This window comes from Anabrus simplex, chromosome 2 (assembly GCF_040414725.1).
Source record: "Anabrus simplex isolate iqAnaSimp1 chromosome 2, ASM4041472v1, whole genome shotgun sequence".
In the NCBI taxonomy this organism is placed as follows: domain Eukaryota; kingdom Metazoa; phylum Arthropoda; class Insecta; order Orthoptera; family Tettigoniidae; genus Anabrus; species Anabrus simplex.
Window position 1 is genome coordinate 52,759,178 of NC_090266.1, and position 72,089 is coordinate 52,831,266.

The window sequence follows — 72,089 nt, forward strand, 5'->3', positions numbered from 1 at the left end:
GAGTTTTAGCACGTCGAGTCGACTAGAACCAGTCACCAGGTGTACGGAAATCCCAGCCAAGGGCGAACAAGAGGGAGCGAGCAGATACCGCTAGCCAAGTAACCTTCAAATCCGCCGTGAATACCACGTGATCAGGCGAAATGTGTGTCAAATGCTCGATCGATATTAGTAAAGGTATATGACGTCTGACTATGGCAGCCAATCAAGTGATCAATTTGGTATGAAGTTAATGAAGTGACCAATCGCTTATAATGAAAAGACGCACCCCTATCTTAAGACGGTGAATTATGGATTTTCCTAAGGAAACTTTACTCTGAATTTTCTACCTCTGAACGCGACGTGTGGAGATTATTCTGACTTCAACTACGGACGTGAGAAGACGCACTTTGCTCACTGGGGAACTTCGTCTTATTTAGAGCTTCCAACACGTTGCAGATAGCAGTTCAGACATTAACGGATTCTATTTACAAAACTGAGGATATTAAAAGATAAGTTGCTTTTCCATCTCGTCAAACAGCGGTGTGTGTTTTGGACTTGTCTCAGACTTAATTTTCAGTTTCAGCTTTCGCAAGAACTTCTACAGAGAAGATTGTTGGTTCGAGTGCAAGTCAGGATGCCTGTCTTCCTACGATATGAATGGTGTGGTTTCCAGCGCGCCAGCATGTCCTCAATGAACAAGTAGAATGTAAAGCAGCTCAGACGGGCGAGACCAGGATCGATGGTGCGTAACGTGGTAATGCACTAGGTCATCAGCCCGAGTTCTACGATCGACAGTCACCACTAAGTAATATTTAAACATTGTTATTCTTTCTTCCTATTTGTAAATGTACAGTGTAATGATATAGCCTCTACTTATTTGCTTAGAAGAATTTCTATTAGTTAGAATTTTTCCGCCTCTTCTTTCTTGGTGAAGGTAGTTTGGGAATGAGTGTGTGTATTTTGAACCTATTAACTTGTTTTGAGTGAATGTCATCGAGAAATGTTTCAACTGTCCCGAGTTCATTGTGGCAGGAGAGATAAAAGTAATACGACCTCAACGTTAAACTAGGACTATTTGAATAATTTTTATACTTGAATTGAGATCAGATGGGACAGTAATTTCGTGGATTCCATTATATCAGAGTTCATTCCTCGATTATACGACGTATGGTTGGATTTCGAGTGCGATAGAGTCATCTGAGATATTGTTGTGCAGTAGCTTCCGCATGTCTGATCTTGCGCGGCCAGGGATAATAATAATAATAAAAATAAAAATAAATTAACCTAATTATCGCGTAAAAGATCACCTAAGGTCATGAGCATAATATTAATTATTATTGAATAAGGTTGATGTGCGCTCATTTATATTAATTTAGGCCTGGGAAATGGCAGTATCTGACCGATACATTTATATATATTTTTGCTGTGCTATTATAATTATTTGACTGGTAGATGGATATTATTGAATTTAGCGGATAAGTTGTGCATCCATTATTGAGTCAATTTAAGAAGAAAATATGTTACCTGACGTAATTTCTTCGTTGTGAGCGCAGATTAATTGAGAGCCACAATTATGGTGGAGAGGTAAAAATAAATATCGCAGCTCATGAACCGCGTGCGCGGAATGTTAATTCTGACCTGTGTTTAGGCAATTTTGTCGATGATTTTCGGATGACTTTGCTCGTAAATTTTCCCTGAACATCGTCGTATGACTGAGTTCTCCAGTAAAGTGATAATCATTGCTCTATCACATCTCAAGTTGATGAGAGGAAGTCCCTACGATATTGTCATCGTGAGAATATTTTCCCTGACTTTGACTAAACATGAAAATAATAATCAAGGGCTAGCATTCGTGTAAATATGTATATAATATTTCCGTGTATCTTTGTGTGAATGTAGTGTGTGTGATTTATCTGTATTTTGCTTATTGTAACTTTACAGTCCATATTTGTGATGATGCTCTTCGCTGTTTTGTGGATTTTTGGCCAATTTTATGCCAAATTTAGTGGTTCACTATTTGACAGAATTTAAACCTTTAGTGAATTTTATTCGTTTTTAAGGAAGAATAGGGTCTTAACTAGCGAATACATATAAATAAGTATAGGCCATGTCAGTGGATTGAACTCACAAAATCGAAGTTGTAAGAGTGATATAACTAATTATTTTCAATCAATGGGTAAATGTAGGTTAACACGATGTCAAATTCCAAATTATTGTGTGAAGATCAACTACTGAATAATTATAGAAGGGAATTTATTAACTAGCTTAAAGGTCAAGGAAGACGATTCAACCATAATTTCATGGGAGAAATTTTTTTATTTAATTTTCAGAAAGGAGTGATCATTTTCAAACTCGATTTAAGTTAAATCCATTGAGGAAGGAAATTTCATTTTCAAATCAGTTAATTATTAATGGAAGAGATAATTCCAAATTAATTATTATTAATCATTTAATTAATTTTCAACTAAAAATCTAAATATTATATTTACAGACTCAAGCATTTGCAGTTCCATTTATCGATGGAGTGTCCATGTTGGTAACGACATAAAAGAAGACAAGTCATATGAAAATCCCTAGATTTTGTAAATTATTTGTAGAATTTGAGAAGAGCAGTAGTTGTAATAAATGTGTGAAACCTATTTAGCTTTCTCTCATTTGCCACTAGTTCATCATCTATCCCTGCACTTTAAAATTTTCTTACAGCCGATAAGCGAACGATCTACCCCCTGGAGATCCTCGCTCACCGGCCGAGCTGAGCCCGGCATGACGGGTGCAATATATAAAATAACTTGTCCTGACTGAATGATTCATCATCGCCGAGCCAAAACTACTGGACATAAAGAAATGAAATTTTGGGGATACATTCATACTACTATGTAGGTGCTCGCTTAGAGAGGATTTTTTGTTCTTCCGCCCTTAAGCGGTTGAAAAGGGGGGTGAAATTGTAAAATGAGTGTATTTATATCTCAAAACTTTAAAAGTTTACAATGTAAAAATTGGTATTTAGAATCTTCTTTAAAAATAAGGAAACAAGTATTTTTTGTTTTCGGAAAATACTATTAGGAGGGGTGAAAAAGGGTTAAAAAATGGGGTTTACAGCCTTTAATGAGGATACTAATATTTCAAAAACTGACGATATTACAGACATGAAAATGGGTATTTGGGATATCCTTTAAAAATAAAGAAACACGTACTTTTTTGGAAAATCCAATTAATGGAAGGGTGTAAAGGGTGTGAAGTTTTAAAATGAGTGTATGCATATCTCAAAATTTAGAAAGTTTACAGATGTAAAAATTGGCATTTAGAATCTCCTTTAAAAATAATGAAACGAGTGCTTTTGTCTTTCGGAAAATCCCAATAGGAGGGGTGAAAAGGGGTGAATAGGGGTGAAAAATTGGTTGAATTCCTTTAATGAGGATAGTTATATCTCAGAAACTGAAGATATTACAGACATGAAAATTGATATTTGGGATCTCCTTTAAAATAAATAAACATATATTTTTCTGTTTTTGGAAAATCCAATCAATGGGGGGTGAAAAGGGGGTGAGTTTTTAAAATGAGTGTATCTAGGCCTATATCTCAAAACTTTTAAAGTTTACATATATAAAAATTGGTATTTTTAATCTACTTTAAAAGTAAAGAAATACGTGTTTTTGTTTTCGGAGAATCCAAATCGGAAGGGTGAAAAAGGGTAAAAAATGGGTTGAATGCCCTTAATGGGGATACTGATATCTCAGAAACTGAAGGTATTACAGAACTGAAAATTGGTATTTGGGGTCTCTTTTAAAAATTAAGAAACACGTATTTTTTTAGGAAATTCCAATTAGTGGGGGAGTGAACAGGGGGTGAATTTATAAAATGAGTGTATATATATATCTCAAACCTTTTAAAGTGTACAGATGTAAAAGTTGGTATTTAGAATCCCCTTTAAAAGTAAAGAAACAATTTGTTTTGCTTTCGGAAAATCCCAATAGGAGGGGTGAAAAGGGGGTTGAATGCCTTAAACAGAAGATATTACAGACCTGAAAATTGGTATTTGGGATCTTCCTTGAAAACAAGGTAACACGTATTTTTGTTGTTGGAAAATCAATTTAATAGGGGTTAAACAGGAGTGAGAAATTGGAGTGAATTTTTTGAAAGACAATATCTACAGTACATCTCAAAAACTTAACATGTTACCGAAGTGAAAAATAGTATTTTGATCTCCATTAAAAATAAAGAAACATGTATTTTTTGCTTTCTGAAAATCCACTTGGGTGGAGGGGTAAAAGTGACTGAAAACGGGGTTGAATTCTTTTAACTCTTTTAACTTTGATAATGATATCTCAGAAGCTGAAGTGTTACAGACGTGAAATTTGGTGTTTGGAATTTTCTTTCAAAATAAAAGAATACGTATTTATTGTTTTCGGAAATCCGCCTAAAAGGGGAAGGAAATTGAAAAATTATTGGAATTATTTGTATGAGGATACTATTATCTCAAAAACGAAAGATTTTCAGACGTGAAAAATGTTATTTGGAATCTGCTTTAAAATTAAAGAAACACGCATTCTCGGAATGTCCAATGAAGGGGTAAGATGTGAAAGAATTGAAAAATGAATTGAATTAATTGTATGAGGATACTTACATCTAATAAAAACTAAAGAAAGAAAAAGCGTTTTGGGGGAAATCATCTTGGGGGCGTGAGTGAAAAGGAGTTGAATTCCTTTTATGAGGACACATATCTCAAAAACTGAAGATGTTAGAGTCGTGATGATTGGTATTTAGAAGATCCTTTACTATTAAAGAAACAAGTATTTATAACAGGAAATTCACTTAAGGGGGGAGTGTGAAAGGATGTGAAAAAGTGAATTCTTTTTTTGGGGATACTTTTATCTCAGAACTGAATATTACAGACGTGAACACTGGTATTTGAAATCTTCTCTAAACATAAGGAAACACGCCTTTTTGGGGGGTGGGGGTAAATCAACTTAACTGCGGTGGTGTGAAAAAGGAGTTGAGACCAATTAATTTTACTGTTCATAGTGTACTTATTCTGATCATAAACTGATCATTTTCAATCTTTCCTGGGTTCGTTTTCGAGAACCATCTTTTCCTTTGGAGAACATAAAGTTAGATTACAGTAGATTCTCCTGGCAAATAAATAAAAATTTAAACACATTTGAAATAAACGATTGGAATGTAATTGACCGTGCAATTGTTTACCTTTAGAATAAGGTCAATAATGCACGGAAGTATTGCACCCGCTCAAAGCCTGAGTCCCAAATATGCATTTATCTCAGGGGGTGTTATGTGGTCCGAATCTATCGCAACTCATAAACAATAAATTATTTTATGAAGATGTAAGATCCCCAATTAAATATATGGGCGCCATCTAATCAGAACTACGGGACTGAACGGGACACTCTAATTATTAACTTTAAACCTCATCGTAAAAGAATTATAAAAATATATTTAATCAGATCAAAGGTAAAAATTGGAAGGCTCCGTCCTAGGAACGGGGGCGGATATTTAAACGGTCAACAAGGGTTAACTATTCCTACATGAACAAGCACCTGGATCTGTTTCCTTGTAAATGCTTAAGGAGCATTTTATTTAAGTTAAAAATTGAACACACACAAAAATTCGTTGACCCTTATTTTCCCGGTAATTTGGCAAATCATTCCTGAAAATTTCACATATTAATATTTTACACTTTTGACCACTCATCCACTTGGGTGGTGGAACAGTTGATTTCTGAGGGTTGAAATTTGACCCTCGTGAACACAATGACCATTAATGGTCAAGAAAAAATTACCTGTTGGCCAGGTGGGTGCGATCACATGAACCATGTCATCGCCTCCACCTTTATTGAGATGAGACCAACTCGGTGTAATACAAAACGCTCCCTGGGCTCCTAACCAAGATATGCTATCGTTAACTGAAGGAAACGACAAAGACACTCTAACCTACTGTAATGATCCAGATGTAGAGATTTGCCATCATATTACAAATAACAAACGTATTATTTAAAACATCTTGACATTGTTTCGTTATTTCGCCAGCTGACTTCCCGAGTATCAGTCAACATCATCATCCGAAATAAAAAAAATATTATTATTTTTCTCAGAAAGAATATAATGCATTCTTATTCTTGTTCTTTTTCAATTTATTATTATTATAAATTTATTTCACTTGTTACACGGCAGTTAACTATTATTATGTTTAATGCATAACCCATTACAATTCCGGTCTAGTTTGGCACTAATCAATTAAGACTTGATTTACTTCTTGGATTATTATGGTTATTATTATTACTCTTATTATTATTATTATTATTATTATTATTATTATTAAAATTATATTTTAATTTTTCAATTTTTCAATTTTTAGAATTTAGTCACATATGTTAACTCCCAACATGGACCACCAAGATCCGATTTCACATCGGTCGGGACAAAATAACTGTATTCGAAACATTATTTTCGTACTGCCGTTAATTTATGGGAACGCCATGTCCTCCCAAGGAAAATCTCAAGTCCTATGGCACCGTGCAGCTGGGAATACATCCAGTTCCTGCGACTGCTAAATTATTACTTCCTTTTCATTTGAATTCCATTTATTCCACTGGAACTATTCAAAACATTTAATTCACTAATTAATCCTCTGCGCGTGGTCTCTTCTGCCACTCATAACACCGGAACCGGAATATTTTATCGACGTAGGCCTTCGGATCCATCTCTTTCTTCATCAACATCACTACGACTCAATTTCATCTCATGCCGGGATTTTGTCCCGCACGAATTCCAACATCATAAATGGGCTCAAACCACTCTGGGCCTTTAACATAGCTTGACCATCATATACTAGTGCCCTTATCGCTTCTAAACAAATATTTATGATTATTATGGAGTCCAAAAACGTTAAATCAACCATTCATGTTAAAATCAATTTTACTGCCCGAATTCTTCTACGCCACATGTTATCTCCATATTTAAATTACTTCAACTTGCAATCATTCTATCAAACTAGGCCCGTGCCAGTATTCACAACGCATTATTATTAAACACTCATTTAGACATTACAAATGTTCATTTATCACTCCGATACTTCTATTTTTTTATTTCTGTCCACTGGCGAAACTTCGCGGCACAAATAATCATTGATATTTACAGACAATTCAATGTACTTCATTCCGTCCCACAACAATTAAATTCACTGGCAACCCTCTACCTATGAATAATCTTAAAACATGCCTTAATATCTATACATTTTACGATAACTGAAACCCCATTTGACCGGGCGAGTTGGCCGTGCGCCTAGAGGCGCGCGGCTGTGAGCTTGCATCCGGGAGATAGTAGGTTCGAATCCCACTATCGGCAGCCCTGAAGATGGTTTTCCGTGGTTTCCCATTTTCACACCAGGCAAATGCTGGGGCTGTACCTTAATTAAGGCCACGGCCGCTTCCTTCCAACTCCTAGACCTTTCCTATCCCATCGTCGCCATAAGACCTATCTGTGTCGGTGCGACGTAAAGCCCCTAGCAAAAAAAAACCATTTGAGCACCTTTAAATGAATATTAATCTTATCATTACGTGAAACGTGCTCCCGTACAATCACGAACACTTCAAGCACTTGAACAAACAAATCAACCCTAATCTACTCTAGTAAGTAATCAAAATTATGATGAGTGCTTGATCTAATTATGTACATATTAACTTGTCCCTTTGTCCACCTATCTCTGAATTTATACGAGCCAGCAGGCGGCACGTTTCACAATCAAGTTACCGTAATGAAAGAATATGATTTCCTTCCGCTAACGTTAGCAATCTACAAATTTATATTAATGAGATACGCATGTCTGCATTGTAGTTTGCTAAACTGGACGAGGAGCATAGGTCCTGTCCAGTTTTAACACTGCATCCTACTGGTATTCATGCCAGCTTGAAGAGGTAATCCTTGACACCTTTCAATATTACACATCTTTAAATTTTAGAAAAACAAATATCTTTTTACACTTGGAATATTTTCCACTCTAAATTTAACACAGAAGTTTTACACTATTGGCTTTTTATCTAGCCCACTTAATGTAAATATACATTCTTCATTCCTTCTCCGGGCACTAAGGAACATGGGATACATCGGTATCACCTTCAACGGCCCGGTGCGCACTCGAAATTCCGACCCGGCACTTCCGTGTCTGTTCGCGTTTCTCCTGTCTCGCGTTCGCGTGACTAACCAGGTATCAGTTCGTAATCGACTGTTCACTGGTGAAATTACGTCGAACACCTGCGCTGGTTCTCACGTAACATATACTATTCTCGAGATAGAATCGCTCAATCCTACCCGTAAGTTTCGAGTTAATGAGTTCCGTAAATATTCGAACTCCTGATAGTAGATTTTCAAGTCTGTAATACGTACTAATTCACATTCTGGACCACTGTGCTACGTAACATAATAACACCTAAAATAGGATTTCACGAGTGAGTACACTCACTGGCGTAGTAACAGCTCCAACAATTCTCCGCGAGTAAGTATCTTCCGTCGCTATAATAATTTCACCTTATCTCGAATTTATAATCCATTTCCTTCTATAAATTTAATCCATGGAGTTACCTTTGATAGTGCTTCTTACAATACGAAGTTGTCGTGACTGCTTCTCCCCGGCAAATTTTACCATTGGTCCAAGCTACGCGGGACTGAGAAGTTTCATATATTTTTAAGTACCAACTGTGCGCCCAGCTCTCGGCTGATACACTGGTGTTCCCCTGACATTTTTTCCGGGAATTTTTCTGACCGTCCTTTCGTTGTTCAAACTATCACATCGCCCGCGGCTATGGAACATTTCCACTGACTCGGGGGAATAACCCAGCCTTTCTCTTTCCAACTCGGCACAATTTCTGAGAAAACTAATTCTGCTGGCCATTGTATTTCCTAATCTCTAATGGAGGCAGCAGTCTGTGGTAGGTTTCACCATACCATTCGAACTGGCCCGTACTTACAATATATAACATAAGATATTCTTGCATATGAATACGAAATATGTATTCCTCAATAATTAATTACAACTGAATGACGCAGATAACACCCCCACCAGGGTGCAGTATATCATTCGTGTCGCACTTGCCTACGCGGGACGACGGTGCTGGTCACATTGTCAGCAATGACAATGGCAGCAGATGTAATTTACCGCCAAGTAGCGGTCTTGCATCTTGCTGTGGGTTCCAAACCAACAATAATAATAATAATAATAATAATAATAATAATAATAATAATAATAATAATAATAATAATAATAATAATAATAATAATAATAACAATAATAATAATAATAATAATAATAATAATAATAATAATTGTTACGGGGATACCCGTGGAGAAGAAAGTGGTTAAAGAAGGTGCGGGCTTGAATGGGTCTAACTACAGTCTCAAGATTAATTTAAAACTTTAAGAAAGGTTATACACTGACTGACAGAGCAAATGCAACACCAAGAAGGAGTGGTTCGAAAGGGATGTAAGTTGGGGAAAAAACAGAGACGGTACGGACGAATAATTGATGTTTATTTCAAACCGATATGCAGGTTACACAATGCTCACGGCATCGACTCAGTAGGATGTAGGACCACCGCGAGCGGCGATGCACGCAGAAACACGTCGAGGTGCAGAGTCAATAAGAGTGCGTATGGTGTCCTGAGGGATGGTTCTCCATTCTCTGTCAACCATTTGCCACAGTTGGTCGTCCGTACGAGGCTGGGGCAGAGTTTGCAAACGGCGTCCAATGAGATCCCACACGTGTTCGATTGGTGAGAGATCCGGAGAGTACGCTGGCCACGGAAGCATCTGTACACCTCGTAGAGCCTGTTGGGAGATGCGAGCAGTGTGTGGGCGGGCATTATCCTGCTGAAACAGAGCATTGGGCAGCCCCTGAAGATACGGGAGTGCCACCGGCCGCAGCACATGCTGCACGTAGCGGTGGGCATTTAACGTGCCTTGTATACGCACTAGAGGTGACGTGGAATCATACGCAATAGCGCCCCAAACTATGATGCCGCGTTGTCTAGTGGTAGGGCGCTCCACAGTTACTGCCGGATTTGACCTTTCTCCACGCCGACGCCACACTCGTCTGCGGTGACTATCACTGACAGAACAGAAGCGTGACTCATCGGAGAACACGACGTTCCGCCATTCCCTCATCCAAGTCGCTCTAGCCCGGCACCATGCCAGGCGTGCACGTCTATGCTGTGTAGTCAATGGTAGTCTTCTGAGCGGACGCCGCGAGTGCAGGCCTCCTTCAACCAATCGACGGGAAATTGTTCTGGTCGATATTGGAACAGCCAGGGTGTCTTGCACATGCTGAAGAATGGCGGTTGACGTGGCGTGCGGGGCTGCCACCGCTTGGCGGCGGATGCGCCGATCCTCGCGTGCTGACGTCACTCGCGCTGCGCCTGGACCCCTCGCACGTGCCACATGTCCCTGCGCCAACCATCTTCGCCACAGGCGCTGCACCGTGGACACATCCCTATGGGTATCGGCTGCGATTTGACGAAGCGACCAACCTGCCCTTCTCAGCCCGATCACCATACCCCTCGTAAAGTCGTCTGTCTGCTGGAAATGCCTCCGTTGACGGCGGCCTGGCATTCTTAGCTATACACGTGCCCTGTGGCACACGACAACACGTTCTACAATGACTGTCGGCTGAGAAATCACGGTACGAATTGGGCCTTTCTCCAACGCCGTGTCCCATTTATCGTTCGCTACGTGCGCAGCACAGCGGCGCATTTCACATCATGAGCATACCTCAGTGACGTCAGTCTACCCTGCAATTGGCATAAAGTTCTGACCACTCCTTCTTGGTGTTGCATTTGCTCTGTCAGTCAGTGTATTTCTTTAGAATTTCAAAAACCAACAAATAGCAATATAACAGGTACAATTTGCAATTTTGGAACCAGTCAAGGAGAATACAATATTAGTGAATTCGACAGGTCCTGGGCTTCAAGCCCCTCGCTTTACAAGTCTTGAGCTCCCAGCTCAAATTTACAATTCAAAAAATGATAACTTTAATAAAGGGCAGAAATCCCCTAATTCAAAGAGCACTTGCTCTTAAATTTGCAATATCCAGCCTCCCAGAGGCATACTTTACAATTACAAAATTTGAGAAAGAGCTAACCGGCTCTCCGTTTCCTTTCAGCCTCCTCGAGGCAATATAAAAAATCGTACACTCTCTGGCCTTCCATGGCCCAACTTACAATTTGAAACAGGGGTATCTTGTACCCAAACTACAGGGCCTTTGTGGAAAAGAACAGGTTAACTAAATGGCCCGAAACACAAACTGAATGGAGGCGTATACTTGCTCTCTTAGATATGAACACTAAAACAAACTAAGGGGCTCTAGGCCGATGAAACAGAGGCTATTCCAAAAGTACGGAGGTGACTCGTATAGAAATTACTTTACCATATTACAGAATGAAAAACAGTTATAAAAACGTAGTCACCTCAAACCAAGATGAAGGAGAGCTCGAGAGTGTAATTCACTCTCTATCCCCGATTTACAGTTAAAGATTTTATGAAGTTTTTACATTAGCCGGATGAAGTTACATTTTAGAAAAGCTGGTTACATAAATAAAGAGTCGGACCTTTCCCTCGGGTTAAACTGCGGAGGTAGCAAGAAAGAAGGAAGTTATGTGGCCATTACCTGGTAGATGTTCTGTTGACCGAAGACAGAGGCCGCCCGCCTCCTGCTTTGACACACACACTCAGTAAAATGACGATCAGTTGGCCAAGAGACGTGAAAATCCGCAGTTTATAAACCCTTAGGGAATGTTCGAGATCATTCAAGATTAAACTAGCCACACCCTCTCAATTTTATTGGTGGAATTCAAAGTAACACTCAGAATCGAACAAGAAGTCTGTAATAGATTGAAAATTAAATACAGAAATTAGGGATTGGCTAGATTCAAAACTGGCGAAAAGAGAAAGGAAATATTGCCAACTCAAAAATAAATGAACATCATTCAGTTACAAAAACCTAGAAATACAAAACTTCTTACAACCTGCACCAGGGTGCATGATCATAGTTTTTAGTGGTGTCCTCTGTGAAAAAATGTCCAAACTTCTTAATGAATATCGAACAAAACAAGTAGAAATTCACTCAGGTTAGGCAACTGCACAATAACAAAATTACTCAATATTTTTGTGGTGACAACTTCTGAGTAAATTTCTAAGTTGGTGTAGTTTCTGTTTCACTGTATTACCAATAGAGGAGTTCTTTTAGGCGCTGAATTTGAATGCGCGGCTCTGGGATGTACCTCCCGGTAATAATAATACTAATAATAATAATAATAATAATAATAATAATAATAATAATAATAATAATAATAATGTTCTGGACCGTCGTCAAGATGTGTGGACCGCGCTGGAAACTAGTCCTGGCCGGATAATGACTATGAATGCAGTCCGGCCGCGGGTTCAGTACCGCCAAGGCACCCAAGACGACACCACGCCGGATTTCCTTATGCTTATAGGGATAGATGGCAAAGATTTAAGGACCCAACTGACCGGGCGGAATACCTGGACCTAGCCTGGAAAGTACGAAATCGATTGCTGAAAAGAATGATTGAGAAATGGGAGGAACTTTGCCGTAATCTCTCAGAAAATGAGCCAGATCGCGAATTTTGGCAGATTTTCTCAGAAAACGAGTCAGATCGCGAACATCGGCGGATTATATATAAAACGTTAAGCATTCAATTATAAATGTCAGTATAATACCGTAGCGAAGCATGTGTATCTTGCTAGTAAAGTAATATTTCACATAAGATTGTATACACGCTTAAAGCTGGGTGGCCGCCTCCGACGTAAGTTCGGCTGAGGCAGCTGCCGTATTGCAGATTACAACCATCGTGCGTTCGGTCTTAATTGATATGAGCGACACCCTGTATATCCCAACCCATTGCCTTTAAAATACACCAGAAATCTTAGCAATCCCATATTATTTTCTTGCTTTTAAGTATTTTTCTAAATGTCTTCGTTATGATAAGTAACTTTCAGTATTTCACCAGTATTTGTCACTTCCTCTGTCTGTAAATTAGCCTTATATCCAAGTGTCATTGCGTTCTGCTGACTGGATACTTCTGTTTAACTAAGTCCTCACATACAAACTGTCTTTACCTGTATGTATTCATTGTACCTACACGTTCGTATAGTTAGCCTCTGATGTTTAGTATTTTATAATAAGGATACGTGTAAGTAGAATAATTGTGGTGTAGTTATTTTATCAGTTTGTTTACTGCTTGCATCATTGTCGTGAAACCGGTGTGTAGTATATATTATTTCCTTCCTCTGACATAGATAATTCTGTTCACAGAATTGGCATTTATATTTCTGTTCATATTTGCATATTATTTAACATTTCTTTGAAGAGATAAAGTAGTTGAGAGGGACAGCTGTAAGGACTGAGGGAGTGACTCGGTTCTGAGGAAGATGAGGGAAGAGATATCGAATTTCAGGGAGACAATTAGACTTGTAACGGAGGGCAGGAAGAAGATAGGCGTACCTCAATCATTGTACAGGATACTGTGCGTAGGAAAGAGACAACGGAAAGAAGGGAGAAGTTGTGGAAAACAGGTGGGCTAATTTAACGGAAAAGGAATGGAGGCCTAAGGGTTTTCTCCCAGGGATTGGGCCTGGGATGTGTATCGATGAAGAAACGGTGGGAGTCACTACAGATATGTCCGCAGAGGAAAGATGGAGATCTCTTCTACGGTTGTTTGAATTTGCGTCGATAATTGCAGTACTATGTATAAAATTCCAAATCCTTTCCAAAATACGATATTACAAGCATAATCGAGTCGAGGAGTGCGAAAGTTGAATGTTCCCAGCCGATCGTTCGGTTGATAATCAGGTTACAAGAAACACAAATATTCTTCAAAAACGTAAAATAAATTTGAAACCCTAGACTTGTTTGAATGCTTCCGATACTGATAGGAAGAATTCAATTGGATGGTAGAATATTGATTTCTGGCAGGACCGTTGTAACGAGAGGCTGGTCGAAAACAGAAAATCTAATATTCTATACCGAAAGTCAAAGTCCGCTTCTGTGTAGTTGTAGGTGTGATCAGCTGCCACCCCCGGAGGCCCGGTTTAGATTCCCGGCTCTGCCACGAAATTTGAAAAGTGGTACGAGTGCTGGAACGGGGAACACTCAGCCTCGTGAGGTCAACTGAGTAGATGTGGGTGCGATTCCCACCTCACCCATTCTCGAAGTGGTTTTCCGTGGTTTTGCCACTTCTCCTCCAGGCAAATGCCGAGATGGTACCTAACTTAAGGCCGCTTCGAAGAAGAAGAAGAAGAAGAAGAAGAAGAAGAAGATGATGATGATGATGATGATGATGATGATGATGAACAAGAAGAAGACTCGTTCAGTACGATAATTTGCTATAATTGTCGTCTAGAGTAGGCTACAGTTATTACGTTTTATGAAAGGATAGCAAAATGATAATATGTCATTGGTAGACGTTATACGTTCTGATTAAGTTACATGCTTGGAGAAATATAGCCTACGATTAGTTTTTCCCGCTCACTTTTAAGATATAATTTACAGTGTTACAGTAGGATATACATATAGATAAATTCTGAATGCGGGAGCATGTAGAGCTCGAAAAGTACTCCATGATACTGCATCAAACTCAAATTGATCAGAGATGGACATTGTACGTTTTGAATAGTTGCTGCTCATCTACGGATAGGGAGTCTGCAGGACGAGTTGGTTGTGCGGTTAGGGCGTGCAGCTGTGAACTTGCGTCCGGGAGATAGTGGGTACCAACCCCACTGTCGGCAGTTCTGAAGATGGTTTTCGGTGGCTTCCCATTTCAACACCAGGCAAATGCTGGGGCCGTACCTTAATTAACGCCACGGCCGCTTCCTTCTCACTCCGAGGCCTTTCCTATCCCATCGTCACCATAAGACCTATCTGTGTCGGTGCGACGTAAAACAAATCGTAAAAAAGAGTTGGGGAATCTGCAATCTGGGTGGCAGACATACTCTAAATGCAGATGATTGATTGATTGATTGATTGATTGATTGATTGATTGATTGATTGATTGATTGATTGATTGGACAGTTAGACTACCCACCATGGGATAATGTTGCAGGGAAGTCATGTTACAAGATTGGATGTTTGGTAGATAATACGATTCGGTTGTATGGTAGTTGTGAGCAGATAAACTATCTGTTTCTCTGTACGATAAACTGTTTTTTTTTGCACTTACAGACACATAGTGTACCAGCAAATTGAGAACATCAGGGGAGGTTACATGACTAGTTATTGGCTGTCACATCAGTAATGCCATATAAACCCTTTCTTAAGCTGTCCAGTTCGACTACTGGCACGTGATTGTAAAGTGAAAATATGATGATCGATATGATACTACCGAGTTCAATAAAAGCCAGGTATCGTCGAGGGCTCTTGAAAGTAGTTCATGAAAATTGCTGGACGTCGAGTGAAATTATTGAGTACGGTAGTGCTGCTAATTAACGGCCAGGGCCGGGAGTCTTCGCATAGAGTTACGGAGAATGTCGTTCCGTGGATGAGCATCTAGGTGACACCACTGGGCACCGAATACTGGTCCATAAAGCCAAAAGTAACGGCCAAGAGGATTCATGGTACTGACTATCTACAGGTGTTTGGACCGAGCAGCAGTCGCTTGATAGGCCAAGATCTAGAACCGCTGTAGTGCCATGGGAAAGAAGCGTGAATATTTGTTCGTTCGTTCATGTAGGGAGATTTTTGTAACTGATATGTGAACGAAAGGCATAGAGAAAACAATAACAAGGAAAAAGCCTTCTATTAAAACGTAAACTTTGAATGTGTGAGGAGGAAACACATAATCTGAGTTAGAGGAAATAAGGAGAACGAATAGGAATTTGAAGATTTTTTAAATAATGTTTTGTGGCAAGTGTTAAAAAAAGGATAAATGAGGAGTGTCTGTTCAAAAGGTGCTATTTCCACTTAAAACTATGTTTTTGAGTATTTCGTCATTATGCATCACAGTACTTGAATACTATCGAAGGTCATGTGCGGACACGGTATTTAGATACTGTATAAATCACCAACCCCAGGAGGCCAGGGTTCTATTCCCGGCTCTGCCATGAAATTTGAAAAGTGGTACGAGGTCTGGAACGGGGTCCATGCAGGCTCCGGAGGTGAACTGAGTACAGGTGAGTTCGATTCCCACCTCAACCATTCTCGAAGTGGTTTCCCGTGGTTTTCCACTTCTCCTCCAGGCAAATGCCTTAAACTTAAGGCCACGGCCGCTTCCTTCCCTCTTCCTTGTCTATCCCTTCCAATCTTCCCATCTCCCCCACAAGGCCCCTGTTCAGCATAGCCGGTGAGGCCGCCTTGACGTGGTTGTGGTCCTCCTCCCCAGTTTTATCCCTCGACCCAGTGCCTCACTCTCCAGGACACTGCCCTTGCGGTGGTAGAGCTGGAATCTCAAGCTGAGTCCGAGGGAAAAACCAACATTAGAGGGTAAAATACTATGAAGAAGAATAAGAATAAGATAAATGTCTAATATAAGCGTGCAAGTACGCTGCAAGGAGTGGTGAAATATGCACTTTAGTATTCACTTACTTTCATAGCTATTAAACACTCGCATGAAACGCAAACGTAAAATTCCTCTACTAGACTCTCCGATTCACCCACACCAATGCATACAATCGTGATCACGAATAAACAGCTAACAAGGGGAGCGTATGGCGCTTGGGTCACATATTCAATACATCTTTGGTACACGTATTGAACCCATAATTCTACGATGAAAGTAAATTCTTCCAAATATTTATTTCAGCTGCAAACAACTCTTTTGAGAGTAGCCATGTTGTTATTTCAAGAGCCTCTCTGTCTCGTGGGAACGAACTCTCCTCGACAAGTGAGTCGCGACATGCCGGGATACTTCGGTGGACCTCGAGTAATGAAAATTTGTCAATTTCGAGAAATCCTTCATAACGAGAGATTTTGGCCTCATGGTAAATCCAGGAATAATGGATCTAAATTATTTATAAATCGTATGTGAAGATAGAATCCCCAGGTTAAATATCAATGCAGTTAATACCGGAGGAAAGTTTGCCTCCTGCTCGCGGATCGGCGACACGTGGCAAGGTCAATTTCCTGAAGAAAATGCCGCGAAACTCCAGGGCAGAAATAATTCATTTCGCCCATGGCAAGTATGGGAAAACTATGAAATTAACACCGTGGTGCAATATAAATCTGTCCGAAGTTATGGAATAAATTTCAAGAACATTGGTCCAGTGGGTGTGCAATTAGCAGATTGCATAACCGAGGTTCGTGGAGAGGGTAGCGTCCCTCCCAAAGTGGATAAAAGAAACCTCCCTCCGCATATATTACACACTCTGTCTGATGGTCTGAACGGCGAAGCCCACGTCATTCGTCTGCAAGAAAGTGCGGGATTTTGTTCTCAAAGTAACTCTATATATTCGTGTCAATGGTTCAAGTAGAATATTAAAGTAGAAGGTGATAGACATTTTCCTGAACTGCCGCCGATGAAAACTTTGAACGTTTAGGTATTTAGGTAAAATACGAAGCTGAGTTTCTCTCTGCATTACAATTATGTGCGTTTAATAATTGTTAAAAAGGAAGTCGGAGGCTGGCCGCGAGGTCAGATTTTCTAATCTGTTTGGAACACCTGGCTAGCAGTAGCGTGAACGACAGCAGGGTCCTGGGAAAACTCTGGCAGTCGCCATTTGGGAAGAGTGCTCGTCGCATGTTAAATGCGAACAAAGTGCGGTATTAGCGGTGTTAATCGACACCTAGTGTAAAATCTATAGCTTGATGTCAAATGTAGCCATGGAAGGCTAAGCACGAGGCCAGCTGGCTAAATGCAGCCAGAAATCCAGGCTGACGACTACGACTGCAGGTGTGTAAATATATTTGAATCAGTGTTGTAGTTAGAATTTGTTTGTCCTAATAAATTTTCAGTGCACGTGTCCAATTTATATTTAATAATGATCAGGCGAAGGTATTACATTTCTGGTCGTCGTGTGAAACTCTTCATGGCTGCAAATTCACGTCGTGAAAGTATAAAATGCAAAGTTTAAATAATGTGTTAATATTCTTTGAGATATTATTCAAATTGAGTAAAATTAGGAAGGTGATAACGATCACGTAGTCGTGGTGAATGTCTTAATTTTGAATATCGTATGAGTTCAGAATTTCTTTCCCGAAATAATAATAATAATAATAATAATAATAATAATAATAATAATAATAATAATAATAATAATAATAATAATATTAATAATAATAATAATAATATTTACCGCATGAAAAAATTTTTCTATGTTAAAAGTGTATTTAACAGTTGTGGCCAATAAGGTTTGCGTGTGTCTCGAAATCCAGTGAAGTCTTTTAAAGTTATGTTTTTTCGTGGGAAGGTAATTTTGTGACATTGTGTACGTCGGTGATATGGGAAATCACGGTGTGTTGTTGTATTCCTGAGGTCCGAAAGCTGTAGTAAAAATGTAACAGAAAAAATATTTTATAAAAGTTGTTTGTCACGAGGGGATTGAGGTTTGAAAATTCTTGAAACAGAAGAAATGGATTGATGGCGAATAACATTTATATGTTGAGATAAGTGTTGTATAGATGTTGAAGACAGAGGAAGCCTGTATTTCATGTGTAATACCGCCGTGAGAGGCGATGAGAATGAATTTTTGAGACAGGTTATATTTGCTGATGGCGAAGAATTTTTGAGACAGGCTGTATATTAAATGTGATATTTCTGAGGCAGGCTGTAGTATATTCCGCTAACAATCCGGAACAGCTGACCTGGTGAAGGTTGGGTCGAAATGAGTGCTCTCTGACGCACATTGTGATTTCAAATTAAGATTCCCAGTGAAAAACTATTTCTGTTGAAGATTGTAGCACTTGACTGTTAAGTCGGAGTGGCGAGTTTACGTGAAGTCAGCATAATGAATATTATATTATACGACCTCAAGGGTAGAAGAGCATTCTTAATACACTGTTGGTGTTATTTGACTGTAATGACATATTCCCACTCAGAAAATTTCAATAAATTACGAGACGATAATTTATCATTAAATTATAAACATTGTGGGATGAGGTATTGAACTTTCTTAAAGTGATAGTTTGGCTGTGTAGATTTATTGAATTTCGCTTCACTGGATAGTTAATGGATATGAATACTTGGAATAGTGAGATGGTAGGTGATTTGAGGGCCTCAAACTAGAGTTACGTCGTGGATTTTTGCGGTGGTGATGATTACTGTTTTGGCGATATTCGCGTAATGATAGACGTGTGTTGAAGGTAATTATTATTTTTCCGAACTTTATTGCGTAGGTCGAGATCTTGTTTGAATTGTGGATGACTTGCCACGCGTTATTCATTTTCAATTTCACGTTTATTAACAAGATGGGGACTTAGTTGCATTTCCCGACTTGCGTTCATTCTGTGGCAAGATTTGTTTCATTGTGTACTATTAGTTTCGACATAGGCTTACAGCTAAAATATCTAAGAGAGTGTTTGAAGTTATGATTTCGCCTGACAGTCTGGAGGAAGTTTAGACAAACCCATTTCCGCTCGACAATAGATTTAGGACATCACATGTTATCCTAGGAGTATATTGATGATGAGAAGTCGTAGTTCAAGCTCAACGATAGGTTTAGGAAGGTGTGTGTACATAGAGGTTAGTGTTAGGGTGCAGACATTAGGTAGGCCCGATGATAGGTTTTTTTTTGCTAGTTGCTTTACGTCGCACCGACTCAGATAGGTCTTATGGCGACGATGGGACAGGAAATGGCTAGGAGTGGGAAGGAATCGGCCGTGGCTTTCATTAAGGTACAGCCCCAGCATTTGCCTGGTGTGAAAATGGGAAACCACGGAAAACCATCTTCAGGGCTGCCGATAGTGGGGTTCGAACAATGATAGGTTTAGGAAGTCGGCAGTGCATACTCGAGTCTTAGATTAGGTGTTTTTGCGAAGTGACTTGAGCGATAGTAGTGTCTGCAGTAGTGTATGCAATGCGAAGATTGTTAGCTAAGTAATATTGAGGCCATGTCTTGGCACAGCCCTTACTAGCTGGAAAGTGTTCACCTAAGATTATGGAACCACTAGTGGCATGAACGTGAGAGTTGTCCAATATTGGGTACTAGGTTAACGGTGATTGAATATATTGCAGTTCGCCACGCGTGTTTGAGTTCATTGAACATCAGTATTTTATTTTATTTACGGACTAGACTAGACGGAGGAGACTAAGGCCAAGGAAGTAATAAAATTTACATATGATAACAATGACATTTAAAATAAGATACAAAAGTTGAAAACTAGAAAACCGGCTGGAATTTATAAGATTTCTGGGGATATACTAAAGACAATGGGTTGGGATATAGTACCATATCTGAAGTACTTATTTCATTATTGTCTGGTCGAAGGAGCTATACCAGATGAATGGAGAGTTGCTATAGTAGCCCCTGTGTATAAAGGAAAGGGTGATAGACATAAAGCTGAAAATTACAGGCCAGTAAGTTTGACATGCATTGTATGTAAGCTTTGGGAAAGCATTCTTTCTGATTATATTAGACATGTTTGTGAAATTAATAACTGGTTCGATAGAAGGCAATTCGGTTTTAGGAAAGATTATTCCACTGAAGCTCAACTTGTAGGATTCCAGCAAGATATAGCAGATATCTTGGATTCTGGAGGTCAAATGGACTGTATCGCGATTGACCTGTCTAAAGCATTTGATAGGGTGGATCATGGGAGACTACTGGCAAAAATGAGTGCAATTGGACTAGACAAAAGAGTGACTGAATGGGTTGCTATATTTCTAGAAAATAGATTTCAGAGAGTTAGAGTAGGTGAAGCTTTGTCTGACCCTGTAATAGTTGAGAGGGAAGTTCCTCAGGGCAGTGTTATCGGACCTGTATGTTTTCTTATATATATAAATGATATGAGTAAAGGAGTGGAATCGGAGGTAAGGCTTTTTGCGGATGATGTTATTCTCTATAGAGTGATAAATAAGTTACAAGATTGTGAGCAACTGCAACATGACCTCGAAAATGTTGTGAGATGGACAGCAGGCAATGGTATGTTGATAAACGGGGCTAAAAGTCAGGTTGTGAGTTTCACAAATAGGAAATGTCCTCTCAGTTTTAATTACTGCGTTGATGGGGTGAAAGTTCCTTTTGGGGATCATTGTAAGTATCTAAGTGTTAATATAAGGAAAGATCTTCACTGGGGTAATCACATAAATGGGATTGTAAATAAAGGGTACCGATCTCTGCACATGGTTATGAGGGTGTTTAGGGGTTGTAGTAAGGATGTAAAGGAGAGTGCATATAAGTCTCTGGTAAGACCCCAACTAGAGTATGGTTGAAGTGTATGGGACCCTCACCAGGATTACCTGATTCAAGAACTGGAAAAAATCCAAAGAAAAGCAGCTCGATTTATTCTGGGTGATTTCCGACAAAAGAGTAGCGTTACAAAGATGTTGCAAAGTTTGGGCTGGGAAGAATTGGGAGAAAGAAGACGAGCTGCTCGACTAAGTGGTATGTTCCGAGCTGTCAGCGGAGAGTTGGCGTGGAATGACATTAGTAGACGAATAAGTTTGAATGGCATTTTTAAAAGTAGGAAAGATCACAATATGAAGATAAAGTTGGAATTCAAGAGGACAAACTGGGGCAAATATTCATTTATAGGAAGGGGAGTTAGGGATTGGAATAACTTACCAAGGGAGATATTCAATAAATTTCCATTTTCTTTGAAATCATTTCTGAAAAAGCTAGGAAAACAACAGATAGGGAATCTGCCACCTGGGCGACTGCCCTAAATGCAGATCAGTATTGATTGATTGTCGTTCTGACGTCCGTTTGCTTTGCTAGTGTGCGTGTTAACACTCAGCTTATTTGTGTGTGACGTGAATTACGAATGCGGGTTCGATTCGTCAGCCGGGAATATACTCGTATTTTATTTTCAATTCATTTCGTTCTTTCATTTATATACGTAGTTGATTGTGGTGGATCAATAACTTTGTAGGTAGTTTGTTGGAACAAGCAATAAGTTTTTTTGAAAGTTTCCTTACGTCGCACCGACACAGATAGGTCTTATGGCGACGATGGAAAGGAAAGGGCTAGGACTGGGAAGGAAGCGGCCGTGGCCTTAATTAAGGTACAGCCTGCTGTGAAAATGGTAAACCACGGAAAACCATCTTCAGGTTGCCGACAGTGGGTTTCGAACCCACTATCTCCCGAATACTGGACAGTGGCCGCACTTAAGCGACTGCAGCTATCGGACTCGGTCAAACAATAAGTAGATGGATCTGTAATGGTAGTCGTTTTTGTAAAGGAAAGAACTCGTAAAGTTTTGATTTTATTTTACCATGTTGACTTGCAATTTTATTAAACTTAACGTAACCGTTTTTAACCTGAAAGTCGGTTTTGTAATAATATTTTTCAAGTGATTTACCAGTTTTTTATTTAACTTCAGGATTTGGCATTTCTTCTAAATGCATGATGAATAGGTGTTTCCTGCATTTCGCAGTTTTGTTCCTTCAGAACGACGTAACGTAAAATCCTCTCGGTTCGTGTTGTTGTTGGTTCCTTCTGAACAGCTGTTTGGGTGATGCATGTTTCAGCACCGGGATTATTTTATAACTTAAGGGTGTCACGAGATGACAATACATGGAGGAATTTTATTTTCAATTGTGAATGCTCCTGTTAACTTGTAGTGAACCCCATGCTTTTCAGTAATATTTCTCAACCTACCCAAAGCAACTGATAGTCAATTTGGTTCGATTAAGGGTCCATTCGGCGGGTTTTTCCATATCCGACAGGGTATTTGACTGGTGGATAACCTTAATTAGGAATGAATCTGGAACTCTATTTGTTGAAGGTCAGATTTTCCACGGATCGTGTGGATTAATTCTCAGTTATCGTTTGGATCAATAAGTGCCCGATTTTCAGGTTTTCTTTCACTTTTCTACTTTTCGCTGTCCACTAATCTGTGATATTTCTACTTCTCTCAGAAGAAAATTCTTCGAAACTGTAACTAAACTTTCTGAATGTGGGTTAAGGCAGGAGGCGGGGCCGCCTCTTTCTTCGGTCAGCAGAACATCTATATGTTAATGGCCACATAAATTCTTTCTTTCTTGCTACCTCCGCAGCTTTATTCGAGGCGAAGGTCCGAATCTTTAATTATGTAACAATTCTTTTCTAAAATGTAACTTTTTTTCGGCTAATGTAAAAACTTCTAAAATCCTTAACTGTAAATCGGGGATAGAGAGTGAGTTACCCTCTCGAGCTCCCTTCATCTTGGTTTGAGTGACTACGTTTTGTAACTGTGTTCTTCTGTAATATGTTAAAGATATTTCCATGCGAACTACTTCAGTAGTTTGTGAATAACCCCTGTTTCATCGGCCGAGAGTCCTATAGGTTTTAATATTTCATTATCTGGAGCGCGGTGTTCGCCTCCATTCAGTTTGTGTTCGGGCCGTTTATCTATCCTGTTCTTTTTTCGTAAAGGCCCTGTAGGTTGGGTACGAGATACCACTGTGTAATAATATTTCAATTTGTAAATAGTGCCTTGAGAGGCCAGAGATTGTCAGATTATTATGTAATGTTACCTTGAGTAGGCTGGGAAAACTGAGAGCCTGTTAGCTCTTTATCAAAGTTTTGGTAATAGTAAAGAGTGCCTCTGGAAGGCTAGATATTGTATTTAGGGAGCAAGTGCTCTAGAATTAGGGGTTTTCTGCCCATAACTAAATAATACTTCTTCCTATTGTAAATTTGTAACCTAGGGGCTTGTAGCCCAGAATTGTCAAGGTCTGAATCTTGAATTTTCCAATTTCTGAATTTGTAATTGTACCTGATGTTTCATTGTTATGAAAAATTGTTAAGTTTGAAGTTCTAAAAGAAATATATCCTTCAGTTCAAGTTTTAAATTAATTTTAATATTGTAGATAGACCCATTCACCCCGGAACATCTTTCTGCTCCACGGGTATCCCCGTAACACAATCTATCATTGTTCACTGTTAAAACAATATTTACAAGTCTGCTAGATAACTCAGAGTGTTTTAATCAATACACATGATAAATCATAATTAGTAAAGCTGTAGTCCGGCTCTGTGGTGTAGTCGTTAGTGTGACTAGCTGTCACCCACCCCTCCGGAGGGCCGGGTTTGATTCCCCGCTCTGCCACGAAATTTGAAGATTGGTACGAGGGTTGGAACGGGGTCCGCTCAGCCTCGGTAGGTCAACTGAGTAGAGGTGTGTTCGATTCCCATCTCAGCCATCCTGGAAGTGGTTTTCCATGATTTCCCACTTCTCCCCCAGGAAAATGCCGGGATGGTACCTCAGTTAAGGCCACCTGTTTAGCATAGCAGGCGAGGCCTCCTGGGTGAGGTACTCGTCATCCTTCCCAATCGTATCCCCCGACCCAATGTTTCCCGCTTCTGGATACTGCTCTTGAGACGGTAGAGGTTTGATCCCTCGCTGTGTCCGAGGGAAAAGCCAACCCTGGAGAGCAAACAGATTAAGAAGAAGAAGAAGAAGAAAGTAAATCGTGTAAGAAAACGCAAACGTGAAGAAACGTACTCAAATACACATTCGTCTTACATTTGACACTGCACACTCTACTTTTCCTGCCTATAACTTGCTACAACAATGTTCTCCAAGTCTTCTTGTATAAATCTGTGGTGTTTGTGCGAAGAATGATCTCTCGACATCCACGAATATGATAAGAAAATACTTGAATTCGGGAGCGCACGCTGTGTTCTTTTCTTGATTATCCTCGAAATATTACCAGTGCTTTTAATGCAGAACAAGGGCACTCGTTCCGCAAGAGTTCACGGCATTCATTAATTTATATTTCCTTTTTGTTTGTAGAACATGTTAAAATTTGCATAACAAAAGCCGAAAACATACGCAATTAATCCGAAATTTGCAATGTATGCACTAATCACAAATATATGCCCTTAATCTTAGTAATCAGTCCAGTTTCACCCTTAAGCGCACTTCCTTGTCGGATTTCGAGGTCTATATTTCGGCAAAAAATATCCAGTGATGAGCTATCCACACCAATAAGATGTAATTGCTTAGAAGTAGTACTACAGCAGATCATGGGTACGTTCCATTTGCCATTTATTATAATTTTCCTTGCATTCTTTCACAACTTCCTTAGGGTGGAAATAGTGCCTTTTGATCACTCACTCCTCAAATGAGCACCTTGTGAGTTGCAGAATGAAGAGATCTGGAACAATTAGTGAAACTTGCTCACCTAGTGTTGATCAGTAAAATAGTTTATGGAAAAGGTGAAAGCATTTCATGTGAACGGAGGACAAACAGTTGTTTGCTTTGAGTATGCTTGTAAGAGGTGTGGATTTAACGGAAATACCATATATATTTTATTTCTCATTTAGAAGTCAATGTGGTTACCCATGGGAAACGTGCCCAAGTTGCCACAGGGAAGTCGACACGAATACCTTTGATATATTTCGAGAACGGTATCGTTCTCGTATCGATGAGAGTGAATATTCCATTTAATACACAACATACAATTGAGTGTCTGCTGCTTCGAGAGACCGGTTCTCCTACGTGATTGGTGGATGTATCGAGCCGAATCCCCTCTTCGCCCTCCGGGGAGTACGTGGTGAGTGGGAGCGGTCGAACGGGTTGGAACGAGAAAGAAAGCGAGGGTGGAAATCAAAAAGAGAATGGGATACAGATTGGTGGTGGGCAGCGAGCTTTCATGTCACTTCGTCCAGATTGCGCCGTTGTCGCTATGTTATAAAATATCGCGCCAAGGCGATGGGAACATCAGACACGGAGGAGCGACCGTAAGACTACCACCGCTAGCAACCCTCAGCTTCTTCTCATCTCAGCTATGGCGTGCTGGTAAGTGCTTCAGTACCTCACACTTGTGTACGATAACTTGAATCTAATGGAGAGGTTCTTAAACATACTCACATATTCATGACAAAACATCATTCAAATGTTGAATGATAATAATATTATTAATAAAAATAATAACCATAATAATAATAATTTAAAAAAATCCGTTCGGATTGAAAATACCATAATCACTATAAAATATCAAAACCATCTTAGTAAACAGTGCTGGTGATAGTATTAATATTTGTCATTAATCACAAGCAGTCGTATCAGCACACTATTTGTTTCCATTTTTTTTTCTTTTTTTTTTGCTATTTGCTTTACGTCGCACCGACACAGATAGGTCTTATGGCGGCGATGGGATAGGAAAGGCCTAGGAATTGGAAGGAAGCGGCCGTGGCCTTAATTAAGGTACAGCCCCGGCATTTGTCTGGTGTGAAAATGGGAAACCACGGAAAACCATCTTCAGGGCTGCCGACAGCGGGGCTCGAACCCACTATCTCCCGATTACTGGATACTGGCTGCACTTAAGCGACTGCATCTATCGAGCTCGGTTTTATCCACTTAATCCAAAACCGGTTTTCAGACTCTAAGGTCTATCATCAGTGTTAAGATTATTTAGGAGCGTGTCGTCAAAATGAGTTAAAATAAGTTTTAAAAAGTTAAAGTGGAGCCCCGTTGAGATCAACTGTAAAATAAGAAAAAGAAAGGACACGTGTAAGAGTGTGCAAAGTAACAATGTTGTTGTAAAAGGTGCGACAAACCTATGGTAATGTTTTAAATCATCTTAACACTGTCGATGGACCCTACAGAGTCTTAAAACCAGTTTCGGATTAAATGGATGGAAATACTGCACTGTTTGTGATTAGTAATTATAATAAAATTTAAAATATTCTTTAACTAATAGAATGTAATGTAGATTGATTTGCTTTCAGTTTGGAGCAAAGAGTAAATTTCTCACCACCTCTAAACGGTGGTTTTAATACGTTAAACAGTATAATGCTCCCATGTGTTAGGGCGTAAACGTGCGCTTATGAACTGTCTTCATGTTCGAAGTTCAAGCCACGCTCAACAGGTTGTTTGCTCTGTCAGGACTTCAGCTCCGCCGCTTCCGCTGTAGAAGCTTGAGCCCAATCAGACAACACTCTCTCATTGATTTTTGCACGCGTTTCAGCAAATGTACCATGAACGTCTAAGGTGATAACTTCATCAGGTATTGCCTTTCCATACCGACTCAAATGAATGAATTTTTCTTAGCTCATTCTTTTTCACATCAGATATTGAAAGATTTCGGTTTGAGCCTGATGTGATCTTTGTAACAATATTCGCCTTAAATGTCATTATCTTACTTCCAGGATAAGTCTGTCGGTTTTTTCTTGAGTGGCGGGGAATTTAGAAACTGTTATTTCTTTCCTAGTTCAAATATTTTCTGTAGAGTACAGTAACAAACGGGGCGTACTAGTCAGACACAATGTAATTGTTAAGGAAGCCGTAACAATGTAAATGGAAAGAAGGTGGTTAATAAGTGAATAGAGGTAAATTTCAGTTTAATTTCACCTGTAGACAATGGGAAAAATCATCAAGATTTCCAATATTTAATTGTAAAGGAAGCATGTATTTGAATATATAATTGTAGCTATTGTACCACATTAGCTGTTGTGCAGCAGTAATATCAGCTTTAATTTTAATTTCATGTGGCTATTTCTAGCCGGGTGCAGCCCTTGTAAGGCACACCTCCGATGAGGGTGGGCGGCATCTGTCATGTGTAGGTAACCGCGTGTTGTTGTGGTGGAGACTACTGTTATGCGTGGTGTGTGAGTTGCAGGGATGTTGGGGATAGCACAAATACCCAGTCCCCGATCCAAGGCAATTAACCATTTAGGGTTAAAATCTCCCACTTGGCCGGGAATCGAACCCGGGACTATCTGGACCAAAGGCCAGCATGGAGCTGGACAGTAACATCAGCTAATGGAGATGAGAGGGAGCGAAGAGGTGACAGAGGCCATTGTTGATTAGTTTTGAGGGCTTAAAATCTTTAGTGGTTCTTTGTTATACACTAGTGGGAGCAGTCTCTTTCCAGTTTCCACTTAGTTAATTTCTAACTGTTAGGTTTTTCACTTTGCCGAAACTAATTTATGATAAAATATAAATTAGAAAATGCGTGAAAAAGAAACAACTTAATTAAAGTAAATATCATTAATTACGGTACACTTTTACATTGTTGATCGTTAATTCGATAATATATATAACATCAGTTGTTGCTGATGATGTGGTTCGAGTCATCAGTCCATATACTGATTTGATGCAGCTACCTTATCCTGTGCCAAATTTTGTATTTCTATGTAACTCATACATCCTACATCTGCTCTAATCTGCTTGTCATAATCATACTTGTTCTACCTCTTCCGTTTTTACCACCTACACTCCCTTCAAAAACCAACTGCACAAGTCCTGGGTGTCTTAAGATGTGTCATATCATTCTATTACTTCTCCTCGTCACATTTATCTAAATCGATCTTCTCTCACTAAGTCGATCCAGTATCCCTTTATTCGTGATTCGATCTATCCATCTCACCTTCAGCATTCTCGTTTAACACCACATTTCAAAAGCTTGTATTCTCATTCTTTCTGAGCTGGTTATTGTCCCTGTTTAACTTCCGACTAAGTAGTTGGCGTGCTGGCCTTTGGTCACAGGGGTCCCGGGTTCGATTCCCGGCAAAGTAGGGAATTTTAACCATAATTGGTTAATTCCTCTGGCACGGACTGGTTGTGTGTGTTGTCTTCATTATCATTTCATCCTCATCACGAGGCGCAAGTCGCCTACGATCGTCAAAAAAAAAGCCTGCCCCTGGCAAGCCGAAGTCCTACTACCCAAGTAACAACATTCATATACTTCTTTTAAGACTTCCTTAATCTAATATTTCCTGCACACCTGACTTCAGGAACAAACCTTGAACAGCATTTTTCAATTCAAGTGGTGGTAGGGCGATTTATGATGATATACCTACGGAAAAAACACCCTTTCTGAAATCTTTCCTATGTGTAATTTTATTAACCTATTTCCTTCTTTTTCAGGTGTAATTTGTTGCTTTTCAGCTATTTCCTAAATTTTATTTATTCATACGTTAGTTTATACAGACTGTAAAACGTGACAGCTTCATTGATTTTCCTGTATGCATCATCCATATTGCCTACAACCATACATCACCCTTCCACTTCTCCTTCAACCATTCTTGCTTTGCTTACATACACTATCTATATACTTAATTCAATCACCTGTATTCTTTTCAGACCTCCCCATTTTTTAATTCTTGTATTTTCGCCATTCATCAATCCGGTCTCATATCTCCCGAGTTATCCACTGATCCCTACTTGATCTTACCTGTATTCCTTAATTTTCTTCAGCTAATGGTGCGCATATCGAGGTCTGCTAGGTATGCATTTATTTTTTTGTTTTGACTACTTCCAGAAGTCAATCGCTATAGTGAACTCTATTACTTCTCAAGATATTAAGATTCATTTTATTTCACATTCAAACTGGACACACTGTATTATACTACATTACGTCTTTACTGGCTAGACTTTGTCCTTACAGTGCACTTTGTCTTTTTAGCATTTGTTACATCAAATTTGTTACGTTCATTGACCTGTATCAGTCTTAACCTTGGCTTTGACCATATGAAAGTGACTGAGATATGAGCGATGCTAATAATGCCATTCCTTGCGCTGCCAATCTCTGCTATGAATGGTTTGAAAATATCGCTCATAGGGTCGGCTTGTGAGGAAAGCAACGGGAAACTACATCATTGCTCGTTTCGTAAAATGACTCTACAATGAACCCCAGGCCATCTAGGACCTGTGCTGGTAGAGCTGTTGAGAATCAAACCAGACGTCGTGCTGAGTACTCTTAAGCTAAACAAACAATCAAACAAGCAAACAAACACACAATAAATAATAATAATAATAATAATAGTAATAATAATAATAATAATAATAATAATAATAATAATAATAATGGTTCCAGACTGAGTGACTCAGACGTTGCATGTGCTGGTCTTCTGCCTCCAATCTGGCAGGTTTGATCCTTACTCAGTCCGGTGGTATTTGAAGGTGCTCAATTATTTCAGCCTCGATTCGGTAGATTTACTGGCACATAGAAGAGCTCCTGCGGGATTAAATTCCGGCACCTCAACGTCTCCAAAATCCGTAAAATTAGTTAGTGGGACCGTAAAGCCAATAACATCATTATTACAATAATAATCGTATGGTCTTCGCTACCGTTGCAAGTATTTTTAATTTCGACGCCGTCTATCGGCCTGCTCGTCAGTTTCGACGTACCGCTTCACTTTAGGCCTACTAGATGGCACTGTTAACCCAAACCCTCTTGGCCGTCTATGGCTGAGTTTTAATGAATTTTGTCGTGTGAACATCAAATGTGTCACCAGAGATGTTTTACTTGCCGACATCGTACGACATGAAGTGTCAAATGGACTTTCAATGTGAAAACATTACTTAGCCGTCAAAGTAGGGGTTCACATACCAAGAAAAACGTAAAATTACGTGGTTTTCTCAATTGTGCCAAAAGTTGAAAGGCTAAAGGGCCCAGAAAGGTTTCACATTATGAGTCTTGGATAGTTCTATCAAACTAAAAATCAAATTTCGAAAATCACTTCCGGTGTAAAAGCAGTTCCGTAAAATCAGTCGAAAATAGCTTCATACTTTACTCGTCTTCTTTTTTATTCAAACCCCAGCCAAATTAACTTATTTAAATAATTATTTCTGTAATGCGTTCCTTGATTCCATACCCTCAGGCGTTTTCTGAGTTTTGAAAAATGTCCACCACTGCCCTTGAAGCGCTGAGTCCGGGGGAAAACCCGACCCTGGAGTGTAAACTGATAAATAAGAAGAAGAAGAAGAAGAATAAAAATGTCCACACTGCATGTAGTTATGAGGGCTTAAGTGAAACTCTGCATTGATTCACATTAGCGCCCGTAGTGCTGCTTAAGTGATAATAATAATAATAATGTTATTTCCTTTACGTCCCACTAACTTCGGAGACGCCGAGGTGCCGGAATTTAGTCCCGCAGTAGTTCTTTTACGTGCCAGTAAATCTACCTACACGGGGATGTCGTATTTGAGCACCTCCAAATACCACCGGACTGAGCCAGGATCGAACCGGCCAAGTTGGGGTTAGAAGGCCAGCGCCTTAACCGTCTGAGCCACTCAGCCCGGCCTGCTTAAGTGAAACAATGCATTAAATCACATTAGCGCCCGTAGTGCTGCTTAAGTGAAACTCTGCATTGACTCACATTAGCGCTCGTAGTGGTAGGGAAAGGCAACCTGCTAATCTAATCGACCGGACAACGACGTTTAAGAAAATGATTGTCATTTTCAGGAATAAACAAAGAATATATTTTCATAATTTATCATATTTTGTTTACCTGAAATTCGTAGCTCATATATTTAGGATGTTTTTAGCATTGATTGGCTTTTTTGAGTGGATTTTTCCTGCCCTTAAAAATTCCGACTACCTCTCCTGGGTTTGAACCCGCTACCTTCGGCTCCGGAGGCCGACACCCTACCACTGACGCACGGAGGAAGCGGTTAGGCTAAGCAAACCGTGGTAATTTTTATCTATAGCGTCGTCTAACCAGATTTCTTCTGTTAACGGCTTAACGACGCTCTAACACGTTCTAGTTTTCGGCGCCGATGGGAAGGAAACTGGCTAGGATGTGGAGAGCGGCGGTGGCGGCATTAATTAACGAACTTACTTGATGTGAAAATGGGAAACCACGAAAAACCATTTTCAGCTATGCCGATGATGATGTTCAAACCTACCTCCTTCTGAATCCAAGATCACAGCCACAAAACGCGTACCACTTTGCCAAGTCACTTCGTGGATGGATTCCCAAATCGGCCTACGAGTGTTTTTATGTAGGAAAAATATGTGAGTAATGCAAATATTGTTCGTTCGTTCGTACTCTGTTTACCCTCCAGGGTCGGTTTTTCCCTCGGACTCAGTGAGGGATCCCACCTCTACCGCCTCAAGGGCAGTGTCCTGGAGATTCAGACTTTGGGTCGGGTATACAACTGGGGAGAATGACCAGTACCTCGCCCAGGCGGCCTCACCTGCTATGCTGAACAGGGGCTTTGTGGAGGGATGGAAAGATTGGATGGGACAGGCAAGGAAGAGGGAAGGAAGCGGCCGTGGCCTTAAGTTAGGTACCATCCCGGCATTTGCCTGGAGGAGAAGTAGGAAACCACGGAAAACCACTTCCAGGATGGCTGAGGTGGGAATCGAACCCACCTCTACTCAGTTGACCTCCCGAGGCTGAGTGGACCCCGTTCCAGCCCTCGTACTACTTTTCAAATTTCGTGGCAGAGCCGGGAATCGAACCCGGACCTCCGGGGGTGGCAGCTAATCACGCTAACCACTACACCACAGAGGCGGACGCAAATATTGTTAAACATTGTAAACTTATGGCGTGTGATATACGTTTAAAATATCTCGGTATTCGCTGTACGACGGTAAACTAAACAGCACGCACTGTCGAAGGGTTTGAATGTTATGTCTCGCATTCTTGAAGTTAACAGACAAATCATTGAGAATAAATATAATACTGGGGGAAGTGCAGTTAAGGTAAACTAAAATGAATGGAGGTATCAATATCTTACTGGGAGACAAAAAGTTACAATTTGCTTTACGTTGCACAGGCACAGATATGTCGTATGGCTACGATGGGATAGGGTTAGGAGTTAGAAGGAAGGGGCCGTGTCCGTAATTAAGGTACAGCTCCATCATTTGCCTGGTGTGAAAACGGGTAACCGTGTAAAATCATTTTCAGGGCTGCCGACAGTGTGGTTCAAACCCACTATCGCCTGAATGAAAACTCACAGCTGAGTGACCCTAACCGCACGGCCAACTCGCTCGGTACAGTTATCACTCAGCTGATAACCAAAATGATAAGCCTATTGATAATTAACTTAGTTATATGTGACTGTCAGTCTTTCTTTTTTTCTTAATCTGTTTACCCTCCAGGGCTCTGCGAGGGATCTCACCTCTACCACCTCAGGGGCAGTGCTCTTGAGCTTCACTCCTTGGGTCGGGGATACAACTGTGGGAGGAGGACCAGTACCTCGCCCAAGTCGCCTCACTTGCTATGCTGAACAGGGGCCTTGTGGGGGGATGTGAAGATCGGAAGGGATAGACAAGGAAGAGGGAAGGGAGGGGCCGTGGCCTTAAGTTAAGTACCATCCCGGCATTTGCCTGGAGGAGAAGTGGGAAACCACGGAAAGCCACTTCCAGGATGGCTGAAATGGGAATCGAACCCACCTCTACTCAGCTGACCTTTCGAAGCAGAGTGGACACCGTTTCAGCCCTCGTACAACTTTTCAAATTTAGTGGCAGAGTCGGGAATTGAACCTGGGCCTCCGGGGATGGCAGCTAATCACGCTAACCACTACACCACAGATGCGGACCACCGTCAGTCATTAGCGATATATGTATGTCCACCTCTTACAATCGTTTCCTGATGCGGGGTCGGGGCTGAGGTGAGATGAGTTTCATGACGTACTTTTACAATGAGTTGCCCTACCTGACGCCAACCTCAGTTGATTACCTAATGAAGATAAAATGAATGAGGGCGAGTAATGTTGGGTGAGGAGGTGGAAAGAAATAATAATAATAATAATAATAATAATAATAATAATAATAATAATAATAATAATAATAATGATAATAATAATAATGTTATTGTCTTTATGCCCCCAATGTCTACAGTATTTAGAGACGCTGATGTGCCGGAATTTACCTCGGCAGGAGTTCCTTTATGTGCCAGTCAATCTACCGACACGAAGCTGTAGTATTGGAGCACCTTCAAAAACGACTAGGCTGAGCCAGATTCGAACCTACCAAGCTGGGTTCAGAAGGCCAGCTCCACAATCGTCTGAGCCACTCACCGCGGCTTGGAAAGAAATCGGCTATGGCATATGAATAGGAACTCTCTCGGCATTTGCCTGGAAGTGAAAATGTGAAATCGCAGAAAACCATGCTCAGGACAGGCAACGGTGAGGTTCGAACCCACGCGGCCCCGAGTCCACAGATTGGCTCCATAGTCGGCCACTACGCTTGGCATTCATCGGCAATACGGAGATGAAATGTACCAGACTATCTTTCTTCCTCTACGTATCTCCAGATGCTGTAATATTTATTCAATACCTTCCAAGCCGAGTTCAAAACAAGAACTTGACACAGGAAGTTTATTCGGCTGTAAAAAACATATCGTAAAATTAAATTTACGTCATCCTCGACCCCGTATTAGGTGATGAGAATAAGGTGTAGATACAAATACATTCTTTGTCAATGACTGACAGTCAGACAGAATAGAGCTGATTGCCAATATCACTTTGTTATCAGCTGAGTGATAACGCTATGCCGCCCAGTAAGCTATGGATGCTTTAGTTCACTTACGAAAACTAGTGTCAAACAAATATACACTGAGTGGCCAAATGTTACGGGAAGACACTGAATGCGATGTTGATAACGAGTTACTCCTCCGTGAGCCCACATAACGTATGAAATACGGCGAGGCGTCGACTCTACAAGGTGTTGGAATCGTTCTTGATGGATATGGATCCACGCATCTCTCACTGCTACCCACAATTCGTCTTATGTGTTTGGTGCGGGGTTCACGGAGCGTACACCAGAATCGACAGTATCCCATAAGTGCTTGATTGGATTAAGATCGGGGGATCTGGATTGCAAATCTATGGTCGTAACTTCACGTCCTCATCCTGCTTCGACTTTCTTCAACTTCATCATATTTCACTTTACTGCCACACGCTTTCGTAGGAAAATATCATTTTAACATCTCTCATTAAACGTGTTTAAAGTGTCATGTTACTTCGCATAAATTCCCGAAGGAAACATGTAATACAAAGCAAATTCCCTTGCGAAGAACGGATAAAGTCCGCCTTTGTGGTGTAGTGGTTAGCGTGATTAGCTGCCACCCCCGGAGGTCCGGGTTCGATTCCCGGCTCTGCCACGAAAATTGGAAAAGTGGTACGAGGGCTGAAACGGGGTCCACTCAGCCTCGGGAAGTCAATTGAGTAGAGGTGAGTTCGATTCCCACCTCAGCCATCCTCGAAGTGGTTTTCCGAGGTTTCCCACTTCTCCTCCAGGCGAATGCCGGGATGGTACCTAACTTAAGGCCACGGCCGCTTCCTTCCCTCTTCCTTGTCTATCCCTTCCAATCTTCCCATCCCTCCACTAGGCCCCTGTTCAGCATAGCAGGTGAGGCCGCCTGGGCGAGGTACTGGTCATTCTCCCCAGTTGTATCCCCCGACCAAGAGTCTGAAGCTCCCGGACACTGCCCTTGAGGCGGTAGATGTGGGATCCCTCGCTGAGTCCTAGGGAAAAGCCGAACCTGGAGGGTAAACAGATGATGATGATGATGAGAACGGATAAAAATGCTAGTTCAATATTATATTTCAAAATACAAAATTTAGAAAGAGGCTTTGTAATAAAAACGTTAGAATAACAGTATGACAAAGGAAGAAAGCGACTAGAAGTGAATAGCTGCTTTCCTTTCCATACCGAACACCGAATATTTATCAACCACCACTGATCTGCATTTAGGGCGGCCACCCAAGTGGCAGATTACCTATCTGTTGTTTACGTAGTCCTTTCTTAAATAATTGCAAAGTATTTTGAAATTTACTGTACATATCCCTTGGTAAATTATTCCAATCCCTAACTCCTCTTCCTATAAACGAATATTTGCGCCAATTTGCCCTCTGAGAGTTTCAGTTTCCTATCATTGCCTGCCGAATTACTTCAATGTTTGCTTCGGAAATGTGAGTGTTCCCAGCGGTATCATTTCAATTATGGGAGTTATCTGGTGCCTAATGTCAAATTATCGAGTTCTTGATTCAGGTTGATTTATATTCTTACCGGAACATTTTTTCTTCAATTTCGAGGGTCGTAGATGTTATTTTGAACGTTTGAACTACGAACTTGTTTGTGAATAATGCATATGGATCAATAAATTTACACTGGATGTTCTCAAATATCTAAGGTAGTCGATGCCATTTTTGCATGTTTAATGCCCCTTATGCCCATGATTCTTATGAGGCAGTCAAATTTTGATAATCTAAAATTTCATACGCCCAAATCTTTGTGACGCATACCTGTATTATCTATTCTGAATAATCCCATAAACGTATCAATTCAGGACAAATGAATCAGGTACCGAAATATACGACGCTATCCATTTCTGCTGGACAGATTGTCTTAGAACTGCTGCCCTGTTTCTTACTATTTGCATGCTTATATATTAAAATATTTCTTCTTCAAGCGAAAAATTCAGCATCAATCCACAAAATGAGAGCCGTCCAATATTCAGTAAATTAATTAACCACTTGAGGGAATTCATAAACCTAATATTCCTTGATCTGGCAGAAGAGATTGATGATGATGATGATGATGATGATGGTGATGATGATGATGATGATGATGATTGTTGTTTTAAGGGGCCTGACATCGAAGGTCATCGGCCCCTAACAGAAGAGATAAAAAAAGCTGTTGATTGTAGTAGTACTGTACGGTGTGAAGGTATAATGAGAGCGTCTTCTGTGAAGATGATTTGATTAGAGGAATTTAAGTTGTGAAGGAAGGATTTTTTTCTAAATTGAGTATTCTGTGGAGAAGCGTTAATGAGTGCACCTTTCTATACTTCTACAATGAACTGACATAATGAGATCTATGCCTGTGATAAGAAAAAAATATTTTCAACGAAGTCAAATTATGAGTGCACAAGTAAGTTTGAAGATTATTCCCAGTGAACCTGACACCGAAACTACCGTAGTTTAATTCATAAAAGAAATTATTTCTGTTCTATTCTCTCTCTCTCTCTCTCTCTCTCTGTCTCACTCTACCTCTCTTGTCTGAAATTACAACAATCGTCACCCAGGTTTAATTTGTAGGACATAATGTTCTTCAACAACCAAGCTATGAAAAATGAGAGGAAAATTCTTTCCTTCCAATTATGCTTCATGGAACTTGTCAAAATCGGGAATATAAAAACCAGATTTACTTCAAATTATTTCCACACTCGACAGAGGTACTTCAGAGTTTGCAGTTAGTCCTAATAATGTGCTGCAACACGTCGGAATTCTGAGTATGAGTTAGTAAGAAACAAACTAGAGTAGCTGGCTTAGCTCTGGGAGCGATGGGCACATCTATGCAAAATAAAAATAATTATGATTTGTGATGGACTGAATATATATGACACTTATTTTATCTACTATTAAAAAAGAATAGTATCATGTAAACGTGTTATCGTAAACCAATGCGATTTTAATAGAGACTCGTCAAGAATGTTAGTGGAAATTATACGAAACAAGACTGAAGAAATATCCTTCAAAAATGTTATTCCATAATGTTGGATTATTGAGATAAGCAGTCAGATCGTAAACATCTTTAGGTGCCCTTCTCATTTAGATGTTGATATTGAAACTCCTCACACAAAAAAAAATCATAATGTGAGCATTATCATTAAGTTATTATTATTGCTCTCGTGTCAGAAACATCTAAAAACAGGGTCTTTCATATAAACTAAGACCGAGCTCATGGTGTTTGTACTCTGACTCTGCCGAACTTGCACTATTGTATGAAATCATACTTCATAAAAGATGCGGGAAGTATTTTCCTTCCTGGGTTACACAGGCATTGTATTGAAAACCACATTCTGACTGACGCAAGTGAGTTCTGCCACTGTAATGTTTGTAATTTCATTCGTAATATTTTCTTTCAGTTCCTCCAATGTGTGCGAATTTGTTTTCGGGTTCACTAGGATAATTAGTTACAGTCCCAATGACAGTTGGACTCGTGTACATCATATCTATTGCACGACGCGTAAACACATACAAACATCACTGAGTCATTTCGACTCCTCAGTCACCTTCTTAGTTTGCTGTAACCCTTAATTTTCGTCGTTTAATTGGATAATAATAACAGCACCATTATCTGTTTACCTCCATTAAAAATTACGCTTGTATTTTTCGAATTTACCGTAGACGCCCAATGGAGTCACTTAGAGTCCTAGAGAGTTATGCATATAAATCAATCCCTTTCTGATGTTACTTTGACTTACATTAGTAGACAGTCATCGTGTAGAACGTAACACTATAATGGATTAGTTCATTATTGTTTTGGATGCCGTTATATTGTTGTGTTTTAAAACCATGAAGTAAGAAACTCTGCTCAACAAAAATCTATAAGAATGACGATATGACCCTTACTGTGTACCAAGGTAAGCGGAGGAAGAATGTGGTGCTTCTGGGGACACTCATCCCAGACGGAATCATCTCTGACAATGAGAAGAAAACACCCTCTGCAGTCACATGTTATAACGAGACAAAGCATGGTGTTGATGCACTGGACCAGGTGGCCCACAAATAATCTACCAGAACAGGGAAAAGGCGGTGGCCAGTTCAGTCTTATCAGAACACGTTGGATCTGGCCGAAATAAATGCCTGCATGCTATAAAAGAAAATCACATTAGTGAAAATAGCAAGATCACAATTTCTGCAAAAGCTAGCTCAATAATTGGTAAATCCTTACATGAACAGCAGAAGAGCTGTCCATATCAAGTGAACAATCCGACAGTGGGTCATTGACAAAGTACTGTCAAGTCAAGAAAAGTTGCAATAAGAATAGGACAATAGGAGTCTGTGGGTCTTGCATTGCCATCCGTACTAGGAAGTGCGAATTTTCAATGGCCTCTAGTTGTGTGTTGAGCTGTTCAAACATATTTTATTCCTTCATACAGTACATTGAAAAGTACAATGTACGTAACAAACTTTACAACTACAATTCTATATCACTTTATTGATGTAAGTCATATTTTTAACGCTTACACTTTTTTAATAGTTGCTCATTATTTGATTTCATGAACTTATCTTTTTCATACCCATAGTTTGAATATGTGCAATGTCTTGATATACTTCGCCAAAACTACCAAAAATATACTGTACAAGTTGTGCAAAAATCACAGAAAACAGGAAAAACAAAAACTTACATTCATACACGTAAACTGGGTTAAAATTATGTATAGAGTCAAAATGACTCCTTTGGGCGTTATAGGAAGGTTGTGGACCCTGGGCGTGCTAGTGTCAAGTTATTTTTATTATTTGTTTGAACGGAACATCTAATTCTCAGGCAATATAAGCTGCAACAAGGACACATTTCCACCCGAAACAATCTAAACCTTTAAGAACTTAAATAACAAATAAAACTTTAAATTAAACACACAACAACAATTCTATAAGTACAAAAAGTCGTAAAATATCAATCAATGACACTATGAAAAAGTTCACAAAAATTCACCTGACACATTAACAGGTGACAAAAATCTTAAAGAAACTTTTCAAAAAAGTACGAGGGTAACGCAATTTTATATGAAGACACGTTATTTGACGTACCGGTATTTATAATGAATGCGGGTCCTCTAGCAGAAACCCCCACTTGTTGTGCCAAAGTTGTGAGTGATTTATTCGGCGACCGTTCAAGATTCGCACCAATGTCATCTAGCTTTTCCTCTGCTAAAACTGTTTATGTGCGCGTATGTTCTTCTACTGAGCACTGAGCCAGTAGTTTTAAATGCATTTAAGACTAAGTTATGTGACTCTGTGCTCGTGAACAACAATAAATTGCTGAACAAATGCATCGCGTCCCCGTCGAGCCGTCTCGTACATAAATTAATTTTTACATACGAAAATACAGTGTTGCAATGATACCTGTCTCACCACGTTAGCAGATGGGATTCAGACTGGCGACTGATGCTTGCGCGGCCGAACATGTGCACGCTTCTGCAAGGTCAAGAACTAAGCGCGCGCCTCCCATACTGTCGCTTACGTATCCGAGAGTAGAAACGTCGCTTAGACAGTCTGAGTTTATATGAGAGACCCTGTATACAGTTACAATGCAATGACATTCACTCTCATTACACACATTTGGACATCATATCATCTTCTGTACAGGAGGGTGGGCAGAGCTGACACTGAAGCATGTGCTTTTCCCAGCATTCACACTTGATCTTGTTAGTATCGATGTAACCCTATCCTGCTAAGGTCACTTTGGATCTGCCCGCAACCACACCTGATTTCATTCCTTTCAAGGATTTCCACATTGTTCCGTTATCTCTGTAGCCAGGTAGTAAGCAATCAGATACTGCTATCTGTCGAGGGTTGTTGGGAAATCTTGTTTTCTATGGCTATAATCTTGCTTCTTTGACTAATCCGATCAGTTTTTGCGATGTTCGTAATAAAGCGTTTCTGGATTTCAGTCTCTGAGCTGGAATGTGAGCATTGAAAGACATGTATCATAATGAGAGGTTGAATACTCCCCTACGATAAATACGGAAAACCAAAATTTGAGAAGGCATTTTCTTTTTCTGAAAACGAAAATCGCATCCATTTGAAGCCATTATTTACACTTACCTATAATATACCTAACTTTAACGTCATTCTAGTCCATTTGAAGAGTTATTACTTGACTAACCTCCAACATAAAGTGAAAATAAAATTATATGAATGGAATCAATTCCTATTTCTAAAGCTCCTACTCCATTATATACAGTTTTAAGGCCCAAGTGCGTTCCCCTGTCGTTTTTGTGCTTGTTATAGTACATGTTCTTCATCATCATCATCATCATCATCTGTTTACCCTCCAGGTTCGGTTTTTCCCTCGGACTTAGCGAGGGATCCCACCTCTACCGCCTCAAGGGCAGTGTCCTGGAGCTTCAGACTCTTGGTCGGGGGATACAACTGGGGAGTATGACCAGTACCTCGCCCAGGCGGCCTCACCTGCTATGCTGAACAGGGGCCTTGTGGAGGGATGGGAATATTGGAAGGGATAGGCAAGGAAGAGGGAAGGAAGCGGCCGTGGCCTTAAGTTAGGTACCATCCCGGCATTCGCCTGGAGGAGAAGTGGGAAACCACGGAAAACCACTTCGAGGATGGCTGAGGTGGGAATCGAACCCACCTCTACTCAGTTGACCTCCCGAGGCTGAGTGGACCCCGTTCCAGCCATCGTACCACTTTTCAAATTTCGTGGCAGAGCCGGGAATCGAACCCGGACCTCCGGGGGTGGCAGCTAATCATGCTAACCACTACACCACAGAGGCGGCCCGTACATGTTCTTGCTGATTAAAAAGAAATTTTACAACCTTTCAAGAATCTTTCATTCTCTAATGAACATTCTATTTATAATATTTCTTGTTCCATTGTGTTACTTGCTATCATTTCCATCAGTGAAAATTTTCACCTTTGAATGTCTTTATTGTGTTTCTTCGACCTAATCATTCCAAGAGCACTTCCGCATATCTTGGTCTGTCTTCATTTTGTATACAACCCTGTAGCCAGCAGATCAACTCCCTGGTCCTCGTTCTATTATTTATTACATATTTATGATTAACCGTCAACGGCCGTAGCCGTGTTGACGTACCGAATCGCGTGAGGTCTCAGGAGTTAAGCAACATTGGTCGTGGTCAAGAAGTGGATGGGTTGCCACACGCTCTAGGTGGGGGGTAAGGGAATGGAGGAGCGGAAAGGAACTGGCCACACTACCGTACGTAAACTCCGGCTCAGGCACACCACTGCGGTGGTTCGGACCTGCCTTCGGGCAGAATACAACCTTACCTTATGATTTATTATTTATTTATTACTTGTTTACTATTGATTATTTATTATTATTTATTAATCCTTGCAGTTCAACTAAGTTGTTGTAAGTATTTCAGCTGTTAGTAAAAAAAAGAGTTGTCTTTTAATAGATTTTTCTCTCTTTCTACGTTCTTACGTAAGTTACTCTTCCGTTCTGAGGCAGGGCCGATAACGTTCGATGTTTGGCCCCTTTAAACAACAAACATCATCATCATCATCAGCGTTCTGAGGCATTAGCTCTTGACGTACCGTTAATTGAACATTTGCCTTGCTGACAAGCGGTGTGTATATTTATTTCAGATGCAGATTCATTTCTTGAGTCATATTAAGTGACAGTAAAGTCTGTATCATTACATCCATTCTTGCTTTGAGTACGAAATGCTTTCGCTGCATTTGCGCATGATGTAATTTTCAGTATTGCAGCTGTGGATACAGGCAGTGAACTGTTTTGTTTTTCTAGGCGAGAGCAAACTACTTTTCGCTCTTCGGAAGTCTCAAGTTTCATAAAATATACTATGCGTGACAAAAAGGACAACTCATATTAATTCGTACTAGCTAACAGCTGAACTCTCACTTCACTGTATTTCGAAAACAAATCCCAAAGGTAATGAAATAAATTACGCGGTGAGCAATCTCACTAGTAAAATGTATTTTTGTGATGTAACATCCACAGTTTTTTTAAATGAGTATACCTTCATCAAATCAAGCTAGTCGCTATTTAGTTTCCTGTAGAGGCTCTTTACCTCGGATGGAGAATGGCCCTTTCAGCATATTGGTGATGAAATCTGCCTTGCAATCAAAACATCGGCAACCTGCATTACATTATCTTCTTCTTATGAATAAAATTCTCCGCTGTCTGTAATGCCATTTATCTCATCAAATTTTGATATATTTATCCGTTTGAGATCAACCCGAGATCATATCAGTAGTTTTTAGCTTTCGTGTCTGTTTGTCTGTTTGTTCCACCATTACGGATAAATGGCTAACTAGATCTCAACCAAACTTCATATTTAGAGTCTACTTATTCAGAAGCAGGTTCTGATATGCACATCATTTAAAAATCGCCGAATAGACTGGGGTTTTACAGGAAGACTAGAAGACTATTTTTCAATTTTCTCGTACACTATTGATTACATGTCATTCAGGAGCCTGTTTTTATATGTATATCTTTTAAATATCACCTAACAGACTAGGGGTTTGTAGGAAGACCAGAAGAGATTTTTTTCAATTTTCTTTTACACCATTGATTACCTCTCGACCAAACTTCATATTTATAGTCTACACATTCAGGAGCATATTTCAATATGTATGTTATTTAAAACTCACTGAAAAGACTGAGGTTTATAGGAAGACCATAAGAGTTTTTTCACATTTTCCGTAACGCTATTGACTATATCTCTACCGAAATTCATATTTAGAGTCTAATCATAGAGGAGCAGGTTTCGATATGCATATGATTTAAAAATCAATGAATAGCCTGGGGATTTGTAGTAATAAAAGAATAGTTTTTCAATTTTTTACACTATTGATTATATCTCAATCAAACTTCATATTTAGAGTCTGTAGTCGTCCAGGAGCAAGTTTTGATATGCATATCTCTTAAAAATTTCTGAATAGACTGGGGGTTTATAGGAAGACCATACGAGTTTTTTTCAATTCCTCTTAAACTATACGTAAAACGTATGTAAATATGTTATGTGTAAAATCTGTGGACTGTATGTGAAACGCCCCTTCATTTTAAATAATTTTTGTTGGGTACATAATTTTGCTTATTCTTCAAATGACGGAGAAAAATGCTATTTTCTACGGGCTTCAAGCTCTGCAGTCAGTGACGGACACCCTTGCAGATGTACAGTTATTTGAAGGATTCATAACAGGAGAAAATCAGAGGATGCATCATATTTATCTCGGTTTGAAGATTAACCCCACCTAATGTAACTGAACACCGAGGAAACATGAATTCGAATTTTTCATTTTTGGAGTCTATCTGTTTGTATATTCCTAAAAGTGGAAAAATGGTGGACGTATTTCAACCAAATCTACTCACTCTGGATTGTGTATTCAGGTGCATATGATCACATGGAGTTGCTATTTATAGGAAGATCATTCTCAAATATTTCCGTTAACATTAGGTTTGTCAAAAGACTGTATATAGGCCTAACAAGTATATGTTACTTCCGCTCCTTCATGCCATGAACGTATTTATCGTACGGCGGACAATAACGCAGATTATTGCGAAAAATTGGATTTTTAGTCCAAGTCCCATTTTACTGTTTTCGGTAGGGCAGGTATTAAGGGAGGTATCATCAACATCAGGGCGCCACGAAAATCGTCAGAGATACAGTATGCAATCTGAGAACCACGGAGAATTTTGCACAGCTTCGGACCAGTAACTCTACCGTACAATAAATTCGGAAATTGTTGTCATTCTCTCTCAAATTTGCTCAGCTTCATCATATTGTCGTTACCGCCCCATACTGTCGTAAAAAATATCATTTTAACATATCGCATTAAACCTTTTAATAGAGTCATGTTAACTCGCATAAATTTCTGAAGGAAACGTGTATTCAACTACAAATTCCCGTGCGGAGAACGGGTACAAATGCTAGTAAATTCATAAACTTACGATACGGTCCAACTAAAGCGGAGTGTGTGTATAATAATGAAAGGCAATATTTTGCTGTTTTTGTCCTTGTTATTATGGTCACCACCTGAAAGTTACAACATCAAGTCGTGGAATATGATCGCAAGAGATTTTTTTGCTATTTGCTTTACGTCGCACCGACACAGATAAGTCTTATGGCGACAATGGGATAGGAAAGGCCTGGGAAGTGGAAGGAAGCGTCCGTGGCCTTAAATAAGGTACAGCCCCGGCATTTGCCTGGTGTGAATATGGGAAACCACGGAAAACCATCTTCAGGGCTGCCGACAGTGGGGCCCGAACCCACTATCTCCCGATTACTGGATACTGGCCGCACTTAAGCGACTGTAGCTATCGAGCTCGGTCACAAGAGATTTACGAACTATGAAAAATGTCCATTGTTCATATATCAAACATGAGAATGTACAGTAAGTTAAACAAAACATAGTAAAGTTTGATCAAAAGGTTTAATGGTGGATAATAGGGTCGAAAACATGAAGTTAATTATTGTTTTCTCTCAACGGCAATTACTGAAAATTAACAAAATGTGAAGATAACTATATCAGCAGAAAAATTAAGTTGAAATGCGTTACGGTTATCTCTAACGGACGCACTCTCTCTAAGAGCTCAATGGGCATTTTGTTCCATACATCATTATGAAGAGTGCGGAGTTCTGGAGTCGTACTTGGTGGAGGCTGATAAATGCAACTCGTATCGCTAATGAATTCCAGGCTTACTCTGTAAGTTTCATGTGTGACCTCGCGATATCTTGACATTTAATAAATTCATCCGCTAGGTGGCATTCCCGTGTACGAGTGTTATCGTCCATGAGAATGAAGTCTGGACTGACTGCTCTGTACCCTGGGCAGTACTTATATCTCCAGGAAGATTTGCAATCCCATAAGTCCATTGGACATTGACCACAGAATTCTTTAAATAGGAAATACAGAAGGAATCTATGAAGGAAACAGAGCTTGAGGTACGGGAAAGGGGGGGGGGGGGGTGGATCAAATATAAACGTAATTTTATTTTTTATTTAAATTCATTTACTGAAAAACACAAAGCAATTGCAGTTAATTTTTGCACATAGTTTCCTGCTTTGGAAATGCATTTGCCCCAGCGTATAGGCAGCTTTTTGATGCCCTTGTCGTAAAAAGGACGGGGTCTTGTCACCAGCCAGTTGTGCACGAAGTCTTCGAAATTCTCGTCATCTTCAAAATCGTTGCCCTCCTAGAGCTACTTTAAGCGGTCCGAACAAATGGAAATCGCAGGGCGATAATTCTGGGCTGCAATGAGGATGATCAAGTGACTTTGACAGACCTCCAAACGTCTCAACTTCACATTTTTTGTCAAAAGGCGGGGGACCCAACTGGAAAACACTTTACGGAAATGTAGTTCGTTTGTGATGATTGCGTGGCAGCTCTCATAACTGATTCCGTCTTGTTCTGCAATTTCTGATACTCTCACCCGTCGGTCGTTGTCAATAATGTCTTTAACCGCACGAATGTTTTCGTATGTAATGCTGGTCAGAGGACGGCGATCGTGTTGCTGATTTTCCACACGTTCTCGTCCTTCCTTGAACTTCTTATGCCAGGCAAACACACGCGTCCTTGACAGTGTTAGATCACCGAACTGTGCAGTCAGTCTCTGGCAAATTTCCGCCGCTGTAACTCCTTCACGAGCAAACAATTTTATAATTATGTGTTGCGCGTTGGAGGGATGCACCTGTTGCTCCGTCATCGTGCGCGTTACTGACGAAATGGTGGGAAATATCTAACAGCTCGCTCCCCCCACTCCTAACGGTCCCGCCTGTGCAGAGCAGAAGCGCGGGGCCAGTCGTACCAACTGTTGATGTTCAGGAACAAAAAATCCGTTTATACTTGATCGACCTTCGTAGTTACTCAGAAGAACTTATCCCCACCTCCCCGAATATTACAATGTCTGATATTTATTGCCGCCTTCAACATAATTACATATCGTTCAATATTCACGTTTCGTCCGATTTCACATCAGTGTTTTACACATAAGATGAGAGCATTACTCGAAAGGGTGACAATGATACGTATTTCCTGAATGTCGGTGCATTTTGCGAACAATGCGCTCAGCTCAGATATACGGCATTTCGCAGTTTTCTGCATTTCATGTGCCGGCCAAAAAAAAATTACACCGTTTGGCACTCTTCACCTTACCTACTTCAAGAGAAAACCCGTTTCTATAGTGTGAATATATAGTGTCATATTTGGCAGGAAATAAGAATAAGAACCTTATTAAAGCAAAATATTACACAGAGACACCAGATGTGGTTACAAACAGCCGAATCATACCTTCACCATTCATAGTAGTAAACTGTGCTACTGAAGTCAACTTTAAAAAGCCGGGACAGAGTTATTGTTGAAGTTATACAAACCAAACTGCCCTAAGCCTACAAGGCCTATCAGAAGTAAGAAAACTGATCGAGAACAGTCGATGTTTATCCTACGTAAGAGTAATTACTTTGGAGGATACATTAGAGCTGTTGTGGTGCCTAAAATGTTGACAGATTAAAAGGAACGAAATTACGGGCCCCGATGAACCGTAAAGGTCAAACAAATTACCCGTGAAACCGGCAAAGTTTAAGAACTCATTGCACCTAACAAACTGTTTGATCACCGGGCGAGTTGGCCATGCAGGTAGGGGCGCGCATCTGTGAGCTCGCATCCAGTAGATAGTGGGTTCGAATCCCACTGTCGGCAGCCCTGAAGATGGTTTTCCGTGGGATCCCATTTTCACACCAGGCAAATGCTAGGGCTGTACCTTACTTAAGGCCACGGCCGCTTCCTTCCCATTCCTAGGCCTTTCATGTCCCATCGTCGCCATAAGACATATCTGTGTAGGTGCAGTGTGAAGTAAAAAGAAAAAAAAGAAAGTTTGATCAACCCTTAGGTTCAGACTTTGTATGAAGGATTAGTCTGTGGCAAGGCAGAGAAAGAAGACGAGAGAGTTTGCAAATGATTCTGTCACAGATGACAGCGCCTAAATGATCAATGTCCTGTATTTTTTTCTGATAAACATTGCTTTTTTTCATTTCCCTATATATAGTAACATGTTTTATTCACTTCTGTAAGGAAATGATTTGTGTTCTTTATTGTGTTTAATTACTCATTTTCCCTCACGCTTTTAAGATTGTATTATTGACTTCGAACCTTAAAATTTAAATACTGATGTTATGTGTAATAATGGCTTAAAGACTCAAATCAATAGCTGTATTGTCCTTTCTTCATTGCTATGTTTCTCTCACGAATGGGTTAAAAGTCAATCAGGCGCTGCGATAAGGTATTAAGGGGATCTTCGCTCTCTGTCCTCACCTACTTGTGAATGTAAACAGTGTTTAAACTTGTGTTACTGAACTTTTCGTAATACAATTGTTAATATCAATCATAAAGATCTTTGATTGGGGTATCCCTAGAATTATTATAATTTTCCGGGCTTAATGGCTCAGGCGAAAGTTGGCGGGTTCGAAGCCAGCACAGTCCGGTCTCATTTGAAAGTGATAAGTGTCAGTAGTTTTACTGGCACTCAGCATCTCAGCATCTCTGAGAGCTGTAAAAGTCGTTAGTGGGTCGTTAAAACAATAACACTATTATTCATTAGAACCTGAATTTAGCTACTTTCCCAATGTTTTATTAATGTGAAAGGTGAGAAAATCAATTAGGTACAGCCATCAAATATATCATTGTTTCATCCAAAACTTTCAGCAATAAAATATTAGGAGTTCATCTACTTTAATTTGACAGACAGTATAAAGTGAGCTACTCTCTCTATCGTTTTTTAGAAATTTAGTTTGTGTGTTCATAAACCTGTACTTTCGTATATGAACACGTTACATAAAGGGGCGTTTCAGCCTCAGTGACATGTACATTATCTATTAATTCAATTCAATTATATACCTATATGACTGGACGTCATTAAATCATTTAATCCCGAAATTGCCGAAAACTATCAGTATCTAATATTGGAAATTAAATTGCTAACTGTTGAAAGGGGGAACAATTATATACCAATAATCGAAGCAGATAATACACGCGCGGTGCAGAGGAATAAGTCCGGTGATTGTTTGATGGTGCATAGAGCCCGAGTATTCTGGCAGTAGTAGTATAGAATGCACATTAATTTGGTTAGGAAGTGCCGTCTAACTCGTTCTTCCGTCATGTAGCGAGAGTAACATGAATCCTAGGGTTTCTGATGGGCTGTACCCCTAATAGCATAACCGTCGTGCAGTTCTTACTCGTTTCAGTTTGCATTCCAACATTTCACCGTCAACATCCCAGAGCTCTAATGATGTATCTATACCTTGATTCCAGGTGCTGAATTTTTCTAGGCGCCTTACATTCCGTGATAATGCAGAGGAAAAAGACTGGTGAGATTATGAGATGTCTATTCATTTTTCCAGTTGCCGACTAATCCTGGGCGCTTTACTTCTCGTGGTCGCTGAACTGTGCTGTCAAGTCGATGGCCAGGTCACCTTCTCCAGAGACTGGAACGCTGGAAAGAGGTCAGGAGCTGAGCAATGTGCAGTACCTACCAAGTCAGCGGTCACAGCCTGCCAGATGCTTGTGGTACAGTATTAGTGACATGTTCTCACTCCTTAGACATGAAACTTATGGCTCAAGAGTTCTAGTATCTGTATCTACACGTGTTAGCTTGTGGTACGTATTATGTTGTTAGATTGTACACTCGAGTGCATGGAATCTTGCCGATATAGAAACAGTGGTTCATGTAGGGAATGCAATGTCTCAACGCCTCTGCTCCACCCAGTGCCAACCTCCTATCTGGTTCTAGCAGATCCGCTGTGAATGTTGGCATCGCGTTCCGGTGATACAAGGTGCAGAATCTAATTATGCAAATCATTTGGTAGAGTTTTATTCCTTTATAGGACAAGTAATTACATTTTATTAAACGTAGTTATATTGCATTTTAATTGTCAGCTGAAGACAGTTTTTTGCCGAATAAATTATAATAAAACTAATATATATCATTCGATCTTACTAAAAAAATGGATGTCAATAAAATGGCTTAAGACCCGCCACCACTGACTGGTACGGTCAACCTGCCTGCGTCTGTGTGTCACTGAAGGGAAGAGAGAGGATATCGCTTTTCGTGCCTTTGGAGTACCGTTCCACAAGTCGGGTGTAGACTCACATTATCACGCAGTGTGTTTCAACCCCTTCACTTATCCCATTTCACTCCCCGTAGAGTGACGTTAGTGTCCCTGTGCCGGAATTTACTTGACACGCATAAGATATTGGTTCATCAAGAGACTGGCGTGGCCAAGAAATAATCATAATATGCCAACATTGTCCAAGGTAGCCATTTGACACATTTTGTTTGCGAAAGAGGTAGATTTCTTTAAAAACATATTGAACTTCATGTCAGCTGTTGGACATAAGAAATGGACTACTCAGAGAGTAAATAGCTCTTACAAGGAAAACGTGTGCACATGATTTACCTGGTAACTTCAATGGTTACTAGGTAACAAGAATTTTAGAATACTAGAAATGACTAACGGTTGAATTTGAAATATTTGATCTATATGATCGTAAAAAGAAAGTCGAAGTGAGCATTTTTGACAAGTGACTGATGCTATTATCCCATGCTGAAGTTTGCTTTGATAACTTCCTAAGTCTTCAATTATTTGTATAATTATAGTTTTCCTCCAATATGTTCAAACGTTTCACCTTCATGTTCTCTAGTAAACATTCATGATTGCTTCAGACGGCCTCAGCTTTTTTGTTCTTGAAAGGGAAATTTTCATGCATGTACCAATTTACCTGCAATCCTCGCAGGAACTGAATGTTTCAAGCTCATCACTGTTTACTAATCGACCATGCAGTAGCTGAATATCAGGTTCATACAGGCCTTCTATTGCAGCGCATAAGCATTTCTCAAGACGTGTAAGTGTATGGATACTTTAAGGCAGAAACAAGTGCCAGCCAGCCTCGTGGTGTAGGGGTAGCGTGCGTGCCTCTAACCCAGAGGCCCCGGGTTCGATTCCCGGGCAGGCCAGGGATTTTTACCTGGACCTGAGGGCTAGTTCGAAGTCCACTCAGCCTACGTGATTAGAATTGAGCAGCTATCTGACGGTGAGAAAGCGGCCCCTGCCTACAAAGCCAAGAATAATGGCCGAGAGGATCCCTCGTGTTGACCACACGACACCTCGTAATCTTCAGGCCTTCGGGCTAGGCTGCGGTCGCTTGGTAGGCCAAGGCCCTTCAAGGGCTATAGTGCCATGGGGTTTGGTTATTTCGAAACAAGTTTCAGAAAGGACATTAGTGTATAATGGGAGTGAGGACGTACAGTACAGAAGTATGTAAAGGTAGATGGATATAAAGGTAGTATCGGAATAGAGGAGGCGACTAATACTGGGGAAGTACCGACATTTACCTACGATAATAAAGGAATTTACGAAAAGTTGAAAGCTAGAAAGGCGGCTGAGATTGATAATATTTCTGGGGTATATATTAGGGCTATAGGTTAGTATACAGTGCCATATCGGAAATACTTATTTGATTACTGTTTGCATGAATGAGCGATACCGGTGAATGGCGAGTTGCAGTAGTACCAAGGAAAATGTGACAATCTTAAAGCGGATAATCACAGGCCATTCAGCGTCATATGTGTTGTTTATAAGCTCTGATTATATTAGACAAGTTTGCAAAATTACTAACTGTTTTGGCAGAATGCAGTTCGGGTTTTCGAAAATTTATTCCAGTGAAGATCAACTTGTAGGATTCCAGAAAGATATATCAGATATTTTATATTTAGAAGATACAATGGACTGAGTCAGTAGTGACCTATTGATAGGGTAGATCATGTGAGATTACTGATGAGGGCAATTGGACAAGACAAAGAATGGTTGAATGCGTGGCTACATTTCTTGAAAATAGAACTCAGAAAATTAGAGTAGGTAAAGTGTTATCAGAACCTGTAATGATTAAGAGGGATATCACGCAGGACATTAGGCTATTATTGGGACTTCATGTTTTCCTATGTACATAAATGATATGAGTAAAGAAGTGGAATCACAGATAAGGCTATTAGCGGATGATGTTATACTGTATAGAGTAGTAAATGAGTTGCAGGATTGTGAGCGGCTGCAGGAGGACCTGAGCAATGTTGTGAGATGGACAGCAGACAAGGGTATGAATGTAAAAGGGGTGAAAAGACAAATTGTAAGTTTCGCCAAGTGGAAAAGTCATCTCACTTTTAATTACAGTGTTTATGGGGTGTTAGTATCTCATGGGGAACTATGTAAGTACCTAGGTGTTAATATAAGGAATTATATTCATTAGATTAATCATATAAACGAGGCTACTAAGAAAGGTTACAGATCTCTTCACATGGCTATGACAATATTTAGAGGTTGTAGTAATGTAAAGGACAGGACGTATAAGACTCTGGTAAGACCCCAATTAGAGTATGGTTCTAGTGTATGGAACCCACGCCATTACTACTTGATAATTTTGGGAAAGATCCAAATGAAAGCAGCAGGATTTGTTGTCGGTGATTTCCGACATAGGAGCAGTGTTGTGAAAATGTTGCAAATTTTGGACTAGGAAGACTTGGGATTAAGAAGACAAGATGCTCGACTACGTGGTATGTTTCCAGCTGTCTGTTGAGAGTTTACGTGGAATGACATTAGCAGACTAATTAGTTTGTTCAAGAGGACAAATTCGGGTAAATATTCATTATAGGAAGATGAGTAAGGGCTTGGAGTAAATTAGCAAGGTAAATGATCGATAAATTTCCAAGTTCTCTGAACAATTTTAAGAGAAAGCTAGGAAAACATTTTACAGGGAATCTGCCACCTGGGTGATAGCCCTAAATGCATTTTATTGATTGATTGATTGATTGATTGATTGATTGATTGATTGATTGATTGAACATTCCGCCACTGAGATGATCAATACGTTGGTGAAATCCTTCATTTCAATATGCGTTCAACATCTTCAGCTCAAAGCTCTCTGCTGTTGTCCATTCCACCGTTAAACTTTGTCATACATCAATTTATTTCACCACTGCGTACGAATTACGGCAATAAAGACGCTTCACACTTCCCTACCGCACAGCTAAATGACAATTAAAATGAAATTTTTCTATACACGTAGAAAAATTGTACATGGAACCTTGTATCGGCTGAAGAGTTTTCTGTTTTGAGATACACCTCTCTAGATAAAAATTAAGCACATTTTCTTGAAGGTCGGGACGCTATAGCCCCTTATAATTTGTAGTTTTCGAGGAATTGAAGGGGAGATTTAAAACTTCTGGCTGGTTCCGCAGAGTAGGGCTAGCGTGCATGACTCTAACAGGGGGCCCCTGATTCGACTTCCGGCAAGATTGGGGATTTTTATCCGGATATAAGGGCTGGTTCTTAGTCAATTCTGCCTACGTGATCACAATTGAGTATCTATTTACGGTAAGATAGGGGCCCGGGCCTACAAAGCCAAGAATAACGGCCTAGAGGATTCATCATGTTGACCTCACGACACCTTGTTATTTGCAGGCCTTCGGGCTGAGCAGTGGTCGCTTGTTAGGCCGAGGTCCTTCGGGGCTGTTGTACTATGGGATATTGTTGTTAATTTTTAAGTACAATGCGTATCATTTAAAAATCAATTGTCACATACTGAATTTATTAATGTAGCACAGTGTACGTATGAAATGGTATAGCATTACACTAAAATGACAAGAACTAGTCTAGAAGTCTTCCGCGCGCCTTTACAGATAATAAGTTCCACTGCCACAATGTAGGAGGAACATTGCTAATTCCTTTGAACAGATCCGCGGAAACCTCGAGTGTACACATATTTAGTATAAGGATGTAAATCGATACGTCTTCTGTGAAAAACGAATTACTCACCCACGGACTGTTCAGAAAAATACACTGAACAACTTAATTGAAGCAATGACATGGGAAAGGTAGTAAGTCATAAAATGTGAATTTTTCAGGAGAAGTAAAAGTAGTTTTCCTAACATTCTGAAGTAGACGTTACCGAAAATAAATCATGTAAAATCAAGGAGTAATTAATACAAACATTTATGGCAGTTATGTTTCGGGCACAAATTGTGGTATGAAATACGGTGTGAAAAATCACTGTGTAATCAGTTTGTCAGCTGACGTGTAGGTTTTGAGAGGAAATTTCGCGTCAAAATAAATGATATTTTTCATCCAAGAAATTCAACATAGCGAAAAAGTAATTTTATCGGTTCTCTAATGATTAGTCTCCTTCCAAGTGGTCGTAAGGTCTGCATGTCGTTGGTTGCGTGATAGGAACATCCTCTAACTCGTTGAATGATTGCCTTGTCTTGACTGAGGGAAGTTCAGCTCTTGAGTATTTAAATATCTCCTGCTTTCCATGGCGAAGTCGCGAAAATCCCCAGGCGTCATCATGATCACATGAAATGGTCGAAAATGTTTACCCTCTCTTATTATTGTTACATCTTCTTCTGTAACCATTGCTGGGAACATGTAGCACCTATTTATTAAAACAAGGAACTAGTATGCAGGTCATGTCAAGATGCTGGCAATAACGACTTACCATTTTGAATGGAATAGGTTTCGGAGGAATTCTGGTAACTGTAATATAATTATGACAAACCATAACAGCTATAAGGAGGGTTTAAACGCAGATGACTTTCAACAAATTGCAATGGTTGTAGCTAACTCCACCACAGGCACGGGCTGACTTACCACCTTCTCCATGCCAAGCCTCGTGGACTTAACACAGGTTCCATCTTGCGCCAATCGTAGAATCTAATCTACTGTACCAATTGACTTGCTCACTTCTCCATGCCAGTTGCATGAGCGTTTACTACGTTCTCCAAGAAAAATGAATACCTTTAGAATTTTTAATTTACTCCCTTTCCCACGTCAATGTCTCAATTATAGAAATCAAGCTCAAAAACTGAGACCTGTTTACAACAACGTGACTATTCTGAAATGGTCCATAGTATTACTTCTAGTGCAACTTCAGTACACACCTTTGAGTATGTTCTTTGTCTCCTAGAAAAATACTTACTTTTCCTTATCTTTTCAGAATGAGCTCCGACAAGTGGCAGCTTGCGAGGTGCGAAATTTCCTGCGCTTCCAAGCCGATGATGTCGGAAACCCACAAGATCTCTTCATCGACACCCACGGGCGAAGATAAATGAAGATGTCCTCTAAACACTGCCCCGGCAACTTATTTTGCCTAAAGTGTGTCATTCATTTTATCCGTGAAAAATAAACGCTAATCGTACTTCTTACCTGTTGTTTTTGTATTGCACTAATTTACTCCGTTCAGAATCAGCCTGCATGGCCGACCAGTACCTTAATGCTAATTTCTTTCCAGGGGATGCAGTTCCTCTTAAGGAAGTCAATACACACAATAATCATTCTAGAATATTATACTTTTCAGTGTTCAGTCTGCAACCCTCCGTAAATGAAATAAGCAGCTCTGTAATTCTCTGTTTGAGACGAGAATTTTGGTCTCATCTCGTTCAACATATCCCACCTTGATATCTAACCATAGTCACCTTGGTCTCCCTCTGCTATTCTTACCATCTACGGTTGAGTCCATTCTTCTCCTGCATAACCTATACATTTCCTTTCCGTATTATTTTACGTCGCACTGGATAAGAGAAGTCTCATGGCAACGATGGGATAGAACAGACTTAGGACCAGGGAGTAATAATAATAATAATAATAATAATAATAATAATAATAATAATAATAATAATAATAATAATAATAATAATAATAATATGTTTTACGGGGGACTGTGGAAAATCTTTAAAAGAAGGATCCTCACTCCACAAGTGTGTGGGATTATTTCCCACTAAAACCACGCATCCTTTCCTTACGATGTGTAACATCACCCCGCAACCGCTATCGCATTACTTCAGGGCGATGTCATGCTTACTTAGTCTTTCAGACGTCTTCTCTCTTCATTTCTCCTTTACGAGCTTTCGTACGCTTCCACATCCCTCTTCTTCTGACGAAGGACATCCTCCACCTACACTGCCACCCGATCCCAGGATTCCTAGTTTCGTAGCATCAGAGAAATAATATTATCTGGTGTCAGTTCTCCTAATTCAGTTTACACACATCCTTTATTTATCATCCAATGGCCGCACAAAAGGAAGATGTGAAGTACATCACCGATATCGTCACAGCATATGCATGCTGCATCACTCGCTCCGTCCACTCTACGCAGGAATTTCCGAAAATATCCATGTCCTGTTAGAAGCTGTGTGAGGTAATAATTGACCTAACCATGAACCATTTCAACATAGATATCGAAGTCGCTTGGTCCATTTACCCCGGAGGTCACTTTCCCATCTTAGTTGCCATCGCCTCATCCGTTTACTGAGGGCACACATCTTTGCACATTTCTTTCCCAGCTCTCCTTGGGTACGCCAAATTTCTTGTCGCTCGAATGCAAGTAGATCTATTGAGGCTATTGCCACCACAGTGAGGATTGCAGGTTCTGAAACCCTGCGGTATGCAAATGCAATACGTAAAGCTGCTCTCCGTTGTACAGCAGCTATCCTTCTCTGATACTAAGCAAACAAGCAAATCTCAAGGATTCAGCCCAGATTTCAGAGCCATAGAGGAGCACTGACTGAACCGTCGATATTAGAAGGCGTCATTTACTGGATTTCGGACCTTTAATATTTCCCATCACTCTACTAAGTACAGTCATGTATTTTACTGCCTTATCTGTCGCTCTCTGAATATCATTCCCGAATATGTGCTCCAAGATATTTTGTGCTCGTAGACGTTTCAATCACTAACTCTCCAACAGTCATTGGCACAAGAGTATCGATCCTTTTACCTCGTCAGAAGAACTATCTGCGTTTTGTGTCCTGCTAGTGTTAGCCTGTGAGTCATCATCTATTCGTTTCTGCGCCGCATCACCTAGTTCAGTTAGATTTGAGCCATCTCAACATTACGAGCCACTATCAAGGCGGCCACATCATCAGCGTAGCCCACAAGCTTCGTATCCTCTGGCTTCTTGAAACGTAACAAGCAACATACATGATATTCCAAAGATCTGGGCCAAAGATCGATCCCTGCGGGACACCAGCTGTCAGTCGTTTTGTCCTTTGTCCTTCTTTCGTATCATACGATAGAGTGCGATCCTTGAAGTAGCCTAACATACTGTGGTAGATCCAACACGTCGCTCTACCTTGCCAAATTGAAAGCATTCTTCACATCCAGGGTGACAAGAAGTCTCAACTTACAGGAATGATGGTTGCCCGTTTGTGCTCTTTCTGCTGTATTCACCACCTCCCACACTGTATTCATCTTCGTGTTCCCTCTCCGAAATCATGCTGGCGAACAAATATGCTGAAATGCTGAGAGAATTCTGGGCTGCAGAAGTTTCTCCAGGCCCTTCTCAGCAGTTTCCAACATACATAAAGGTCTATAACCACCAGGTTTTCCTTTGCTGATCAAAACCAATCGGGCCATTTTCCATCGGGGACATAATAATAATAAAGGCCAGATGGGGAAACTCGAGCTAAAAGAAAGGAGATTTTAAGAAGGATCCTAGGACAAAAATTTCAGGATAATACGGTAATATTCATCAAGAATGAAACTCTTTACAAGAAAACTGAAAAGCTCTCAGATACTATACGAAGAAGAAGGATAAAATTTTACGGACGTCTTTTCAGAATTAACTCTGATAGATTAAGCAAATAAATATTTGACTTCTTGCGTAGCCGCAAAACAGTAGCCAACTTATTTAAAAAACTGAAAAAGGCCTAGTAGAATTAAAAATTACAGAAAATTCACTCTTAGATAGAAGAGCTAAAGTAGCAACTAAAGACGAAAATATCGACGGCTTACTTCTAAAACCTCGTATGTCCCAATGCTCTACGTACCCATTATATTCCTTAAGTCTGGTCACGCCTCTCAGCCACATATTTAAATGCAGTCCATCAGAATAATTTTTGTTGGGTTCATTTTCCTATGATAACGTGTAAGGGGAAATGGTCCTTACCGTACCGTATTGTAGCGATGTTGTTTGCATGGCGAATTTACGCACTCCTACAGTATAATGTATTTAAGACTCATTTTCCTTTACACGTTAGCATAGGAAAAGGAACACAACGAACATTATTCTGATGGACTGCATATCTATACCTGGCTGGGAGGCGTGACCAGTCTTAAGGATAGTAATGGATAAAAAGAGCATTGAGACATACGAGGTCTTAGAAGTAAGCCGTCGATATAAGGTTCCAGTGTAAATCTACATTAAAAGTCAAACCTATTATCTCGCAAGACGAGAGGAAGCGAAAATCCGAAAGAATGAAGAAATACTGAGCACAAAGAAACAACAACACACAGACAGTGAAACGAAATTATTATTATTATTATTATTATTATTATTATTATTATTATTATTATTATTATTATTATTATTATTATTATTATTATTATTATTATTATTATTATTATTATTATTATTAATGATAATGTTATTCGCTTTATGTCCTACTAACTACTTTTACGGTTTTCCGAGACACTGAGGAGCCGAAATTTTATCCCGCAATAATTATTTTATATGGTGCTAAATCTAGAGACACGAGACTGACGCCCGAACCACTGAGACGGGCGGGAAGAAATCGACCGTGGGCTTAATTAAGTTGCAAGTAAGTTTGCCTAGTGTGAACACAGGAAACTACAGTAAACAAACTCGATTGCTCCCGAGAGTGGGGTTCGAACACACAGTTTTATCCATGGAATTCATTCCTAGCGTAGCCTTTACCGCCCCTGCTGCCATTGTTTCGTTATATTCGTACCTGCAAACTACCTAACTAATTTTACGTCTGTTGATTATTTTATTCCACATCGAGTTTTTATTTACGATTCTTATTCCCGTACACAATTTGCTCGTACAGATAGGAGTATATTTAAAGAGAAATTCCCAGGTATTCGAGTTCCAATTCGTGGGGCGGTTCTTGGATTAGTTAACATACTTCCTGAAAAGGGAAATATTAATGATGAGAAATGAAGAAAGCGACTTAATATGCCAACGGAAGAAAATCTTGAGGTCATTGTTCAAAGCCTGAACAATTCTCCCAAGAAATCTCTTAGACGTCTTCCTAAGCAAACGGGAACTTTTACGGTTCCTTGAAAAGGCTTACGAAGTTACTTATGGTAACACGCTGTAAATGTGATGTGTTTCAAGAACTGAAACCGGATGATCCTGTGCGTCGGATTATATTTAGTTACTGATTTACAATAAAGGGCATGACGAAAAAAATATTCCAGTCTCGTTATTTACTTTGAAGAAGGGTGGTTTCATATTCTTGGTTACGTAAATTATCTACACAGCCGATATTGGAGTGCCAAAAAACGTAATCACCTCCATGAAGTACCACTTCATGACCAGAAAATAGGGATGTGGTGCTTAGCTTCCGGTATGGGAATAATACGTCCTTCTATTTTGTGAAACAAAATTAAGAGTGTCAGATAGAAAAACATTTTGCGACCATTTCTTACTGAATTAACTGACGGAGAATGTACTTTCGCGTTTTTCCATCAGGACTGGGTGGCGGCTAGGTTTCCTTGCAGAAAATTCGACAAGTGTTTGGCGATAGAGTTATCAGCAACAAGTTGCGCCCCCACGATCCCCTAATTTAACAGTCTGTGATTATTATCTCTGGGGTCATTAAGAGATAAATTGTATGGGTATAAAACGAATCCACACACTTTAGACGAACTGAAATCAGTTCGATTCCTCCAAGTGAACTAAGAAGAGTAATGGGTAGTAACATAAGAAGAAGTGAGAAATGTGTCGAAAACGAAGGCATTTAGTTTAGTAATATGAGAGAGTACTTCTCAGGCAGTCAGTCTAACTTGCTCTCGTATTGAGATCACAGCCTTGCCTCAGCTACAGTTCTGCTGAATTAACTGAGGGAGAATGTACTTCCGCGTATTTCAGCAGGACACGGTAGCGGCTACGTTTCCTTGAAGAAAATATATGTGCATTTTAGACAGCGTCCATAGGTCAGTCTGCAAGCCTCTGTTGATGAACTATGTGCCTTCCCAGTTCTCTGTTTGCTACGAGTACTGCAGCCTCGCCTAGTTCTACACCTCATACCATCAAATCATTTAAGAATGTCATCAGCTTGGTTTCCCTCTGCCTTTCTTACCCTCCACGGTGGACACCACTGTCATCCTACGTATGCTATCATCATCTTGTCACCTCACATGTTGACTAGTGAGGCCGCTTTATCGCTCAGTTTCACTCAATGAGCACGCTTCGGAGAGCCTTTACCTCATCACTGCGAGTTCCTTCCAATCACTGCTCCCACTTGTTTGTACTAGCTATTATTTTCACTACTTTCTTCTCTGTTAGTTGCAACTTATATGTAGGATATACTGAATCAACCTACCTTTCACTCTTGCACAGCTAAGTTAGTATGAGAACGAAGCGGAGTAATAAAAATTCCGTCTGAGTGTTCACTTGTTTCCTACAGACTGCTGTTGATTTCAAGTTCGAGTTCAAAGCTTAATGTTATTTCCAGCACAATACTTTCATCCTGGGAGAATACACATCACATGGACTGAAAATTATCCACCAGCTCCAATTTTTAATTCCACACCTGAGATACAGTTCTCTTGCGTTTCTTCCCAACCACTACTACTAAACCTTGTAAATGCTAATATTCATATCATACCCGCTGAATGACTTTTCAAATCGTTATTATGGATCGATTTTTACGTAAAACTAGAGGTCCCATGGCTATGATCAGGATGTCGAAAGTCATGTAATATTACAAACTTAGATTGCAAGCTTTTAGCACACACTGCCTAAGATCAAGTAGTCGATAAAGCAGAACTGTTTACCGCAACTCCATCCAAGTGAACTACGCCCTGCACGAGGTTTAAAACACCAGAAAAGCACCACAGATGAATAAATACATACTGCATTAATATCGAGCAGGAAGATGATGGACTACTATTGCTGTCTATACGCCCAATTCTTTACTCTAAGTCCTTCAATAGTTTGTAATTGTTATATAATTGATCCTCATCATTAGCTCAAATCACATCTTTTAAGGGAAATGATAATCATCGTTTTACTGACAAAGAGGTTTGCTCCGCTTGTAGCTCCATGTTACGCCATTCTGGGCAAAAATGTGTCAGTGTTCCTCCCTTCAACACATCTAATAGGGTTAAGACTTCTTCACAGAAGACCATTCGTCACATATTAACCATTTGGTGTAAAATCTTTGTGAACACTGTGACTTTCCTAATTCCTTCTGTGAACAAAAGTAACACAAAAAATTAACAGCTAAATGCAGCAAATTATATAACTCTCACCAAATATAAATGCTTCATTACCAAAGCAACCTTATATTTAACAACAGGAATGCCCTCGTAGGCGTTTACAAGGCACATCGCAGTTACACAGTCTCTCGCGACTGTAGATCCAAGAACTGCAAGAAGTTACAGCGTAGCCTGGCCAATGTGTGTTATAGGAAGTGTGAGAATCAGGGACTTCCTCAATGTCAACTCTTAGGGACCCCAGACATTGGTTCTGAAACAGAATGATTGCATGAAATTTGACTCAAACCACTACAGTTGGAGTTAACCTCATCGAACAGAAAATACCACGTATACGAAGCAGAGTCATGAAGTTCGTGGACTGGCCATCTAGCGATGCTGTGGTGCACTACAGCGGAGAGTTTGGACCTCAGGATGTGGCCGTGACAGTTCCTCGCTAGTCCCGGCACGAGTCAGTTCCTTGCACACAGTAGAAGCAGAACTACGGTCTCTGTTGTGAACGTCAGCGGCGGAACTTGAGAATGTCGTAGTTTGAGCAACGGGCAAATTTCATATTCTACCAAGATATAGGCAAATGTGCTAGCGAAACGTTTGGGATCATCAAGTCGAAATTGCCCGCATCTCCACGGCGGGAGAAAGACTCTAAAAGGCAGGACAAATGGCTGTGATCCGTGAACTGTTAGCGCCAGTCAACGAACATATTGACCGTAGTACTTACATAGGTGTACACGGTGTTGCCTACACAGTCGAAGAAGTTGCTGACAGTAGTACACGAGTGTACGCCGTATTGCATACCCTGCACGCGTCAGTCAACGGGTTTACTGACTGTACTAGTATATTTACCAACATATACAAATACCAGATACCTCTCGTAGAATTGGGCACCAACTGAGTTTCAAAAACGCCAGACCTCGTATTAAAAGCACCGAATTGGTAACAATGATTTTGTTACCTTTCAGAAAGTGTCTGTAATCTACGTGCCAAATAGGGGTGAAAGATTAGAGCCTTGTCGGCTCCTGTAATACCTTGGAAGTAAGAACTCATTCTACTATCAATTCTTTCTGTTCCCGAATTGATTGCCTGTAAAAACCCATTGCTTATCCCATTACCTCTCGATGTGCAATAATCGTCTTCCTTTGTATTCAGTCATTTGACTTCTCCACATCTACGGAATGTAGGAATAACTATTGAGTTCTCTTGTAGCATATTGGGAATCTGGACCCTAGAGACCCTACTTGATTGGAAATTGCAGTTTATTTCTATGAGATATCTAATAAAAAAATCCTTATGTTCCTGAACCTACCCACATGCTACAATTTTCCATTCTCTGCCTGACATTCAGTCAACATTTAAAATGAATTTACAATGATTTTAAGGGAACCGGGAAGTGTGAAACGACAAAAAATGTAACTTCCGATGTTTGTTACATATGTCAGAAAGTAAAAGAGGTGTTTCCTTGAATATTCTTTTGATATATTCAGAATACCTTCATAATTATTTGGTTAGAATATGAAGCTTTTATGTTTAACATTTGGTGTCAGAAAGAACATTATAAAAATATTTCCTTAAATTGTTAAAATTTCCCTTAACTGATGTACCTTTGTCTGAGAAAATACTCAAACCAGACACAAGAAACTTTGTTTGCATAATATCTAAACCTTGTTTGAGCTGCTGAAGTAAAATTATTGTCCTATTGGTTACAAAAGTTGAGAATATTCTTATTTTTTTCTAGTTAAAAATTGAACTTTTCGGTAAAATATTAAGTGCTCTTCAAGCCGGCCTCCATGAACTAATCAAGATATCTGATTAAATTTATTTCCACAAGCAGACCTTTATAGTGTCCAAGTTTCAAATGTTATAGTTTCTGAGAAGAAGTAACATAATATTTAAAAAATATGACATACGGAAGATACAAAAAGGAATGTTTGATTGGTAGCTGGTATCAAATCGTATTTAGCGTGCAGAGTTATGTTTAAACCTAATTTTATTGCCTCAAATATAAATTCAGCACAATAATTGGTACACCAAATTCTTCAGGAAAGATTGGAGAATGTTTAAGCTCAAAAATGAAAATTGATATTTTCTAGCCTATTACTCTTCCCGGTTCCTTTATTTAGGCTGCACTCAAGCGTGCCTTAAAAATATAAACATTTCCAATGAGAGCAATTTGTTCCACTTAACGATCGACGTTCAAACTGTCAGCACAACTGTACAGTGTGTTTGTTTCCAGCAGTGGGCTCCCTAAGTGAACATTTGGATATTTTGATCACATTACACTGTACAGTACTTCAAATAAATAGGCTTTTTTGTCATTAGGCTGTACCTCGTACTTACCTACTATCTGCTTCGCGGCAGCTTGTAGCACGTGTAACACTAAGCTGCAAACATTAGTCGTGATAAAGAGTGCGAGCTCTCTGAAAGAGAAGCGTGTTCATTACTAAATACTTACAGTAAATCACAATTGCACTACCAATTTGAAACTTCACAGCACAAACTTAGTTCACAAGAATCACCGCGGACGGAACCGATGTTGAGACTTGAGATTGGCGCATGCTTATCAGCACTCCTCACAGGGCCACAGTAGGTACACATTAACACATGTCGAGGAGATATCAAGTTGAAACAACCCGTTTACTGTCCAGGGTTGGACTCAGCGGGGTATCCCAGCTCTACTGCCTAAGGGGGCAATGTCCTGCAGCCTGAGACATTTGGTGGGTATACAATTAGGGTCGAGGACCAGTACCTCACCCAAGCAGCCACAATTGCTATGCTGAACAGGGGATTTGTGGAGAGATGCGAAGATTTGAATGGATAGGCAAAGAAGAGGGAAGAAGGCGGCGTGGCCTTAAGTTAGGTATCATCCAGGAATTTGCCTGGAGAATAAATGGGGAACCACGAAAACCACTTCCAGGGTGGCTGAGGTGGGAATCGAACCCCCTCTACTCATTCTACCTCCCGAGGCTGAGTGGACCCCGTTCCAGTCCTCGCACAATTTTTCAAATTTCGTGGCAGGGTCGGAAATAGAACTGGGCGTCCGGGTTTGGCAGCTAGTCGTACTAACCATTACACTACAGAGGCGGACAATGTGTAAAATAGAGAGCAGAAATGGCAAGGTCACCGTAATTCAATTGCTAGAGCACTGGATGTGCGTTCGAGTTTCAGCAGTGACTGGTTGGCCGTTTTTCCTCTGTACAGACATCTCCTCGGCATATACTTCATGTACACAACACGAACAAATAGCTGAAATAATATTCCAACCAATGAAGTACTGTAGATTTCCCACAAATCTTCAAATGAAAATTCAGTAACATTCGAAATATTAATCTCACAAGTATTATTTACGGACGTGTTTACTAACACATTGGCGGAAAAGTGCCCTAAGTAGATCGAAGTTAAACGTTTATGGGCCGGGTGCCCTTCCTAAAGCCAACCCCATATGGAGGGACGTTATCACCACTGTGAGTTTCTGTGCTGATTGGTAGTGTGGAATGTTGTCTGAATATGAAAAGGAGAGTGTTGGGACAAACAAAAATCCCAGTCCCCGAGCCAGAAGAATTTATTAGACTGCATTAAAATCCCCGAGCCTGCAGGGAATCGAACCAGTGACTCTATGAACAGAACATCTCAACGCTCACCATTCAGCCAAGTACTCGGATGTACTGGAATATAATTAGGAAGTAAAATGAAGTGCAGTGGGTGAAAGATACAGACTTCGGAATATAATAGCGATTTAGAAGAAAAACGATTTAAGTAAAATGATTAGCATGGGGACGAACGGCGGGGGGGAGTGGAAATAATCAATGATGGTTGATGGTTACAACGACCTACAGATTTATAGGTCCCTAAAGCCCAGAGGGAAGAATAAATAAACCTCACAGGATAAGGGAAGTAGAGGTTACGTAAAAGTGAATAGGTTAGCACAGGGTTGGGCAAAACCATTCTATGCAATATGACCCAGAGGAAACAGGCAATATGTAGACATGATCACATTCTGAGTTTTTGCCTTGTGAGAGAAATAAACTATGGTAATTCTTTACATTTCGCCTTCCTCAGAATAGAAACCCGTTCGACCAGTACGATGACTGTTCTAAAAATGACGATTTGAACTTGGAAAGCACTAAACATGTCTCAACATGTGTACCATCAGTCTATCGTCTTCTGGCCAAATTTCATAAAATCCTTATCCCCTCACTCGATTCGGTATCTCTTCATTTGAGGTCCGATCTACCCGTCTCCCTTATGCATTCATCTGTAACACAGCATTTTAAAACTTCTCTTCTCTTTATTTCACTCCACTTATGGACAGGGCTAAGTTTCAGTTCTGTACAATGTAGCGCTGAACAAAAAACATCTTTCTTGTAGGTGAATAAGTATTTGAAACAACAGAAATCCATTCTTGAGAAAGGCCTTCATTGTTAGAGATAATCTCTATTTTAAGTCCTCGTTACTCCTGTGAACAAATCCTAGTCTACTACTCAAGTAACAATGTTAATCCATTTCCTTTAACAATTTTCTAATCTAATATTTCTTGCATCACCTCACTTAATTCGACTGCATTTTCGTTTCTGATTTACTTATCTTCAGCTTTAACTCCTTGTCCAATACTGTGCCCATACCATTCAGCAATTTCCGCTGATATTCTGCAGACTCAGCTAAAATAACAATACTATCAGCGAATCCTAGAGCTTCGATTCCCTCTCCTGGATTGGAAACTTTTACCACCTGTTCTATGTAAATGTTGGAAATGAAGGGTGACAAGCTGCAGCCCTGTGTCACATAATTCTCTGCCATGTGATGTAAAATACTAAGTCGTATCCTTCGGCTAATGTTCACATTCGGTTTTCAATTCTCTATCAGTTTTCTTCCTAAGCGCTTTATGTTCTACCGCATCTTCTGACCGCTATATTTATCTCTCTCTTCCCACTTAGCACCACGATGTCCGGCTCCATGGCTAAATGGTTAGCGTGCTGGCCTTTGGCCACAGGAGTCCCGGGTTCGATTCCCGGCGGGTTCGGGAATTTTAACCATAATTGGTTAATTTCGCTCACACGGGTCGTCTTCATCATCATTCCATCCTCGTCACGACGTGCAGGTCGCCTACGGGAGTCAAATCGAGAGACCTGCATCTGGCGAGCCGAACTTGTCCTCGGAAACTCCCGGCACTAAAAGCCAAACGTCATTTCATTTTTTACCACCACGATGGGTTTGTCTTTCTCGACGCTGATTCTCATTCGCCAATGCAAAGTTTCGTTCCATTCATCACATTGTCAATGGGAAGTAGCCTCCAGTCTGTGTAATTTTTACTGCCTCCATGATATCATTCACCACAATAACTACAAATCTTATATATGATAATGCATTTCCTTGGTCATTTTTTGATATACGGACAGAAAATGAAAGCGGTTCATTGTGCTAGCCTGTGACGTCAGTGAACGATCTCAAGGAGTCTCCTGTGGGAAGCAACTCTACAGCAAAGTTCCAAGTCTCCCAAATTCAATAATAATTCCTCAAATGTGATTTCCGCGAGGAAACATTGCAGTGACAGATATTGCCCTTGTTCACATTTCACTTTTATATTGGTCACTGTCCAGGAACTATTGGGTTATCTCCGAACGTTTCTTGTGAGTGAAAATAAATTAACTTTTATACGTTTTAGACCAAACAAATCATAAACGTATCGTCAACTATTTTAGATTAATTTAGCCAGTAGTTTGGGCTTAACACTCAAATGAACGGTAAAACATATATTTAACTGATCCTTCACAAGTGGAGGGAACTTCGTGAAACAATGCACATTTCACGCCCCTTCATCAAAATCAAATCAAAATCGCTTTATTTGCAAATGAGGTGTCTATCTCGGTGGCAAATGGTACACTAAAATACGTTATTGTCAAGCACTAAATTTTAAATTAACAAGAGAAGAAAAAACATTTTCTAGAATAAAGAATATACAATTTATGCTAACAATTTTTTTCTATTAAACAAACAGATCATCCTTAATAAATTTACAGTATATTGTTTACAAAATTCTACTTATAATATCTCCTATACTTACAAACATAGTCAACTCATATACAGTATGTGGAATTACTTCAAATAATACTATGCAACTGGTATAAGGTTAAAATTTACATTGCATTCATTTACTTTTTTTTACCCATTTTGGAACCTAAGTAGCATAACGACCTGCTGCGTCTTAACCAGAGCCCCTTTTGCCACCACTTTTCAGAGTTCCTGAAGGGCCTTCACAGCTACCGTAGCGGTCCCAGGGCCCTTGAAGTCCCCACTGTACTTCACCCCTAGAGGCAGTCCCCTACTTTGGCTGTCCAAACTCCATGGACCAGGGGATGGAATTAATTTTTTTTACACACATTTTTTGATTTACAATAGCCTGCACTGGTCGAATGCCCTCTAACATTTCATTTATTTTCCATGTTGCTGTTTATTCATGTTTGTTCTCCAGAGATTTTTTCACTGAAACAGAATCTGCCGATGAGCAGGAACAGGATACATAATTTTAATTGTACAGATATTAGGAATTAGAAACGCATTGTCAAATTTCAATAAACTTGAGGAGACGAATGTTTACTAATTTAATTGGTCATTTGCGAAACAACGTAGCCTAAGTCAGTTTTCCTCCAAAATGAGTAAAGAGTATATTCGTGCTGTCTTCAATATTTCCTTAACTCGCTCAGCATGGTACTCACCACCACATGTCACTATATCAGAAGTAAAGCTTCCACGGTTTGTACAGTTATTTAGATCTTCTTTCGGGTTATACCGTGTTGTTGTTTTCCGTACATTATGTACAGTTTGCCGACGTTTCGAATACATTGCTGTATTCATTGTCAGGGCGACTGAAATACCCCTACTCGATCTGAGGTAATCACACAGCACACACAATACGAGAGTAGTTACTGAACTTGGCCTTATATATCCTATTCCATCTGATTGACATATGTACCTACAGTAAACAACAACACGGTTCAACCCGGAAGAAGAACTAAATATCCCATATGGCTGTTCATGGCAGGCACCACACACCTTCACCAGAGTCCACCTTACAACGAATATATCAGGCTAAAAATATCCACACGAATTCCTTAACTGTATAGCAGTTACGTTCTCTCTTCAGGTAGTAAATGTAAGTTCATTTAACGTCGCGCTAACTTATAGGTCTACAGGGTTTCGGTGAAGGACTAAGGCTTCGAAAGTTGTAACCTGAACGGCACAACCAGGCACTTTACTGGTGTGAACATGGGAAAGCACCTGGAACAATGTCGAGGCTGCCAACGACGACGGGCTATACAACAACTACACAAAGAAAATCCCTTTCTAACATGACCTGGAGAAAGAAGGGGAGAGATGAGATCACTTGAGGGTTGTAAATGTGTTAAAGAAATAAAGGGAAAGTGGGGAAAATGGAAATTTTGCGAACGTTTCCCTGTCGAGATTGCAAGAGATCAAGAGTTATTCGAACGGTAGCTATGGACACTGAGAAGCTGACTTGACAAAACTACAGTAAGTCGAATCTATGCGTACAGTGTTGGATAAGTTTGGGTGCTGCTAAGAAGACTGTTCATGCGGGTGATATCACCATACCAGTGGTATGTCGGTTTCAAGCATAAAACATAGTCATTATCGAGAATCCGAGAGAGATGGAGATGTAATACTTCATTCGGAAAAATCGCACTGTCCGTGGGGTGCAAGGAATAACACCAACAAGGTCTTTCATAAAGCAGGTTCAAGGTCACGAGCTGACTGACATTTCTGCACGCACGGGGAACAACTCTTAAGAGCGTCAGCCAAGCCTGGAGGGGTGCACATTGCACGGTACTCTTTGTAATACATGTACACTATATACTATAATGATTTGCATAATGAAACGTGTTCTACACGGCGAAATGAGCGAAACAACATGCTTTGTAATTACCGTATACTAGAAAAAATACATAATTCTGCAAAGGTTGCCATAAACAATGAAGTACAAAATAAAAAGGCATTTACTTTTTAGGGGATTAAAATGTTCAGCACTCCTACAAACAATTACAAAGCTGAATAATATCGAATACTACGCCGCTACCACATAGCTATCGTTCTCAACGCGATTTTATTTTGGTGTAAATATCACACGAGGTACCTCTTCCTTGCAAAATAACTACTTTATGGCCGCTACGTCTATTCCTTAACAACACACGCTTATACACGAGTATACACAACACTGGGCAATTTGCTATTGATTATGTCAGTACAGGTATCAACTAGTTATGGTTATTCACTTCACCATCACACAATCGATTCTTAAAATTAGAGATATCAACAAACCACCCCGTGATTATTCACTTTGCCGTCACAAGGCAAAACTGACTACCCTCTCACTCAAGTCGATTCTGAAAAATACAGATAACAACTCACTCTAACAAACACTCTACATTCTCCTACTGCACTCTCTCACTGACTGGAGGACTGACTGACTCTCGGCCTGTCAGCTCGATATATATGCTGTTCGACAACAAGTTTAGAAATATCGACTTCTGGAAATATTCTTGCAAAATTCTAATTGGAACACATAGGAACATAGTAGGACAATCGATAGACCGGCCTCTCGATTAGAGTAGATCAAACTCGAATATTCTCTTACATATACACAAACCACATATACAAGTCTATAACATTCTCAAAGTTTCTACATGTATCTCGATAATAAGTCATTACTCTAAGGTTCCAGAAACCTCCACAGGGTTCAGAATGACAATGGATTATACCCAATATATGAATAATACAGAGTTTTCTACAGGTATCGGCTACACAGATTTTGAGGTCAGACGTATTCACAATATGTATTTGAGGTTCTAAAAATGTACAATACATATTTTCAGGATATAGTCGTACATAGCATTCAATAAAACATAATCAAAATATACTAACAATAGCAATTGAAGCAGTCATGTTAACGCAAACACACACTAACAATCTGTATGCCACAGCCACTGCAGCTGTATAGGGCCTATTTTAAATGAAGCCTGTCACCGGTAGGCGCGCACAACCCTGAGTCAGCAACGTGGAGAAGTACCAGGTGTATGCATAAGTCTTTTCCGGCTTCACTACGAGATAGCGCCAGAAAATAGTACGCAGCTTATGAATTTGACGCATATTTCAGTTTGTTCGTCTGACATTAACTTACCAACACACACAAGTTGAGTCCGCCAAACACTAGCGTCTGTGTTGTATTGTTCAGTGATTATGTCGACGTTTGTGCCTGAAAACTAACATTTGCTTTTCTTGTTTAATTAAAAGAAAAAGGCTGTGGAAAGTCCTCGTTTGCTGGTAGAAACATATAGTGAACACGTTCCACCGATTAGAACATGTGAGACAATTGAAAAGGCGTGATTTCAATGTGAAAGACAGTGCGCGCTCTGGTAGCGGCATTGTGCATTATGAACTCTTCAAGTCCGGCGAAACTGTTAATGTACAACGCTTATCGTCAACAAATGGTTAATTTAAATCACGCATTGATCGAAAAACGACCGGAATGGGCCAGAAGACATGGCAAGGTGATTTTGTAACACGACAATGAGCCGTCTGACACACCAAAACCAGTGAAAAACACCTTGAAATCGCTTGGGTGGGAGATCCTTCCGCACCCGCCGTACTGCCCCGACCTGACCCTATCTATCACCTCTTCGCACTAATGGGGCACGCGCTCGCAGAGCATAACTTCAGCAATATAGAGAAAGTTGGAAATTTGCTCGACGAATGGTTTGCCGCAAAAGACAAGCATGGTATTCATAACTTACCTGAAAGATGGGCGAAGTGTGTAGAAGGAGATGGCCAATATTTTGAATAAACAAAAACTGAATTTCCCTTGAAAATTACGTCATTTTTACCACAAAAACCTGCACAAACTTATGCATACACCTGGTACAAGCCGAGTGAGTGGAAGAGACTTGCACCGTCGTGAAGAAGTATTTGTAGCACGAGCACTGCACTTACGGCGGGCAAGCTTTGTCACCCCTCGTGTCATAAAGTGATATACTTTTGAAGAATGTAGATTAGGATAATGAATCGCAGACCGCGCTTATTATTATTATTATTATTATTATTATTATTATTATTATTATTATTATTATTATTATTATTATTATTATTTCTTTCTTAATCTGTTTACTCTCCAGGATTGGTTTTTTCCTCGAACTCAGCGAAGGATCCCACCTCTACCGCCTCAAGGGCAGTGCCCTGGAGCGTGAGACATTGGGTCGGGGGATAAACCTGGGGAGGAGGACCAGTAACTCGCCCAGGTGGCCTCACCTGCTATGCTGAACGGGGGCCTTGTGAGGGGATGGGAAGTTTGGAAGGGATATATAAGGAAGAGGGAACGAAGCAGTCGTGACCTTAAGTTAGGTATTATCCCAACATTTGCCTGGAGGAGAAGCGGGAAACCACGGAAGACCACTTCCAGGACGGCTGAGATGGGAATCGAACCCACCTCTACTCAGTTGACCTCCTGAGGCTGAGTGGACCAAGTTCCAGGCCTCGTAGCACTCTTCAAATTTAGTGGCAGAGCCGGGAATCGAACCCGGGCCTCCGGGGGTAGCAGCTAATCACGCTAACCACTACACCAGAGTCGGACTATTATTATTATTATTATTATTATTATTATTATTATTATTATTATTATTATTATTATTATTATTATTATCATCGATACTTTTTAGCAGCTTAACATCCCAGTCAACATCCAAGGTCCTCGGCTACGCACGGATGGGAATGGGCTGGGATTGGGAAGGTAGCGACCGTGGCCTCAATTGAGGTACAACGCCAGAATTACCCTGTTGTGAAAACTGTAAAAAACTAAAAACCATATTCAGATCTGGCCACGGTGGGATTCGAACCCACCATCTCCCGAATTCAAACTCACATTCTTCTTGTTCTTGTTCTTCTTCTTCTTCTTCTTCTTCTTATTATTATTATTCCTAGCTTTTTCCCGATGTATTGGGGTCGGCATATCTTGTCGATGTAGCCCAGCTTTACGGTTAGAAGCCCGTTCTTACTTTGACACTCACTACAGCGAATTTCTGTTGTGGTTGTTAGTGTGGTGTGTTGTATGTAGATGGAGAAAAGTACAACAAGCTGAACATAAACACCCAATCCCTGAGCCACTGGTATTAACGATATGCGGTTAAAATCTTCGACCCAGCCCGGAATCGAACAAAGGGTCGTACTAATCATGAGGCCAACTATTACTATTCTCCATCTTTTTCGTATTATTTTATCATTAATAATATAATCACATTTACACCGTCTATAGGAGAGATCTTATCCTAGCAACAGTATCTCCTTATAGGATGTAGGTGACTATAAGTGTAGGCCTATATAGATATTCATTCGGTTGTGAGTATTCCGCTGAGCGGGAGCACAGGTTCTGTTGCCCATGATATACCGTTTCACGGTGTTTCACGTGGTATTTTCCCTCATCTTATGCGACCTACTCGTCCCTTCAGTGTAACTCCTTAGTGCAGCTCTTCAGAACCACGTGCTGTAATT

At 40.1% G+C, this 72,089-nt stretch overlaps 1 protein-coding gene across 1 annotated transcript; it reads left to right on the forward strand.

Moving 5' to 3' along the window:
* The first annotated feature begins 25,753 nt into the window (after positions 1-25,753).
* LOC136864932 (adipokinetic prohormone type 2) lies at positions 25,754-54,508 on the forward strand. The gene is made up of 3 exons (XM_067142340.2): positions 25,754-25,872; positions 48,660-48,825; positions 54,301-54,508. Exons 1-3 carry the CDS (start codon positions 25,862-25,864, stop codon positions 54,409-54,411), a joined length of 288 nt encoding a protein of 95 aa, XP_066998441.1. The 5' UTR covers positions 25,754-25,861; the 3' UTR covers positions 54,412-54,508.
* Positions 54,509-72,089: the final 17,581 nt, after the last annotated feature.

Excerpts from the sequence above, each read along its gene's own strand:
- LOC136864932 (XM_067142340.2), top strand. Across the intron at positions 48,826-54,300 it reads CAGCCTGCCAGATGCTTGTG|AATGAGCTCCGACAAGTGGC; the intron begins GTACAGTATTAG and ends TTATCTTTTCAG.